The 72,089-nt window shown below is 36.2% G+C and overlaps 1 protein-coding gene across 1 annotated transcript; it reads right to left on the bottom strand.

Annotated features, from left to right (window-relative positions):
- Window positions 1-27,294: 27,294 nt before the first annotated feature.
- LOC103786868 (ubiquitin-conjugating enzyme E2 variant 1) lies at window positions 27,295-46,752 on the bottom strand. Its single transcript, XM_008976748.1, has 3 exons — window positions 46,675-46,752; window positions 27,851-27,983; window positions 27,295-27,461 (listed from the first exon to the last, which is right to left on the bottom strand). Exons 1-3 carry the CDS (start codon window positions 46,750-46,752, stop codon window positions 27,295-27,297), a joined length of 378 nt encoding a protein of 125 aa, XP_008974996.1.
- Window positions 46,753-72,089: the final 25,337 nt, after the last annotated feature.

The following is a 72,089-nucleotide window of genomic DNA, read 5'->3' on the forward strand; positions in this document are numbered from 1 at the left end:
AAGCATATACAATTTTTATTGGCCAATTTTAAAAATTAACTATATTTTAAAAGTGCAGATGTAAATTAGCAGACATTCCAGGAATAAGTGTGAGTCACTCAATCAGAAGAAGCAGGACAAAAAAGAGAAATCTGAGGAGTAGAATCCAGAGAACTAGAAGGAAAACCAAAAGAGCATGGTGTCATGGAGACCGAATGAATACTGAATTTAAAGAATAATATAGTGATCAACAATTTATTGGATGCTGCTTAGAGATTTAGAAGTTGAGAACAGAGAGGTATCCATTTGATTTAATAAAATGGAGGTCATTGTTAACATTTGCAAGAATAGATTAAGTAGAGTGGTGATAAGAAAACTCAATTGAAGTGGGATGATGAGACTGGGAGGTAAGGCATATTATTTGCTATTTTAAGAAAGTACTGAATGTTATCCAGATTTTGAGAAAATTTTCTAAGCAGGGAAATGAGTAAGTATTTTGTGGAGAAAATATAGTCAAGGGGGGAATCACACAATACTAGAACTTGATGGACCCAACTGGAAAAACTGAGGTCCAGACAGAGAAAGTAACTAGTTCAATATTGAGTGGTGGCAGTTAATTTTATTCTTTTTAATTTTTTTCCTACTTATGTCTTAAAAAATATTTCAAAAGGTAATGATATGGTTTGGCTGTGTCCCCACCTAAATGTCATCTTGAATTGTAGCTCCCATAATTCCCACATGTTGTGGGAGGGACCTGGTGGGAGATAATTGAATCATGGGGGTGGTTTCCCCCATACTGTTCTCGTGGTAGTGAATAAGTTTCATGAGATCTGATTGTGTTTTAAGGAGAAACCTCTTTCACTTGGTTCTCATTCTCTCTTGTCTGCTGCCATGTAAGTCGTGCCTTTCACCTTCTGCCATGATTGTGAGGCCTCCCCAGCTATGTTGTGAGTTCATTAAACATCTTTTTCTTTATAAATTACCCAGTTTTGGGTATGTCTTTATCAGCAGCATGAAAACAGACTAATAGAGGTAATATATTTACTTGTTTATTTTTATGCACATTTAAATAAACAAACTTAGAATGTTTACTCCACAGATAGTAGCACTACTATGGACCTGTTTCAAGCACACACTATTAGAGTACGGTTTACAATTCAATGTATATTTACCAACCACCAGCTATAGAAAAGGCACTGTTGGAAATAAAAAGTATAATACTCATCTTCTGTCCTCAAAGTGTATAGACTCTAGTATGATATACCAGATGAATAAGATATACATAAATACCTTTACTAAAAAAGGTAAGTTAATCCAATGTCATGTTCCGTACTCTCTTTTATGACATTTCCTTCATATGTGTGTGCTTACTGCCATAGTGAGTTGACTGTCTGTCTCTTTTAACAAACTGTAAGTTCCTGGAGGGCAAGAACTGTCTTGCTATCTCTGTGCCTTTCCTTTCACTCACCCTCAGTACTCAGGACACGTCTGTACATAATGATAACATATTCTTATTTATTGAGTTTAATTGTTGAATTAAAATTATAATGAACAATGAAAGTGTGCTGATGGTCAGGATATTATAGTGTTCTTCCAGAAACACTTTTCTGGATGAAAATAAAATTTACAGTTAAATACTTTCTTAGAATACTAACAAGTAATACATTTTATTCTAGTAAGTAGCAGATCTGTAACTACAATTTAACACTTTTGACTTCAGTATGAATGAGATGTAAAGTACAGTTTGAGAATTTCCATCATTTATACATCTACCAGTTACAATTAGTAGACATGTTTAAAAGTCTTTGCACTGATTTACATACCCACTCCATCCTTGTGATGTAGGTGGACAATGTGTTTGCAGTTCCCCTCATTCACTATAAGTTTCTCCAATTAAAAATCATGGACATAGGAATGGGCAAAAATTTAATGACAAAGACACTAAAAGCAATTGCAAAAAATCAAAAACTGATGAGTGGGGTCTAATTAAACTTAAGAGCTTCTGCACAGCAAAAAGAAACTATCAACAGAGTAATCAGGCAACCTAAAGAATAGGAGAAAATATCTCAAACTATGCAACTGATGAAGGTCTAATATCCAGCATCTATAAGGAACTTAAACAAATTTACAAGGAAAAAAACAAACAACCACATTAAAAAGTGGGCAAAGGACATGAACAGACACTTCTCAAAAGAAGACATACATGTGGCCAACAAACATATTAAAAAAAAAGATCAATATCACTGATCATTACAGAAATGCTAATCAAAACCATAATGAAATACCATCTTACACCAGTTAGAATGGTTATTATGAAAAGGTAAAAAAAAACAGACACTGGCAAGGTTGCAGAGGAAAGGAAACACATATACACTGTGGGTGGGAGTGTAAATAAGTTCAATCCTTGTAGAAAGCAGTGTGGTGATTCCTTAAAGAGCTAAAAGAACAACTAGCATTTGACCCAGCACTCCCATTACTGGGTATATACCCAGAGAAACAGAAATGATTATACCATAAAGACACATGCATGTGAATATTCATCGCAGGACTATTCATGATGGCAAATACATGGAATCAACCTAAATGTCCATCAATGACAGATTGAATAAAGAAAATGTGCTTCACATACTCCGTGAAATACTATGCAACCATAAAAAACGATCACATCTTTTGCGTGAACATGGATGGAGCTGGAGGCTATTATCCTTAGCAAACTAACACAGTAACAGAAAACCAAATACTGCATGTTCTCACTTATAAGTGAGAGCTAAATTATAAGAATGTATGAACACAAAGAAGGAAACCACAGACACTGGGGCCTACTTGAGAGGGGAGGGTGGGAGGAGGGAGAGGAGCAGAAAAGGTAACTATTGGGTACTGGGCTTAATACCTGGGTGATGAAATAATCTGTACAACAAACCCCCATGACACATGTTTACCTATGTAACAAACCTTCACAGGTACCTCCAAACCTAAGATAAAGTTTTAAAATGAATCTCTGTTACTAAACAGACAGGTTTGAAAGTAGGTATTTCTGTTGCTTTTCTTAAACAATTTATTGAAAAATTTCACTTGCTTCCAATTAGTAACCTCACTCTTCTCACATATCTGTTTCCTAAAATACAAGTAGATAATTGTCACTTATATTTTCTATTAAGTTGACTAGTTGACATTGTATATACAAAACAATCAGTGAAGGTACTAATTTTTCCCCTATTTCTTGCCAGTTGAAGTGGTATCACATGAAAATAGCCCACAATTGATCTCTTAATTTAGTGAAAGTCCTTGGTTCAGGAAGAGGTTGGAAATTTATGATCAGGCTCTGTCTTAATCTACGAGACAGAATTTAATCAATTTCCTATATTCTGAGCTAGATATTAAGGAAGTTATGAGTATAGAAACAGTTAAAATCAATAATATCAATAAAATAAATACAATTTAACCATTGTTGAAATAAATTAGTAAAAGGGCAGAAAGAGTGAAGTTATTTGAAAATTTGAGGAAAGTCTTCTCTGTGACTTTTAACTGCTCTAAGACAAAATATAATTTTCTAATCCTCTTACACAAGTTTATCTGCAAAACAGCATGCTTACTCATGGTGCTCTCAGATAAGTGAAATTAAAGACATATGTTAGGAAGTGGGCAGGGAAATGGATTTGGAATCATAACAATTCTGTTTCAAGATGGAATCTGATGAAGAGCTATTTACATAAGTGCTTCCTGGTGCTTATAAGAGTTGTTAGTTGAGGAGGAGTGGGAAAGTAAGGACAAACTCCTAGGGCTTCTTAGCTAGAAAATTGCCTGGAGGAGGCCCACTAAGGGACTGGGACTGGAGGCAAAGGTAGTTTCTAGATGAGATCACGCAGTGTGAATAGGCCTGCTGCTTGTATCAAGCAAAACCAGGATACAAATTCTGCATGGCTTTATGAGGAATTAGCAAATAGAGATGACTAGGAAGAGTCTAGATTTCTTTTTATTTATTTTCTGTGGATACATAATATGTGTATATATTTATGTGTTACATAAAATATTTTGATACTGACATGCAATACATAATACTCAGGTCAGAGTAAATTGGGTATCCATCACCTCAAGCATTTATCCTTTGTGTTTCAAACAATCAAATTATATTCTTATAATTATTTAAATATGTACAATTAAATTATTTTTGACTATAGTCACCCTGTTGTGCTAGCAAATATGAAGTCTTATTCATTCTTTCTATTTTTTGGTACTGATTAACAATCTCAACTTCCTTCCTCCACTCCCACATTACCCTTCCCAGTGTCTGGTAACCATCTTTCTTTTCTTTATCTCCATGAATTCAATTATTATAACTTTTAGCTTCCACAAATAAATGAGAGTATGCAAAGTCTGTCTTTCGGTGCCTGGATTATTTCACTTAACGTAATAACCCCCAGTTTCATTCATGTTGTTGCAAATGACAGAATCTCATTCTCTTTAATGACTGAATAGTGCTCCATTTTGTATAAATGCCAATTTCCTTTATCCATTCATCTGTTGATGGATACTTGAGTCGCTTCCAAATCTTGGCTGTTGTGAACAGTGCTGCAATAAACATGGGAGTGCAGAAAACTTTTCGATATATAGATTCCCTTTCTTTTGGGTACATACCTAGGAGTGGGATTGCTCAATAGTATGGTAGCTCTATTTTTTTTTAAAGAACATGCAAACGGTTCTCCATAGTGGTTGTACTGATTTACATTCCCACTAACAGTGTAAGAACAATTCATTTTCTCCACTTCCTAGCCAGTATTTGTTATTGCCTGATAAAATGGGTTTTGAATAAAAGCCATTTTAACTGGAGTGAGAAGATATCTTATTGTCATTTCTATTTGCATTTCTATGATGATTAATGGTGTTGATCATCTTTTCATTTAGCTGTTTGCCATATGTAGGTCTTCTTTTGAGAAATATCTACTCAGGTCTTTTGCCCATGTTTAACTGAATTAATAGATTTTTTCCTATTTAGTTGTTTGAGCTCCTTTTATATATATTCTGGTAATTTATCCCTTGTCATATGGGTAATTTGCAATTTTTTCCCCATTCTGTGGACTTTCTGCATAGTTTCCATTGCTGTGCAGAAGTTTGTTAATTTGATGTGATCCCATTTGTCAATTTTTGCTTTCATTGCCTGTGCTTGTGGGGCACTATTCAATAAATCTTTGCCCAGTCCAATATCCTGGAGAGTTTCCCCAAAGTTTTCTTTTAGTAGTTTCATAGTTTGAGGTTTTAGATTTAAGTTTTGAATCCATTTTGATTTGATTTAGTTTTTCTATCTGGTAAGTGATAGGATTCTAGTTTGGTTCTTCTGCATATGAATATCCGGTTTTTCCAAATATAAGAGCATATTTACTAACAAGGATAATTTGACTTCTTCCTTTCCAGTTTATACACCCTTAATTTCTTTCTCTTGTATGCTTGCTCTAGCTAGGACTTCTAGTACTATGTTGAATAACAGTGGTAAACGTGGGCATCCTTGTCCTGTTCCTGATCTTAGGGGAACAGCTTTCAGTATTTTCCCATTCAGTATTATACTAGCTATTGGGTCTGTTGCATATGGCTTTCATTATGTTGAAGTATGTTCCTTCTTTACCGAATTTTTTGAGGATTTTTATCCCAAAGGAATGTTTAAATTGATCAAATGCTTTTTCAGCATCAATTAAAATGGTCATATGGTTCTTGTCCTTCACTCTGTGGATATGATGTATCACATTAATTTTTTTGTGTATGTTGAACCATCCTTGCATCCCTGCGATAAATTTCACTTGGTCAAAATAAATAACCTTTTCAATGTGTTGTTAAATTCAGTTTGCAAGTATTTTGTTGAGGTTTTTTGCATCAATATTCATCAGTGATATTTGCCTATAGCTTTCTATTTTCGATATATCTTTGCCTGGTTTTGGTAGCAGGCAAAAGAATATTGTCCTCATAGAAAGAGTTTGGAAGTATTCCCTCCTTCTCTATTTTTTGGAATATTTTCAGTAGGATAGGCATTAGTGCTTCTTTAAACGTTTAGTAAATTTCAACAGTGAAGTCATTGGTTCCCGGGCCTTTCTTTGCTGGAAGAATTTTTCTTAGGGCTTCAATTTCATTACATGTTACTGGTCTGTTCAAGTTTTGGATTTCTTCATGATTTAAACTTGGTAGGTTTCATGTGTCTAGGAATTAATCCACTTCTTCTAGTTTTCCAATTTATTGGCACATAGTGGCCACCAATTATGCTATGAATTTTGCAGTGGCGGTCGTAATGTCTGCTTTTAAATCTCTGATTTTATTTATTTAGGCTTTCACTCTTTTTTTCTTAGTGTAGCTAAAGGTTTGTCAATATAGTTTATCTTTTAAAAAGCCAACTTTGGGTTGATCTTTTGTATTGTTTTGTTCATTTTGAATTCATTTATTTGTGCTCTGCATGCAGGACACAAAAAGTGTCTAGATTAGAATGATGGTAGAGTTTATGAACTGAGAGACATGATGACATCACTATAAACTATAGGAGATCAGGGCTTTTGCATCTTGTTCACTACAAAAAACATAGCAAATAATCTATGCAAAAATGATCTTGGGAACTAACTAGATTTGAGACTGGACAAATGAAGAGGTGAAGAAGAGAGTATCAAAGCGAAATTCCAACGTTCTGAGTTAGGATAACTTTTATTCAGTTGGCAGGTCTCATTTATGAGGATACCTCTACTGGAAAGTATAGAACAATATGACTGTGGCCCTCAGTTGAGAGAGACACCCACACCTCACTCCCATGAAAAAAATTAGATGGATTGGTTGAGCTGTCATTTGCAGAACCTGACATTCTCTGTTCACTATTCATAAATTTCTCATCTGGTGACATAATGCATTTTAGTTTCTGTGAATTCAATATAAGATAATAAAGCAGTTTAGAATTGTGTCTCTATGATAAAATTTACAGAACCCCAAAATATCTAGTCATTTTAGTAAATTGCATATATAACTCAATAATGCTGAATATATGAAATGGTACACAAAAAACATTAAAGCAAATAACAAAAATTTACTTAAAAATTAACTCATATTTCAGCACCAAACATGATGCAGATTATCTCCATTTGGAATTACAAATATAAATAAAAGTCTTGGAAAGTTTAGCGTCTTTACATGCTGTAATGGAAAAGGAAACAAGGCTCACAAACTCAAATAGAAATTTATCATTTTGCAAGCAATGTGGAAAGGACTCTCTTTTCAATAAATGGTGCTGGGATAACTGGCTAGGCATATGCAGGACCACTTCTTTACATCGTATACAAAAATCAATGCAAGATCGATTAATGATTTAAATGTAAAACTTAAAACTGTAAAAAAAACCCTGAAAGGTAACCTAGGAAATAGATTATCTGGACATAGGACCTGGCAAAGATTTCATGATAAAGATGCCAAAAGCAATTGCAACAAAAACAAATTTGACAAATAGGACTTAATTAAACTAAAGAGTTTCTGTACAACAAAAGAAACTGTCAACAGAGTAAACAGACAACCTACAGAACGGGAGAAAATATTTGTATCTATGCATCCAACAAAGGTGAAATAACAAGTCTATAAGAAACTTAAATTTATAAGCTAAAAAACAAACAACGCTATTAAAAAGTAGGCCAAGGCCATGAACAGACACTTTTCAAAGAAGACATACATGTAGCCTACAAACATGAAAAAATGCTCAACATCACTAATCATTAGAGAAATGCAAATCAAAACCGCATGCGATACCATCTCATACCAGTCAGAATGGCTATTATGTAAAAGTTAAAAAAAATAACAGATGCTGGCGAGGTTGTGGAGAGAAAAGAAAGCTTATACACTACCAGTGGGAATGTAAATTAGTTCACCTATTGTGAAAAGCAATGTGAAGATTCCTCAAAGAACTTAACACAGAATTACGGCCAGGAATGGTAGCTCACACCTGTAATCCCAACACTTTGGGAGGCTGAGACAGGTGGATTGCTTAGGTCCAGGAGTTCTATACCAGCCTGGGCAACATGGTGAAACCCTGACTCCACAAAAAATACAAAAATTAGCCTGGTGTGGTGGTGCATGCCTGTAGTCCCAGCTCCTTTGGAGGTTAAGGTTGGAGGATTGCTTGAGCCTGGGAGGCAGAGGTTGTAGTGAGCCAAGATCACACCAGTGCACTCCAGCCTGGGTGACAGAGTGAGACCCTGTCAATAAAACAAACAAACAAACAAACCAAAATTACCATTCAACCCAGCAATGCCCTTATTGTGTATATACCCAAAGGAATATAAATTTTGTGTAATTAAATATTCTACCACAAAGACATATGCACAAGTATGCTTATTGCAGCAGTATTCACAATAGGAAATACATGGAATCAACCTAAATGTTCATTAATCGTAGACTAGATAAAGCAAATGTGGTACATATACACCATGGAATATGACACAGCCATAAAAAATAGTGAGATTATGTCCTTTGAAGCAACATGGATGGAGCTGGAGATCATTATCCTAATGCATAATGCAGAAACAGAAAACCAAATACCACGTGTTCTCACTTATAAGTGGGAGCTAAACCATGAGAACACATGAACACAAAGAGCAGAACAGCAGACACTGGGGCCTACTTGAGGGTGGAGGGTGGGAGAAGATCAGAAAACTATCAGCTGGTATGTTTACTACCTGGGTGACAAAATAATCTATACACCAAATCCATCACACGGTTTACCCATATAAAAACCTCCACATATACTTTTGAAATGAAAGTAAAAGTTAAATAGAAATTTATCATTTTGAGGGAAGAATCTATAATATATTAAGTTTGTTTCTGTAACATTTTTCCTCTTATGCAATTAAATATTTTTATCAGGACATTTGTAGCTGTGATTACAAAAAATAGTATAAATAGGAAAAAATAATAAGGACATTCTAACATCTTACTTAAGAAATATAAAACTAGAAATGTCAAGGGACAGGAGCACCTAAGCCAAAGAAATGTTAGACCTCTTTAAATATCTTAAGAGAAGTGTCCAACTTAATGAATATTATGCTGGTATTCAAAATTGATGAAAGATGAAATGGAATGTTTTATGTGACTTAACCTTACCCATGTCTGTCCATTCCAGTGGACATTTGTTTTGATTGTTCCTTTTGATTGCTGGGTTGAATCAATTTACTGGCAGGGTTGCAATTAGTCTGTATTTTCTTTTTTAGTATAAATAAAATCAGTGTGATGATAAAATGTTTAAAGATGAGTGGTGGATTTTGCATAAGGTAAAGAGCATGGTACCTGTACAAGCAACTAAAAGTAAAAATATAGAAATGGAAGAAAACTGTATCACTGTTTAGTCTTTTATTCTTTCATGTTCTCATGGCCACCAAATCTTTTTATAAATAATTCAGTATTTATCCAGCAGTATTGTAGCCACTCAATACTGACTTTTAATGTTAAACATATGGGCCAGTGAAAGAAGAATGTGAAATTTTCCCTAGACTAGCTCCAGAAAATTAACTCAGCCTCCATTCAGGATGCCCTTACATAGAACAGCAGAAATTGTCATGTATATTTGACCTTTATACATGTCTATAGTCCTCAAAATATCTTTTGCACAGGCCTTCTATGGCATTACTCTTCTCTTTTCCTTTGTCTTAATTTTTTCCATCTAGAGAATTATTTATTCAGGAATCCATTGTATTTTGTTCCCTCAGAAGGTAAGAAAAAATACTTCAAAAATTAGAACAGAAGGAGGAAGTAAAAAATGAATGGAGATTGAAAATATTCAAGCCAGAGGAAATGAAAACATAATCCTAGAGTCATAAAGTAAAAGAACTAGCAGGAATTCTGTAGTTTAATCCAAATATTTTAGTTTAAAGATAAGGTGGGGGAAAGTAGGAAGAGCCATATGACTTGTAAGGCTCACACATCTAATTTGCAAAAGATCTGATACAGGAACTCAGATCTGCTTGACTTTTTAGCATTTGCTTCACTTCCTTCATTGTTTTATCAAGAACTTTCTGAGTAGCGTTTATAGAGGCAGCCTCACTGCAGAAAAGAGCAACAGCTGCAGGAATCTAACACAAAAACGCACTGCAGTAACCGAGCCCAGAAGGATTCCTTTCTCCAGCAAAATTCCTTGGCAGGCTACAGAATTAGCTGGTAGGGATGTGTTATCAATTGACATTAGTGAATAAAGTAATTGCCACCAATAGATTCCTCCCTTTTTTGTTTCTTTTAGCAGATTCACTCATTATCTTTTCGTACCCATAGAGGAGCAGTGACAGTAATATCCGCCTTATTAATGTCTTTTTTGCAACTGAACTGTCAAGATCATCATAAATAGTTTTCTATTAATCCCAGAAAAGATTTAGTAAAAATAGACAGCAAAGATTGCAAGTGAAAGTTTCAATGACATGAAGATTTTATGCTTTCTTTTTATTATTAAACAACATTGTTATGGTTGTTATAGTATAAATGACAATATCCATGTACTTAAAACTGTCAGAAGCAGAAAAAAAATCTTATATATACTTTAAAGCAACGATAATTAAAAAGTCTCAATTTATTTTTTTCTGTAAGATTTGTCATTAATATTTTTTCTTTCTAATTTATTTATTTAGAATTATAAACAAAACCTTACATTATTAACTAGTTTTTAGCTCTAAACTTCAGCTTGATTTTACCCATTGCCTAGTGTCATCTGCCAGGTCAAAGAAGCTGGCCATTTTTTAAATGAGTGTGCATAATCCTTAGGGCTTTAATAACCATTAACATCAGGCCCTTAAGTTTCTATGGAGATGATGCTTATTTGTAGATCTAAGATTTGAAGCATAAATTCTCACATCCAGAACAACCAAAGCTCATATTATGAAGATTGTCTGATAATTACATCTTTTATACCCTTTATCTGGTATCTGAAAATTTCCAAGGTAGTTTTAGTGGGATAGCCAATATTTTAGGAGCTAAGCATTCATTATTAAAGCAAGATTTCTGAGAAGCCATGTTGTTTAGAGAAAAAAAGAAAAAGAATATAGATAAATAAAGGCAAGGCAAGAAAACATTTGATAAACAGCTGAATTCTTTAGATACACATTGTTGGAACTGCTTTTTATTTGAAACGTGTTAGCAATATATATATTTCTTAAGAAATTTACAAAACAGCAGATGCATTAAAAGCTATTATATAAAAAAGTCTATACTTGAAAAACAAGTAATTTCAGGAAAAATAAGTAGGCATAAGACGATGGGTTGAGGCCAGGCACGGTGGCTCATGCCTGTAATCCTAGCACTTTGGGAGGCCGAGGAGGGCGGATCACCCGAGGTCAGGACTTTGAGATCAGCCTGGCCAACATGGCAAAACCCTGTCTCTACCAAAAATACAAAAATTATTTGGGTGTGGTGGCATGTGCCTGTAATTCCAGCTATTAAGGGGGCTGAGGCAGGAGAATTGCTTGAACTTGGGAGGCGGAAGTTGCAGTGAACTGAGATCATGCCACTGCACTCCAGCCCGGGCAACAGAGCAAGATTCCGTCTCAAGAAAAAAAACAATTAAAAAAGACAAAAAGACACTATGAGTTGAAACTTAGTTAACACGTCTCTCAAGAAATGGCACTTGCTGAAAACTCACATTGTCTATTTTCATAATATTCCTAAACTTTGAGATACATGTTATTGGTAAAGACTTCTTCTTTTGGAACCACTGTATATAAAAAGTGAATAAGTAAATCTAGATTGGAAAAACCATTACTCAGACTTAGTATCATAAGCAAGACCTTGATTTTATATATAGTCATTCTCTGCCCTAAAGAATTGGATGGATTCTGCTCTAATTTAAAGTGTAATTCACTATCACTCAAATGCTACTTTACCACAATGTTCATCACAGAAAAATAAGCAAGACAATAAACTCAGCAAAAGGATTGTAAACTTTGCAGAGTGGATTTTGAAACATAAGGAAACTGGTTTTCAGTTGGACGTGGGTTTCTTTATACTGCTTAGTTTGAGCTTGAGGTTAATTGTTAATCCCGTTACTGTTAGCTCTCTTTTATAATGTCTCGGATACTTTGGTTCATTTTGAATGGATCTAAATTATATCCATAGTTGCACTAACTCTTTGTGGTAATTTGTAGATAGAAGCATCTATTTGCAAGGGCCAGGTGGTTGCAGATGGGTCACAAAGAATAACTTTTCGATTCGTAGTGAAAAACATAGAGACACAAATTAAATGATAAGCTCTTGTATAGGAGAAAACATTCACAAACAACAACTAGAAGGATCAGCATTTTTTAATGGGTTCCCTTTCTTTGGCTCTATGGAGAGAGAGTATCTCAGTAAGATATTACCAGCGTTAAAATCATTACCCAGTATATGGGCAGATGGCCGGCTGATAATTGTTTATGGGGACAGATGGCAGTTCCTTGTACCCTCTTTTTAGTTTCTGTGTTTTTAAAGCTCAGCAGTTGCAATGTGAAGCCTTCATAGGACCATAAAATACAAACCACTTTAAATAACTCTGAACCAGGGTTTTGACTGATGTGCTTAAAAGAAACAGTCACAGTTTGAAACTCCATCTGCAAAGAGATACTAGGTGTATGGCCCTGCAGGTTATAATTTATAGAAATAGCAGGCTAATTTGGGCTATGTCTACACATAGACATACAAACTGGCATAAACAAAATAAAGAATTGAATCCAGTCAGGTATTTTACCCTCTACCAGGGAGGCAAATTTTTAGTACTTAATAATCAAACACCAGCACGTGTTGAACATTTGGCTAGGGTTCGTGAGAGGTACAAGAGAAGTTCCATATCTTGTGCTGACTTCAGAAGATAATCTATATGAGGAGTGAAAGGATAAATAGAGAGAGATCATTGCAATACAAGGCAGAAGGTGTTAAATGCCAAGTGACAGAGACAATAGAGCTAGAGAAGATCAAATAGAGAGCGATCACAGTGGATATGAACATTTACTGAATACGGGTAGCCATAGGCTGGGCAACAAAAAGATCAGTGAAAGTTTTGCTGGTGGAGAAAATGTCATAAGCAAAGACACAGAGCAGGAGGTACAGACCAAGCCTGAAAATTATCTTCTTGTTTATTGCACACTATTTTTATTTCTCCTATTTTAGTCTCCTTTTATAACATGGTAAGAGATGGTAAATGATATACCTTTTTAAATTAATGTAAAATAATAATTTAAAAGATTAACAGCTGAGCCAGAATATATGGGAACTTGAATTCTGGATCCCTGATTTCAGACATTGTCCTTAAAATAACTGGGAGGGCTACTAAATGATTTTAAGCAAATATTAAGTTTTAAAATGCTATTTTTGGGAGATATGTCTGGCAGACACGTGGAATAGATTGGGGAGGGAGAGCCTAGATGGAGCTCATTTAGGAAATTGTTGCTATATTTCGGACTAAGTATCTAAAATATGGTAGAACCCATGAGGAAGAAAAGAAAGACAGTAGCCATTGTAAAAGAAGGGTCAATATAATGTGTGACTGTTTGCATGTGAACAGCCGACAATAAAAGCAAGAGTCAGAGCAAATGTTTATGGCTTAAATGATTAGAAAAACGATTTTGCTTTCTGGCAATAGAAGTTAAAAAGACTAGGAAGGAGGAGGGAATCGTACATTTGGATTATTGTTTGTAATGCTATTGAGACATCAAAGTGGAGATGTGTAGAAGTCAGGTGATGATTTGGAGAAAAGACAGATTTTGAGGTAAAGATTATGGAGTCAGTTACTAAGAGTAATAGGTGAAATGATAAAGGTGGATGAGATCTAAGGGAGAAATGAATAAAGGAAATAGCAGTGTAATAAAGACTAAAGCTTGTGAGCAATACCAACTTTTTAAAACTAGCTGTTAGTTTTGTTTTCAGAACTAAATGTAATGCTTTTTTTTCTCTCCTTAAATACATATATGTATGACTGTGTTTATGTACTCATGTATGTTTGTGGTGTCTGAAAGTCAAACATATATTAGTGCGTTCTTAGTGAATGCAGAATATTGATTTCTTTTTTCTAATTTTATTTTCCTTTTGGAAATAATGGCATAAAGTTTGCTGGCAGCACAATCCCTTAGCTGAATATTACATTAAAATGAGGCCACTGAAAATAAATAACAACAGACCACTGCAAATAAAAAACATGGATGCTTGCTTGTATCAGCAGAAAAAAATGTAGTTTTGATTCAACTGAAATTTTTTTCTGCATTTTAAATAACACAAACACATTAGTAGCAATGTTATAATAATAAGTTTATTTTCCACAAGTGGTTCTTATCAGGGACTACAACAATAAATTTTACAGCAATTTTGCTGTTTTTAAAACTTCTTTGCGTTAATCACATGTGGTGATTTTCTTTTGTCTTTTTTTCTTTTCTTTTTTTAATATCTTTAAAAAAAAAAAGAACCAGGACACCTGTGGAGAACATTCAGGTTTGTTACACAGGTATATGTATGCCATGGTGGTTTGCTAAACCTATTGACTCATCCTCTAAGTCCCCTCCCGTCACCCCCCACCACCCAACAGGCCCTGGTGTGTGTTGTTCCACTCTCTGTGTCCATGTGTTCTCATTGTTCAACTCCCACTTTTGAGTGAGAACATGTGGTGTTTGGTTTTTTGTTCCTGAGTTAGTTTGCTGAGAATGATGGCTTCCAGCTTCATCCATGTCTCTGCAAAGGAGATGATCTCATCCTTTTTCATGGCTGCATAGTATTCCATGGTGTATATATACCACATTTTCTTTATCCAGTCTATCATTGATGGGCATTTCGGTTGGTTCCATGTCTTTGCTATTGTAAATAGTGCTGCAATAAATATATGTGTGCATGTGTCCTTATAGTAGAATGATTTATATTCCTTTGGGCATATACCCAGTAATGGGATTGCTGGGTCAAATGGTATTTCTGTTTCTAGATCCTTGAGGAATCGCCACACTGTCTTCCACAATGGGTGGAACTAATTTACATTCCCACCAACAGCATTAAAGTGTTCATATTTCACCACAGTCTTACCAGCATCTATTGTTTCCTGACTTTTTAATAATCGCCATTCTGACTGGCATAAGATGGTATCACATTGTGGTTTTGAATTTATCTGATGATCTGTGATGTTGAGCTTTTTTTCATGTTTGTTGGCCACGTAAATGTCTTCTTTTGAGAAGTGTCTGTTCATATCCTTTGCTCACTTTTTGATGGTGTTGGTGTTTTTTTCTTGTAAATATATTTAAGTTCCTTGTACATTCTGGATATTAGAACTTTGTCAGATGGGTAGATGGCAAAAATTTTCTCCCATTCTGTAGGTTGCCTGTTCACTCTGATGACAGTTTCTTTTGCTGTGCAGAAGCTCTTTAGCTTAATTAGATTCCATTTGTCAATTTTGGCTTTTGTTGCAATTGCTTTTGCTGTTTTTGTTATGAAGTCTTTGCCCATGCCTATGTCCTGAATAGTATTGCCTAGGTTTTCTTCTAGGGTTTTTATTGTTTTGAGTTTTACGTTTAAGTATTTAATCCATCCTGAGTTAATTTTTTTATGAGGTGTAAGGAAGAGGTCCAATTTCAGTTTTCTGTATATGGCTAGCCAGTTTTCCCAACACCATTTATTAAATAGGGAATCTTTTCCCCATTGCTTGTGTGTGTCAGGTTTGTCAAAGATCAGATGGGTGTAGATGTGTGGTGTTATTTCTGAGGCCTCTGTTCTGTTCCATTGGTCTATATATCTGTTTTGGTACCAGTACCATGCTGTTTTGGTTACTGTATCCTTGTAGTATAGTTTGAAGTCAGGTAGTGTGACACCTCCAGCTTGTTCTTTTTGCTTAGAAATGTGGCTATACAGGGTTTTCATTTATTCCATATAAAATTTAAAATAGATTTTTCTAATTTCTCGAGGAACGTCAATGGTAGTTGGAAGGGAATAGCATTGGATCTAGAAATTACTTTGGGCAGTATGGCCATTTTCACAATATTGATTCTTCCTATCCATGAGGATGGGATGTTTTTCCATTTCTTTGGGTCCTCTCTTATTTCCTTGAGCAGTGGTTTGTAGTTCTCCTTGAAAAGGTCCTTCACATCCCTTGTTAGCTGTATTCTTAGGTATTTTATTCTCTTTTTAACAATTTTAAATGGAAGTACATTTATAATTTGGCTCTCTGCTTGCCTATTGTTGGTGTAAAGGAATGCTTGTTATTTTTGCAAATGGATTTTGTATCCTGAGACTTTGCTGAAGTTGCTTATCAGTTTAAGGAGTTTTTGGGCTGAGATGATGGGGTTTTCTAAATATAAAATCATGTCATCTGCAAACAGAGACAACTTGACCCTCTCTCTTCCTATTTGAATAGGTTTATTTCTTTCTCTTGCCTGATTTCCCTGGCCAGAACTCTTAATACTATGTTGAACAGGAGTGGTGAGAGAGGGCATCCTTGTCTTATGCCAATTTCAAAGGAAATGCTTCCAGCTTTTGCCTATTCAATATGATATTGGCTGTGGGTTTGCCATAAATAGCTCTTATTATTTTGAGATATGTTCCATCAGTACCTAGTTTATTGAGAGTTTTTAACATGAAGGGATGTTGAATTTTATCAAAGGCCTTTTCTGTATCTATTGAGATAATCATGTGGTTTTTGTCTTTGGTTCCGTTTATGTAATGTATTATATTTATTGATTTGCATATGTTGAACCAGCCTTGCATCTCAGGGATAAAGCCGACTTGTTCGTTGTGGATGAGTTTTTTGATGTGCTGCTGGATTTGGTTTGCCAGTATTTTATTGAGGATTTTTGCATCGATGTTCTTCAGGGATATTGGCCTGAAATTTTCTTTTTTTTGTTGTGTCTCTTCCCGTTTTTGGTATCAGGATGATGCTGCCTTCATAAAATGAGTTAGGGAGGAGTCCCTCCTTTTCAGTTGTTTGGAATAGTTTCTGAAGGAATGGTACTAGCTCCTCTTTGTATTTCTGGTAGAATTCAACTGTGAATCCATCTGGTCCTGGGCTTTGATTCTTGTTGTTGGTAGGCTATTAATTACTGCCTCAATTTCAGAGCTTGTTATTGGTCTATTCAGGTATTCAACTTCTTCCTGTTATAGTCTTGGTAGGGTGTATGCATCCAGGAATTTATCCATTTCTTCTAGATTTTCTAGTTTATTTGTGTAGAGGTGCTTATAGTATTCTCTGATGGTAGTTTGTATTTCGGTGGGGTCAGTGGTGATATCCCCTTTATCAATTTTTTTTTTTTTTTGAGACAGAGTCTTGCTCTGTCACCCAGGCTGGAGTGCAGTGGCACGATCTCGGCTCACTGACAACCATCTCCCCGGTTCAAGTGATTCTCCTGCCTCAGCCTCCTGAGTAGCTGGGACTACAGGTGCATGCCACCATGCCCGGCTAATTTTTTGTATTTTTAGTAGAGACGGGGTTTCAGTCTGTTAGCCAGGATGGTCTCGATCTCCTGACCTCCTGATCTGCCTGCCGCAGCCTCCCAAAATGCTGGGATTACAGGCATGAGCCACCACACCCGACCCCCTTTATCATTTTTTATTGTGTCTATTTGGTTCTTCTATTTCTTCTTGATTAGTCTAGCTGGCGGTTTATCTATTTTGTTAATTTTTTCAAAAAAAAGACACAGCTCCTGGATTCGCTGAGTTTTTGGAGGGTTTTTCATGTCTCTATCTCCTCTATTTCTTCTCTGATCTTAGTTATTTCTCATCTTCCGTCAGCTTTTGGATTAGTTTGCTCTTGCATCTCTAGCTTTTTTAATTGTGATATTAGAGTGTCGATTTGAGACCTTTCTTGCTTTCTGATGTGGGCATTCAGTATTGTAATTTTCCCTGTTAACAATGCTTTAGCAGTCTCCCAGAGATTCTGGTACATTGTCTCTTTGTTCTCATTAGTTTCAAGGAACTTTTTGATTTCTGCCTTAATTTTATTATTTTCCCAGACATCATTCAGGGGCAGGTTGTTCAATTTCCATGTAGTTGTGTGGTTTTGAGTGAGTTTCTTAATCCTGAGTTCTGATTTGATTTCATTGTGTCTGAGAGACTGTTATGATTTCAGTTCTTTTGCATTTGCTGAGGAGTGTTTTACTTCCATTTATGTTGTTGATTTTAGAATAAGTGTCGTGTGGCACTGAGAAGAATGTATATTCTGTTGATTTGGGGTAGAGAGTTCTGTATATGTCTACCAGGTCCACTTGATCCAGTGCTGAGTTCAAGTCCTGCATATCCTTGTTAATTTTCTGTCTCATTGATAGGTCTAATACCGACAGTGGGGTGTTAAAGTCTCCTACTATTATTGTGTGGGAGTCTAAGTCTTTTTGCAGGTCTCTAAGAACTTGTTTTATGAATCTGAGTGCTCCTGTATTGGGTACACATATATTCAGAATAATTAGCTTTTTTGTTAAATTGTTTCCTTACCATTATGTAATGCCCTTTGTAGTTTTTTTTTTTTTTTTATCTTATTTGGATTAAAGTCTGTTTTGTCAGAGACTAGGATTGCAGTCTCTGAGTTTTTTTTTTTTTTCTTTCCATTTGCTTGGTAAATTTTCCTCCCTTTATTTTGATTCTGTGTGTGTCTTTGCACGTAAGATGGGTTTCCTGAATACAGCACACCACTGGGCCTTGACTCCTTATCCAATTTGCCAGTCTGTGTCTTTTAATTGGGGCATTGAGCCCATTTACATTTAAGGTAAGTATTGTTTTGTGTGAATTTAATCCTGTCATCATGATGCTATCGGGTTATTTTGCACACTAGTTGATGTCGTTTTTTCACAGTGTCATTGGTCCTCATGTTTTTGTGTGTTTTTGCACTGGCTGGTACCAGTTTTTCCTTTCCATGTTTAGTGCTTCTTTCAGGAGTTCTTGCAGGCTAGGCCCGGTGGTAACAAAATCCCTCAGCATTTGCTTGTCTAGAAGGGATTTTATTTCTCCTTCACTTATGAAGCTTAGTTTGGCTGGATATGAAATTCTAGGCTGAAAATGCTTTTCTTTAAGAATATTGAATATTGTTCTTCAATCTCTTCTGGCTTGAAGAGTTTCTTCTGAGAGATCTGCTATTAGTCTAATGGGCTTCCCTTTGTAGGTAACCTGGTCTTTTTCTCTGGCTGCCCTTAACAGTTTTTCCTTCATTTTGACTTTGGAGAATCTGATGATTATGTGTCTTGGGGTTGATATTCTCGTGGAGTATCTAAGTGGTGTTCTCTGTATTTCCTGAATTTGCATGTTGGCCTGTCTTGCTAGGTTGGGGAAGTTTTCCTGGATAACATCCTGAAGTGTGTTTTCTAGCTTGTTTCCATTCTCCCTGTCTCCTCCTGGTACTCTAATAATTGTAGTTTCTGTCCCCTATTTTTTGAAGGCTTTTTCATTCCTTTTCATTCTTTTCTTTTCTATTATTGTCAGCATGTCTTGTTTTAGTAATTTGGTCTTCAAACTCTGATATCTTTTCTTCCACTTGGTCGATTCGGCTTTTGATAATTGTGTATGCTCCACGAAGTTCTTGTGGTGTGTGTTTTCAGCTCCATTAGTCGTTTAGGTTCATCTCTAAACTGGTTATTCTAGTTAGCAGTTCCTCTAACCTTTTATGAAAGTTCTTAGCTTCTTTGCAGTGGATTAGAACATGCTCTTTTAGCTCATTGTAGTTTTTTTATTACCCATCTTGTAAAGCCTACTTCTGTCAATTCATCCATCTGATCCTCTGTCCAGTTCTGCATCCTTGATGGAGACCTGTTGTGATCATTTGGAGGAGAAGAGGTATTCTGGCCTTTTGGGTTTTCATCATTTTTTCATTGATTCTTTCTCATCTTTGTGAGTTTGTCTAGTTTTGGTTTTTGAGGCTGCTGACCCTTGGATGGGGTTTTTATGGGGGCCTTTTGTTGTTGTTTTTGTTGATGTTGTTATTGTTGCTTTTTGCTTGTTTGTTTTTCTTTCAATAGGTCCCTCTTCTGTAGGGCTCCTGCAGTTTTCTGGGGGTTCACTTTAGGCCCTATTCATCTGATTTGCTCCCATGCCTGGAGACGTCACTCAAGGAGGCTGGACAGCAGCAAAGACGAGTCCCTGCTCGTTCTTCTGGGACCTCTGACCTCGAGGGACACCAGCCTGATGCCAGTAGAATCACCCCTGTATATGGTATCTGACAACCCCTGTTGAAGGGTCTCACTCAGTTGGATAGCACAGGGTTCAGGACTCGTTTAATGAAGCACTTTGTCCCTAGGTGGAGAGGGTGTGTTTTGCTGGGGGGAAACCCAGTCGTCTGGGATGCCCGGATTCCTCAGAACTACTAAGAGGAGAGGCTAAGTCTGCTGGTCTTAAGAGACTCTGGCCACCCATCCCCCTAGGTGCTCAGGCCCAGGGAGATCCGAATTCTGCCCCTGAGCCTCTGGCTGGAGTTATTGGAGATCCTGCAGGGAAGCCCTGCCCACTGAGGAAGGATGGGTCAGGGTTAGACCTGAAGAGGCACTCTGGCTGCAGACTGCCACAGCTGGTGTGTTGGGCTGTGGGGACAAGTCTTGGGATCAAGCCTTCCATCCTCCCAGGCTCCAGCAAAGAAAAAGTGCAGTCTGGAGCTATAGAAGTTGATGCTGCCCTTCCCCTGCCCAGGGAGCTTAGCTTGCTAGGCAGTTGCGAATCCCAGGGCTGGCTGCTGCCCCTCCCGCAAAGAACTCAAAGGGCTTAGACAGCAGGCAGCTGCGGTCAGTGCTGGTCGCCCCTCCCATCAGGAGTTCTGTAGGCTTAAGCAGATTCCAGCTGAGACACTGTAAGAATCTATGTTTCGGGGTTGGGATGCTATGCCCCGGTGGCGTGGGTTCACGAGTGGGATCTTCCAATCCATGGACTGCACAGTTACATGGCAAAAGCAGAGTTTCCCGGCTGGGTAGCATGCTCACTCACCACCTCCATTGGCTGGAGGGAGGAGGGTTCCCCTTCCCCATGTGGCTCTCAGGTGGGCGGCTGCACCGCACTGTTCTTCCTTCTCTCTGTGAATCACGTCAGCCTTCTAGTCAATTTTGATGAGAGAACCTGAATACCTTGGTTGCCAGTGAAGGAGTCAAATGCTTATTATGGTTTTTTTCTATGGGAGCCTCCAACCGCCCCTGCTTCCAGTTGGCCATCTTGGCCCTGCCCCACTGTGATTTTTATTTATTTTCAACATAGCTTAATTCTGCTTTAATTCTCCAGAATTCTTGCCAGATATCAAATTCAGGAGGTATAAGTACCACTGTCCCCCTCAACACACAAAGTGGATATACATTTTGCGTTAAAACTGTGCACATTGGAGAAGAAATAGCCTAAAAGCATTGCAGAATTCTTGATATGGGGGTGGATACTGCTGTTTATTCACTTGGTCCTGACCCAAAATGATAGGCAGTGCTTCAATTGGAGGAGACATTTAAGACTTATAATGGGCTCTGTGTTATTTTATTTAAATATTATTATTATATAGAGTTTGAAGGGGCCTAACCGCCACATTGTTTACACTCAAAGCAAGCAGACACAAATCTATGCTTGATTTTACAAAGTGATAGAGAATCACAGCCATACAAGTTAGTTCATTGTATTTTGAGAAAACTGTGCAGGAGAAAGTCCTTAACTATATTAAGCTTAAATCAGTACCTCAACTATGAGAGACAAAAAAGATCAAACTGCTTTTTGACTTTTCAGTTGTATTTTTAATTTGGACTAAGTGTTACTTCTCTGCGCCCTTTTACCAACCTGTGTTTGATGCTATGATAAAGTTTCCCAACAATCAGTTAATATCTGTAGTGAGGAGGTGCATGGATGTAGACTGTGAGCTCTTTGAGTGCAAGGAATATATTTTTCACTGTAACCCCTATAAGTAGCAGTTAGCGCAGTGCCTGTTACACAACAAGTGGTGTGTAAATGTTTGATTAAAGGAGGATGGGAGGAAGGCTTGGGGGGAGGAAAATGGAAGAAATATATAGCAGGATAATAATTTATATTATCTTTGCTGATTTTGATGTTTAATAGGGCAGAGTCTTTGAGTGCAGTGTGTCTTGGTTAGCACATTTTATATATTTATATAAATATGACACATATAAATATGGTATACTTGTTTATATATATTTAGATATATAAATATTTATGTATAATATATGTATATCAATATGAATGCTAAAACTACACATAGTGTCTCTAGTCTAGGCTAATCTTGACATTTTGTACACAAAGATGTATTTTTCTTTGAATGACAGGACTTTATGTTAATGAAACAATAACTTGAGATGCCTAAAACTCACTTTTGGCATTTTGTCACTAAATTTTACTACTGTTATTCCACCTAGATGTATCCAATCCCAAGTGGTATTACTTGAGGGAGAGGTAAGAAACTCTAACAGTTCATCATGGTCCCATGAATCTTGAAGGGCTTAAGAACAAACAAAACAAGCAAAAACATTGAAGCCCTCTGTTACAATGTAGCTACATTATTTAGAAAAAAAAAAAAAAAAACCCATACAGATTAAATAAGTCAGTAATGGCCAAGGTAAAAAGAAAATTTCTATCCTTCTTTTAAGTCGCCTAAAATAATCTGATGTTTCCTTGGGTTGGCAGAACTTTGACATGTTATCTTTGTACTGATGGGGTCGGGGGAAACTAACTTACACATAATTATTATGGATGCCCCAATTTTCATTTGGACTTAGAGTTTCATTGTCATGTATAAATTCCAAGACAGTGGAAATGCTTATTAGATTTCTGTCTGGACCCCATTTGACATCCTGATGAACAGAGAAAGTATCTTCAAGTCTGGTAAATAACTACATTAGCAGGCAGGAAGAGGTATTAAAAGTCTGTATTTTCTATGCATCAGTCCAGCACAGTAGAAAGAGGTCTTCAGGACATTGTGCTAGTGAGAATAATCAACCAGGAAGCCAGCTACTTTCAGAAGTTTTTTAAAATTTAGTACATGGAAAATAGGACAGCCAGTCTCTTTTATGGCAAATGCTTTAGTGTTATACAAAAGGATAAGAATATTAGCATATTGGGAAGGGCATTAGAAAGAGGAGTGGAAGCGGTCAAATAGATGGCATCTGGATGTATAGGAAAAGAGACTGAAAACAATTTTAATGAATCAGGAAAATTAAACAAAACTATTCAATGCAATATTTAATCATTTCCAAGTACAATGTAATGCTGATACCGAGTACACATATATTCCCTCCCATAAATGCATATATGCATTAAGCCCACCCGTGTACACTCAAGCGCATCTATACTCTCATCAATTCAACCATATTGTAAAGTCTGCACAGGTATATGCATATTCAAATGTGTGTGACAAACACTGTCAGAATAAAACCATGAAAAGAGTAGTCTACTTCAGTTTGTAACTGGTGGCATTCTTTTTTTTTTCTGCACAAATAAGTATACTGCTATTGTATTCCAAGAACACTTTCACATATTAACTCGTTTTATCCTCACAACAATCCTATGAAATAGGTACCATTATTATGATTCTCCATTTAAGAGATGAGCAAACATCATCATCATCAACATCCTCATATTTCAGTTACTGTGATATCAGCTCTTGAGATATTTAGGATATAGTTGGGATCTTCCCTGGGAAAGAGGCCTACTCAATAGAGAGAGGATGGATGAACCCAGCCATTAGCTGACCTTGTGTCTTCTTGCCTTTCACAAATACTATTTGATTTTTTTATCAAGTATTCCCAAACCTCAAGCTTCACTTTCTCCTTTAGTAACATAAAACCTGCTTATTTTAGCCTCTCCTTTTACTCCTCTCAGAGTCCAGAGTATGTGGGAAAATGTTCTCTCTTCTATTTTTCTGTTGAGGTTGCTGTAGCATACTTTTTTTTTTTTTTTTTTTTTTTTTTTTTTTTTTTTTTTGCTTATTGAAGCACCTAAATTAAGGAATTTCACAGCAGGTTAACCTATTCTTCCACTGGGCACATCACTGACTGTCACCTTAGCAAGCAGTCCTTGTTAGTAAAGTCTCATAGGTTTTAAGAAGGTAGTGAACCACCTTAACTACAATAACCTTATTAAGATAAACGATGGCCTTTTGGATTTGGGACTGAAATAAGCCATTCATCCTGTGTTTCAGCTGAAATACTGTAGAGAAGGAAAGGTGCCTATAGCAGCCCAAATTTGAAAAAAGGCTGTATCTGATGCCTTTCCCTTGGAATTTCAGAAGTGACAGATCATTGGGAAAAATAAGAAAACCCATCCAAACTTCTGCAACCTGAAAATACTCAGTTTGAAATGTATAATAATGAAATATATATGAATCATAGGGCTCGGTTGAACCAAAGCTTTTCTGGATTGAGAAGGAATTTGGAAATCTTGTAGTCCAATGGCTTCCATCTCCTTACTTGTGTAATAGAAGAAAGAAGTGGACCATATCTAATTTATCTTTGTCACTTTAACAACACCTGACATAATGTCTGGCACAGTTAGGGTTCAATACATGTCTGTGGAATTGTTTTATACTGAGAATTATGAGTGACCTGTTCAAGAGTACACAGCTAGTAATGGAGGAGAAGACTGTATTAGAACCCTCCTCTGATATCTGCTACCTGTGCTTCTTGCAATTTACAACAGGAAGAGCCAATTATTATTATTTTGTTGTTGTTGAGATGGGGTCTTACTATGCTTCCCAGGCTGGTCTTGAACTCCTAAGCTTGAGTAATCCTCCCACCTCAGCCTCCCGAGTAGCTGGGATTACAGGCACATGCCACCATGCCTAGCTAGGACAGGGACTATTTTGAAAGTCACATTTTGAACCCCTGGAACGTTAACCTATACAAAAGCCTCCTCAACTCCAGATGGATGTTAAGGTGAACCTTAGTCATGCCCTTTGAAACCGCATGGTAATAGAATTTGGAGTATTTACTTCTTGGCACTCCTCTTAACCTTTGTTTGTTTTCAAAATGGAAAAGCCACGTGACTCTCCAGTTCATAGCTGTGAAACTCAATTATTTTTTTCAGGGATACACAGTTTAAAAAGTTTTAAATATAAGCAAATTCATCCAGAGAGGACAATGTCCTCGTATTTCCATTTTCTAGGAGTTCAGTCTACAAAGATACAATTCTTCATTTTAGCCATAATTAATTACTTTGAGAGTATGACCTATTTCACCTACGGGACCACAAAGAAAGCACAGAAAGCAGGCCAAGTTATAACAAAGCATCCTTCCCAGCATATTGCAAGCAGCAAGTGACATTTAAGGGAATAGCCACACAGCCTCAGTCAAACAGTGCATTCTCACAGGTTAATATTATTGGAATTATTAACTTCTGAATTGCTTCTAGAAGGATCTACTTTGCACATGACAGGACTCCTGTGGTTAACCGGGAAAAAAAAAACCCCCATAAATTACTGAGCAGCACACATAATTAAGGAGTAGAGCAGGAAAGGAAAAGGGTTGAGGTGTTTTTGAATGTGCGGTCACCACAGAGAAAAATTAAGCAATATAATAAGGTGACCAAAACCCAGGTGTGCCAGTCTTTGTCTGCCCCAATCCCAATCAGCTTCAGTTCTGAGAATTTTCCACCAATAAAAGTATTAGAAGTGCCCAGTCCTTGAGCCAATTCTGACAAAAACAGCCAGAAGGTCATTAATAACAGTGAGAGCCTTAGGTGCTAGGCATTGTTCAATCCTCTTGAACAGATTATTTTAATTTTTAAAATAGCCCTATGAGGTAAGGATTATTAACCATTTTATAGGAGTAAACTGACACACAAAGATGTTAAGTAACTTGCTCACATGTCTCAGTTAAGACAATTCTGCTATATGTCCCCCAAATTTCAGTGGCTTAGCAGAATAGTTATGTCTTGCACACAAAATTTTACACAGTTTGTAAATGGCAAAGTACCTTGCTCGGTGTCCCTTGCTTTATAATTAAAATTGAATTAATTTTCCAAGTCACCACTATTTATTTTTTGCACAATGAATTACTTTTATTTCTGTACTCGTCCATATTTCAGCATTTAGTAGTCCTAAACAGAAAGTGGAGAAATACAACAATTTGCCGGGAAGTCAAGCCCACCAACAATGATCTGCTGGGCACACCAAGTTATTTGTTAAACCCCTGCTGAGGAGCTCGTGAAGCAGCAGCACCAAAACCAAAGTATGCGCCAAATTTAAAGTTCTTTTTGTTCCAGTTGTCAGATTCCAGACTAGGCCACAATGGACTGCAAGGATGACCAAAAGAAAGTCCTGTTTAATACTTATCCAATTTTTAGAAGCAAAAGCAATTACAGAAAAAGAAAATAATTCAGAGGGATCATGTGTGCTTACACATATCTTCATGTGGCCTTTTTCCAAGTTTAACCACCAAGGACTCTGACAGCTGAGAGTTCTGAATAAACTTGGTGGCTGTAATTTTCACCTTATCAAAACCTGAGCTACAAAAACCCATCAGCTGATGATGACAGCAGAGGGTGGTAGAGCTGAGGACTCAATATGCATTTCTTAGGCTGATGGAGAGTGAATATACACAGTTCCAAAACGTAACCAGAGCAGTTAGAGAGTCTTTGCAACCTTACCTGATGGCTTCTGGTCAAAGCAAGGAAGTGTCATGGAAAGCACTGTGTAGTGATGGTACAAAAAGGAACTTGAGGAAGAGGGAGAAAAAAGCAGCACCCCTCCATAAAGGTGGGGAAGAAAAGATATGGGGAAAGCACTAAATTACTCATTGATGGCCAATCTCAGAGGGGATCAGAGGGGTTACAATCTATGCTTTGGCCAAGAGTGGAAGTGAAGGAATGTAGGGACAGGACATACAGCTTGGAGGGGGCATCATTTAAGACTTAAAGGAAGAAAGCAGGGATGCATCTAAAGCACCCCACACACCCACCATTAGTCCCACAGGCTGTGACCCGAAACCTTCACATCTAATCTAATCTAACAAAGCCCCAGGCTAGAGGGCTATTGCAGGGAAGGTGAGAAGCAGGGGTGAGGGCTAGCAAGAAAAGGCAGAGATCTCAGGCCATGTAATTAGCAACAACGTGATTGTGTAATATGTCTTTTCACAGTTGAGTTAGATGTGTCCCGCTAGTTATGATGGGAACAATTTAAATATATTTTATTCATTCCAGAAATTCATCTACGTGGACAGTGGTTACACTTGACCAAGATGATTTGTTATAGAACAACTTATGTATTTGAAATGGACAAAAATTCAGTGTCACTTACAGTATCTTAAGGTAAATTTCCTTTGAATAGGAATTCCCTTTCCAGTACTTTGAGGTCTACAAGACATATCTAGAAAATTTACTACTGTGGAAAATGAAGACTCCTTAATTGAAAGGTGGGGGGAAGGAGGAAGCTCTGTGTTCTTTTATTTTTGATTAATTGCTGTAACACAGACCTTCAGTTGGCTGAGGGAGTTTCATATTTTCTTTAGACATCATTAGGTGCCACAGCTCTTGCAGGAAAACTTTAATACAACATGAATTTTGCCATTTTGATAGCATTGATATGGCTCTTGGGTCCACTACTCCGTTAGAACTATTGATTGTGAGAGAGAGATATATATATATGTATTACTCAATCATGAAAAGAACAAAATAATAGCATTTGCAGTAACCTCGATGGAATTGGAGACCATTATTCTAAGTGAAGTGACTCAGAAATGGAAAATCAAACATTGTATGTTGTCACTCATAAGTGGGAGCCAAGCTATGAGGATCAAAGGCAAAAAAATAATACGATGGACTTTGGGGACTTCGAGGAAAGGGTGGGAGTGAGGTGAGGGATAAAAGATTACATACTGGGTACAGTGTACACTGCTCAGGTGATGGGTGCACTGAAATCTCAGGAATCACCACTAAAGAACTTATTCATGTAACCAAACATCACCTGTTTTGCGAAAACCTATTGAAATAAAAAAAAAAGAACTATTGACTCCATTCATATTAAATTTTGTTACAAATTTTACAAAAGGGAATGATTTAGATCCATATTTTATTTTAACGCTGTATATTTGGTTTTCATAAACATTCTGAGCCCGTGGTGGCTGCCATCTTGCATTGCTGTCCTAACTCACCATTATTATCGCAAAACAGATACAGACATGTGCTGCATAATGAGGCGTCAGTCAATGACAGATGGCATATATCACAGTGATCCCATAGGATTATGATGGGGCTTAAAAATTCTTATTGCCTAGTGATGTCAGTCATAGTTGTCCTAAAGTTGTAGCACAACGCATTACTCACAAGTGGTGATGATGGTGTAAAAAACCTACTCTGCTGCCAGTTGTATAAAAATAGAACACATATTATACAAGTATGTATAGTACATAATATTAATACTTGATAATGATGATAAATAATTATGTTACTGGTTTATGTATTTACTATATTTGGTTTTTTTTGAGACAGTCTTGCTCTGTCGCCCAGGCTAGAGTGCAGTGGTTCAATCTCTGCTCACTGAAAAGTTTGAACCTGTTCACTTCCCAGGTTCAAATGATTCTCCTGTCTCAGCCTCCTGAGTAGCTGGGACTACAGGTATTAGCTACCACGCCCAGCTAATTTTTGCACTTTTAGTAGAGATGGGGTTTTTCCATGTTGCCTAGGCTAGTCTCGAACTCCTGACCTCAAATGATCTGCCTGCCTTGGCCTCCTAAAGTGCTGGGATTACAGGCGTAAGCCACAGTGCCCAGCCTGTATTTACTATAATTTTAAACATTATTTTAGAGTGTACTCCTTCTACTTATTTAAAAAAAAAAGTTAACTGTAAAACAGCCTCAGGCAGGTTCTTCAGGAGTTATTCCAGAAGAAGACATTGCTGTCATAGGAGATGACAGCTCCATGTGTGTGATGGCCCTTGAAGACCTTCCAGTGGGACAAGATGTGGAGGTGGAAGACAATAATGCTGACGATCCTGACTCTGTGTAGGCCTTGGCTAATGTGTGTTTATGTCCTACTTTTTAACAAAACTTTTAGGAAGTTGAAAAAAAAAAACTAAAAATAGAAAAAGCTTATAAAATAAGATTAATGAAAGAATGTATTTTGTACAGGTGTATAATGTGTTTGTATTTTAGTTAATTGTTAATATAAAAGAGTTAAAAAGTTTGTAGGCTGGGCACAGTGGCTCACACCTCTTATCCCAGCACTTTGGGAGGCTGAGGCAGGTGAATGGCTAGAGTTCGGGAGTTCGAGACCAGCCTGGGAAACATAGTGAAACCTTGTCTCTATGAAAAAATTAAAAATTAGCTGGTCATGGTGGTTTGGGACTGTAGTTCCAGCTACTCCTGTGGGTGAGGTGGGAGGATCACTTGACCTGGGAAGTAGAGGCTGCTGTAAGCCACGATCACACTACTGCACTCCAGCCTGAATGACAGAGTAAAACCTTGTCTCAAAAAAAGTTTATAAAGGAAAGAAGTTACAATTAACCTAAGATTGAAGGAAGAAAAACATTCTTTTATAGATTTAGTGTAGCCTAAGTGTACAGTGCAGGCCTTCACAAAGTCACTAACCACTCAACAACTTACCTACAGCAGCTACCAATCTTGCAAGCCCTGTTATACAGTAAGTGCTCTATACAGGTGTACTTTTAAAAATCTTTTATTGCATATTTTTGCTGTACCTTTTCTATGTTTAGATGTTTTTAAATACACGAACACTTACTATTGCGTTATAATTGCCTACCATATTCAGAACAGTAACATGTTGCACTCTTTTTTAGCCTAGGAGCGATTGGCTATATTATATAGCCTAGGTGTAGAGTAGGCTATACCATCTAGGTTGTAAAATATACTCTATGATGTTTGCACAACAACCAAATTGCCTGAGGACAGATATCTCAGAACATATCCCCATCATTAAGTGGTATATGACTGTACTTTAAAAGTACATATTTTGCCCATATTTGGGCAAAAGCTAGTCATGTCCCTAGCTTTTGCCCAAATATGTGCAAAATATGTACTGTTATTTTATATACAGTACATATACAGTATATACATTATGTATTTATATACAGTATATATTTTATAGCTTAATATAAGGATGAATATATTACCTCTATGGTTGTGCTAATTATGAGGTAGCAAATGTGTTTAAATTGGTAATATAACTATATATAGACTTAACTATTAATTTTGGAATAATAAATAAGATGTGCCATAATAATAATAGAATTCTAAACATGCCAGTCATATCAAAGTGCTTTATATATACTCTCACTTAACTCTTACAACTTCCTCCCTTAAGGTAGTACCATTAATATTGCCACTTCAAAAATGTTGTGAATACATTTCTCTCTGTAAATAATTTATTTGTAATATGTTATTGCAAAATGAAATGAATTATGAAAATGCACTGAAGGTATATATAGTATAGTGACTTATTATAAGTCAAACTCCTGTGTACCCAACCCAAGTTAGGAAACAGAATCATACCACCAACCCCATAAATCCTTCCAATTTTGCTGTCCCTTCAAAAACTTCTCCCCTCTCCCTCTAAAATAACACCTATCTTACTTTTATAGTAGCAGCTTCCTTATATTTATTTAGAGTTATCAATTTTTATGAAACATTTTTATAAATTTTATTTAATCAATATGTTTTTCCTCTAAACCTTTGCTTTTATTAAAACGTATTTGGTGGAGGATCCGAAGAATATACTGTATACTCATGATGTAATTAAGCACATTTTTCTGTCTTTAGTCTTTTCTGCAAATTGGAGGCTGGACCTGAAGTCTAGCTCAGGTTAGACTCAGTTTTGATCTTTTTAGTAAAACTGTAGGTGGTGTTGTGTTTTTTAATCATAAAGAACATGACATTTGGTTCTCTATTTGTGATGTTGCAGCTACTAATGCGAACTGTCTAGACTGAGTAATTCATTACGATTGAAAATGGCAAAAGTTCTAATTCTACTATCACTTGTTTACTTATAAACAGATGCATCACTTCATCTCCTAATTCATTATGGAGGGGTAAAATTCATATAGAAGTGGCAGGATAAATGCTTCATCTTTTCCTTTATTTACCTATTTCAACATAAAATAAGGGTGAAGCTCCAAAGTTGAACAAGTCACTTATCTTCGAATATAAATATGTACTCATGGATTTAACGTATTTAATCGTTCTAATTCATTGTAATGTTTGTTTTAAATTTTCAGTTGTGACATCTTAAGTTATGTAATTTTAATCATTTTATGTGTACAATTCAATTCAGTGGTATTAATTATATTCACAATGTTACATAACCGTCATCACTACCCACATCCTAGTTTATGTGTGCTTTTGTCTTGATAGTATATTGGATTGCGTCAAATGCCTTTTGTGCACCAAGGAGAAGATCATGTGTTTTTTTTTTCTTTTATTCTACTAATGTAGTATATTACATTGATTGATTTACTTATGTTGAGCTACCCTGGTATTCCTGGGTTAAATCCCATTTGGTAATGGTGTATAATCCTTTAAATATGCTGTTGGAATCCATTTGTTAGTATTTTCTTGAGAATTTTTGCATTTAACTTCATAAGAAATATTTGTCTGTAAATTAATTTTGTTCTGATATCTTTTTCTGGCTTTGGAATCAAGGCAAGGCTAACCTCATATAATGAGTTAGGAAGTGGTTTCTGCTCTATATTTTACAAGAGTTTGAGAAGAATTTGTGTTATTTGTTTTTTAAATTTTTCATAGGTTTTTAATTACTGATTCAATATATATATTGTTAAAGACCTGTTGAGTTTTTCTGCTTTTTATTGAGTCAGTTTAGGTAAGTTCTTCATTTCTAAGTTTTCTATTTCATCTAGTCTACCTAATTTTTGGGGTACAATTGTTCATATTATTCTCTAATAATTATTTTATTTTGTATAGTTGGTAATATATCTAATTTTAGTTATATATGCTATTGCTGATATATTAAAAATGATTCTAAAGACCCAATAAATGAGGAGATATACTTTTATTCATTAACTCAAAGACTAATTGTGATGAAGATGGAAACTCTCCTCCAAATAAACCTATAGAGTCAAATTAATGGCAATCAAAATCCCTACAGGATCTCTGTTCAAAAATTTAAAAAATACTAACCCTACAATTCATATGAAAAGGCAAATGTACTAGAAATGTTCAAACATTTTGAACAATACATAATTTCAAAACTTTCTCTAAAGCTGAAGTAATCAAAACAGTGTGGCATTGATTAAAAAAAAAAAGATCAAGGGAACAGAACAGAGAGATCAGAATTAGACCCACAGAGATATGACCATTTGATTTCTGACAAAGGTGCAAAGGCAATGGAGAAATAATATTTTAAAGAAAATATGCTGAAACAATTAGACATTTCCATTCAAAAAAGAAAAAAGGAACCTTAACATAAATCTCATGCCTTATACAAAATTAAAATTGGACTATAGCCCTAATAGTAAAATAGAAAACGATAAATCTTATGGAAGAAAACACAGGAACAAATGTATTTGAAGTTTGGGTTTGGCCGCATATTTTTTTTAATAGGGCACCAAAATGATAAGTACGGAAAGGCTGCTGAATAAAATATAGAATACTCCGTTAAATTTGAATTTCAGATAAATTATTTAAAATAGTATAAGTATTCTCGAAAACGTGTGTTTTTCTTTGTTAAATTTGGTAACCCTCAAGATAGAAAACAGACCAGTGATTGCTAGGATCTGAGAGTGGGGGGATGGGGATAGAATACAAATGGGTATGGGGGAATTTAAAGGATAAAATAAAGTTCTATTTCTTGATTGTGGCGGGTATTATATAACTGAAGGTGTTTGACAAAGCTGGCATAACTAAATGCCAAAAAGGATACATTTTACTATATTTAAAGTATACCTTAAGTTTGAAAATTAAAAAAATAATAGTAAAATGGTAATTGTATAATTTAGGCAGATATACAGTTGTGCACTGCAAAATTCTTCAATTTTTTCTGAATACTGGAATTTTTTCATAATACAATAGTGAGGATAAAGTTAAAGAAGGTCATAAAGCAAACAAATAAAACAGAAAATAAAAACAGTTCTACAGGTTAGAGAAGTTATCTACTATTTCAACAAACAGCTATTCTAGGGAGATAGCAAATGATTTGTATTTGTTGTGGCCATATTTGTCCTTAAAGTTCTTGGTGTAGCTGTTTCTAATCAGGTTGTGTGAGGCTAAAAAGGTCCCAGCAACATGTTCTCCAACTTATAAAATACCAAAACTCACATCTTCTTATTATTGGAGTTATTAGTGGTTTTTCCGAGATCAGAATAATTCTTGTGATCCCACACTGTTTTTTCAGGGCAAAGGTTTGAGTAGATGAAAGCTCAAATTTTTTGGTAAGGCCAACTTTACTTATTTCAAAGATAAATTTCTTGTTATTTGTGCCATCTATAAAGCATATTTGCCCAATTTCCACAGCAGATTTGTGCGTACTTCAGTTAATGTGTTCTGTTTTGGGGCAACAACATAGAATGGTCAAGGGTAATGGTTTGAAAATACCTTTTTTTGTTAAAATATGTATCTTCTTATGCCATTATTTTAAGAAAGGAGTAAAAATCAGGTTGGTATATCTGGAAGAGTAACCCAGTTTTATTTGCATGAATATATTAGGATGTTTTATGTATATTTAAATCCAAAATTTTACTAGTTTATGTCTACATACAGGCCTATTTTTCTATTAATTTATCCAGAACAAAAGTTGACATTTTTCTTCCTATTCTTAAGCATTGTTTCCTTAGATCCAGAGAATTTCATTTCTGATATTTAGTTATTCATTTCAAATAGTTTTGTTCCCTCTTTAGGACACCTAAACTTTATAGTTTCAATTTCCATTTTCCATGCTTATTTACTGATTTATACTTTGTTTTGTTTTATACTCATTCTTAATTTTGAAGAATGCAGGGTAAAGACACAATAATAGATTTTCTTCATATCACACATTTATGTCAGTTTTTGTTTTTTTTGGATTTCTGTTCTTTTTAACCACTGGCACATTTGCATCTCCTTGTATTGTTTTTGTTACCTATATCTTTCTGTTTCTCTGTGTTTTTTTAAAATTATACTTAAACATTATTTTAAAGAGACAGGGTCTCAGTATGTCGTCCAGGTTGGAGTGCAGTGGCTATTCACAAGCACAATCATAGGACACTACCGCCTCAAACTCCTGGGCTCAGGTGATCCTTCTGCCTCAATTTCCTAAGTAGCCAGCACTACAGGTACATGCCACCATGCCTGGCTCATTAAATATTTTCTCTGTGATGCCATAAGCTTGAGCCTAAAAGACTGTTTCTTTTTAAAATTGTATTGAAGAATCAAAGCATAGAGAATCTTTAGCACTTTTCCATGGGCTGCTTGTAAATGTTTTCTCTTTTCTCTCCTTGGACCTACTTAGTGGCCACTGGGAGAAGACTGCCAGATAGTCTGAATCATAAATACCAATAAATAAAACTTAAACTCTCTTCTAAAAGAGCAAATACCTGGCTCAGAAGCAGTTATTACAATTGAGAGATAGGTATACCACTTCATACAACCATTTCACAACATTTTCTCATTTTTAAAGTAGTTAAAATAAACAAGCTAATGCACATGAAATAAAAAAACATGGCATCCCTATCCTTGGACTTTAAACTGGGAGAAAGATTTGTGTGGTTGTTTCCTAATTCAACTTCTGAAGTAACAGATACATTTACATTGTGCAGCTCTGCAATTTTCTACCACTTATTTTCTGACACTGGGATAGGAAAAACACAAACATAAAAATGAAAAATTGTATCTACAAGTCTTCACTACTACCTGTGCTCTTCACATTTCTTATTTGATGTACATCATTATAGTTGTGAAAACCATACTGCCAAGGAGAGGTACTAGGTGTGTGGCCTGTGCATCATATTTTGCCTTACTAAAGATTGGTACTTGAGTAGTAGAGGACTAGACATAAATATCCTAACTGACCTTGGATATTTGTTTCGGTGCCTATTGCCTGACTCAAAGCATCTTATCAACTTTAAGCCCGAGTTTGCCGTTTCAAGTAGAAACTCGTGTTTCAGCCACTGGTTAACCTTTGTTCAACTCCTTGGATCTTTTATTTAGTAGACCTTCCTTCCAAATTCTGATATTCATTTTCAGTGTTTTTTCATTATTATGAATTTTTTTTACTTTTTCTATATATTCATAGATAATTTAATAAGAAAGTAGGAAAGAATAGGGTATAAACTTGGTTACATATACATCATTTTAAAGTGCTTTCCTGAATGTTCTCAAATGTGGGCTAGAACTTTCTGACCCTTGGCTTACTTGTCATTTCTATCATACCCTCTTATTTATCTTTTGTTGTCTGTTATCTATTATCTATCTATCTATCTATCTATCTATCTATCTATCTATCTATGTGTCTATTATCTCTCTGTCTATGCATCTATTTATCTTTAAATTTTTATTCTGGTAGAATACATATAACATAAAATCTACCATTTTAACTGTTTTCACGTGTACAATTTGGTGATATTAAGAACATTCACATTGTTGTGCGACTGTCACCACTATCCATCTCCAGAACTGTCATTACCCCAAACTAAAAATCTGTACCCATTAAATAATTCTCTATTCCCCACTACCAACAATTGCTGGTAACCACTATTCTCCTTTGTGTCTCTGTGAATTTAATATTCTAGGAAACTCGTATAAGTGGAATTATACAATATTTGTCTTTTTGTGCCTGCCTAATTTCATTTAACATAATGTGTTGAAGGTTTACCCATATTGTAGTGTATATTATAATTTATTTTTTAGACAAAATATTATATTGTGTGTATATATCACATTTAAAAAATCTATTCATTCATCAATAGACATTCAGGCTGTTTCCAGATTTTGGCTATTGTGAATAATGCTGCTATGAACATTGGTGTATAAATATTTGTTCAAGTTCCTTTTAAATCTTTTGTATATATACCTAAATGTAGAGTCACTGGATCATAAGATAATTCTATGCTTAATTTTTTGAGGAACCCCCATAATGTTTCCCACAGTAGCTGCACAATTGCACATCCCCACCAACAAGAGTTTCAGTTTTTCCACATCCTGTCAATATTTGTCATTTTCTCTTTTGTTTTGGGTAATAACCACTCTAATGGGTGTGAACTTGTATTATATTTTGGTTTTGATTTGCATTTTATTAATAATTAGTGTTCTTGGGCATCTTTTAATGTCCTTATTGGCCAGTCAAATATCTTCTTTGGAGAAATGTCTATTCAAATAATTTGCCCATTTTTAAACAGAGAATTGTTGTTGTTGTTGTTGAGTTGTAGTGTATTCTGCTGAAGGAATCCCTTTAGTATTTCTTTTAGTCTTTCTAGTGGTATGAAGTTACTTCAAGCTTTTAAAATCAGGGAAAGTCTTCATTTCTCTTTTGTTTTTGAAGGATAGTTTTGACAGTTATAGAATTCTTGGTTGACAGTTGTTTTTTGGGGCTTCCACAGTTTTACATGAGAAATATGGTGCTTATCATGTTGGTAATCCCTTGTATGTGATGTTTCACTTCTCTCCTGCTGTATTTACGATTCTCTGTTTATCTTTGTCTTTCACCAGTTTGATTATAATATGGTAATGTGGGTCTCTTTGAGTTCATGCTACTTGAAGTTTATTTACCTTAGCTTTATAGATTCATATCTCTCATGAAATTTGGGAAGTTTTTAGCGGTTATTTATTCATAATATTATTTCTTCCTGTCTTTCTCTCTTCTCCTTCTGGAACTTCTAAACTGTATATGTTGCCCCACTTGATGGTGTTCCACAAGACTCTTTAAGCTTGGTTCACATTACTTTGTTCTTTTATCTTTCTCCTTGGAGTCAATAATTTTAACTGTACTATCTTCAAATTCACTTATTCTTTCTTCTGTCTGCTCTGGTTTGCTGTTGAACCACTCTCATGAATTTTTGATTTTAGTTTTCATAATTTTCAGCTCCAGAATTTGTTTTTTTCATAATTTCTATCTCTTCATTATATTTTCACTTTGTTTTTATACTGTTTCCCCTATTTTCTTTAGTTCTTTGCCTATGTTTCCTTTAGCTCTTTGAATATATTTAAGACAGTTGTTTTAAAGCAATTTTCTAGTAAGTTCAATGTCTAGACTTCCTCAGGTATAGTTTTTTTATTTTATTTCTTTAAATAGGCCATACTTCGCTGTCTGTTTGTATACCTTTGGTTTTTTTGAGGGGGCGGGGGTGGGGGTTAAATGCTGAACATTTGAATACTATAATGTGGTAACTCTGGAAATCAGATTATCCCCCTTCCCCAGGGTTTACTGTTTTGTTTTGTTGTTGTTGTGGAAGGCTAGTAGTCCTTTTGTTTAGTGACTTTCCCAAGCTATTTTGTAAATTCTATATTCATTGCTATGTGTAAATTACTTCCTTATGTATGTGTTTCCTTAATATTTGACAGATAGTTCCTTGAATGCCAAGAGCTGAAAAGATCCAAAGAACAAGAAACAGACTAAAAAGACTCACTTCTATTAGTCTTTGTAGATTTGCTTTGTACAAAAGCACTTCTTCCATATTTAACCATGATTGAACTGACCTTAAGGATCAGTCTTAGTTGACAGCATAGCATCAACTCAGGTCTTTTCTCTGCATGCATGTGGCTTTCTAAATTTCCCTGTATATATGTGTCTTTTATATATATGTTTTTTAATTTTAAATTTTTCTTTATAGATTTAGTGGAGACAAGAGTGGTTTAGTTACATGGATACATTCCCTAATGGTGAAGTCTGGGCTTTTACTATAACCATTATCCAACTAGTGTACATTGTATCCATTAAATAACTTATCAACCTTCATTTTTTTCCTATCCTCCCACTCTTCCAAGTCTCCCATGTCTATTATTCCACTTTCTATACATGTGTATACACATTATTTAGCTCCCACTCATAAATGAGAACATGCAGTATTTGCCTTTCTGTTCCTGAGTTATTTCACGTAAAATAATGACCTTTAGTTCCATCCACGTTGCTGCAAAAGACATATCACTCTTTTTTATGGTTGAGTAGTATTTCATTATATATATATATATATATATCACATTTTCTTTATCCAATCATTAATTAATGATCACTTAGATCGGTTCTATATTTTTACTATCATGAATAGTGCTGCAATAAACATATAACAGTGCATATATTTAATATGTAATGATTCTTTTTCTTTTGAGTAGATATCCAGTAGTGGGATTATTGTTTGGAAGGAGTGCTTCTGTACAAAGCAAATCTACAAAGACGAAGAGAAGTGGGTCTTTTTAGTAGTGAGATCAAATGGTAGTTCAATTTTTAGTTATTTGAGAAATTTCCATACTGTTTTCCATAGAGTTTATACTAATTTACATTCCCAACAATAGAGTATAAAGGTTCCCTTTCCTCTGTATCCTCACCAACATCTGTTATTTTTTGGGTTTTCAATAATAGTCATTCTGAATGGTAGAAGGTGGTATTTCACTGTGGTTTTAATTTACACTTCTCTGATGAATAGTGATGTTGAGCACTATTTCACATGCTTCTTGGCCATTTGTATTTCTTCTTATGAAAAATGTCTGTTCATGTCCTTTGCCCACTTTTTAATGGGGTTCCTTGGATGTTTTTTTTGTTGTTGTTGAGGTATTTTGAGTCCCCTGTAGATTCTGGGTATTAGTGCTTTGATGGGTGCACGGTTTGCAAATATTTTCTCTAATTCTGCAGCTTGTCTGTTCACTCTGTTGATGATTTCCTTTGCTGTGCAGAAGCTTTTTAGTTTAATTAAGTTACATTTGCCTATTTTTGTTTTGTTTCATTTGCTTTTGAGGTCTTAATCATGAATTATTTGCCAAAGTTAATGTCCAGAAGAGTATTACCTAGGTTTTCTTCTAATATTTTTATAGTTCCAGGTATTATATTTAAGTCTTTAATCCACCTTGAGTTCATTTTTGTAGATGGTAAAAGATAGGGGGCCCAGTTTCATTTTTCTGAATGTGTCAATCCAATTTTCCTGGCATCATTTGTTGAATGGGATGTCTTTTCCTCAGTGTATGTTTTTGTAGACTTTGTCAAATATCAGTTAGCTGTAGGTATGTGGCTTTGTTTCTGGGTTGTCTATTCTGTTCCATAGATTTATGTGTCCATTTTTATATCAGTGCCACATCGTTTTGGTTACTATAGCCTTATAGTATAATTTGAAGTCAGGTAATGCGATGCCTTCAGCTTTGTTCTTTGTGCTTAGGATTGTTTTGGCTATTCGAGCTCTTTTTTGATTCCATATAAATTTCAGAATTGTTTTCCTAATTCTTTGAAAAATGTTGTTGTTATTTTGATAGCAATCACATTGAATCTACAGATTTTTGGGGGGCAATATGGTGTTTTTAATGATATCGATTCTTCTGATTACACAGGTCCTTTTAAATGTACTGATTCCCCAAAAGTCTCTCCTCTTTTGGGTGGAATATACTTAGGTGGACTATTGTATGTTTTTTCCATAATATTTTGCTCCAGATTTTTCCTGGATATTCTAGCTTGCAGAATGTTTTTGCAAAGCCTGTCATTTTTTTCAGCCTGACCTCTAAGTTAAGGGAAACAGGTATGATTATCTTGTGTCTATTCCTCAAGTATTCTCCAGGAAGGTTAGAACAGGCATATACAATAACTTGTGAATGAAGTCTGTTCTGCTCCCTTTATATCCTGAAATCAGTCTCACACACTGGGAATGCAGGCTTCCTTCTTCAAGATTATTACCGTAGTAGAGAGAGCATGCCAAGGGCTATTAAAAATGCCCCAAAGTTTTATGTTATGAAATTGCCCTTTTCTTGATTCACTGTTTTCTTAGTTGTTCTAAATCTTTGACTGTTTTCCAGGGTTCTGACAAGGTTAGATCTGATAAATTCTACTTTTTAAATTTTTTAAAAATATTTTTCTGTGGGGGAACGAGAGCTTGGAGCTGCCAATAATGACATTTTGCTGTCATAATGCCCCTACTGTAATCCTTTTTGAGGCTCACTTTCCCATACTTGTTTAATAAATTTGGCTTCAAATTAGTCTGTGAGTTCTTTTAACACGACCCTAATAGTTCTTTGTAGCATACTCACTATTTTATATGATAATATGTGCCTGACCTGGAAACAGCCAATTATTTAAAATGCTTTTCTTTTGATGGAACATGGTGTTTCAAGTCCACAATGTGAATGTTAGAGTGCTTATTGCTTCTTGTTTAATGTTTCTAGTGTTTTCCATGGATAGAGCTGGAGGAGATAGTTAGATATGTAGCTAGACAGAGATAATACCTCATGAGTTCATATGTGTACTTTCAATTCCAATTCAGGGCTACATCATTTTTACTTAACGTCATCTATATTATATCTTTAGTTTCTTCTATTCCCAACCAGTTTCAGCTGCTATTCTCAGTTCAAGTCAGCTGTATTTCTAGTGAACGTTTTTTTTTCCTATGTGTTCTTAGGTTAATCAAATGCCCTGTTGTTTCCTTTTGCTTTATTCTGCACAATTCTTGATATCATGCTGTTCTTACCATGTTGGTATCAATCATGCTCATATGCTTGTATTTTGGGATCGTGGTAATATCTTGTTACCTACTTTGTTGCAAGTGTTACGCATGAGTTTTCAATTTGATATCTAGCTGTTATGTTTATTTCTGAGAATTTAGAGATTCAAAACCTGTGCTGCTATTGTCATCATGTTCCCAAATCCTTTCCCGTAATTATCATTTTGTGTTTAAGAAAATTGACGCACAGAGAGATTAAATGACTTGCTCAGTGTTACAGAGCAATTATCAAGGCCAGGATTCAAGCCCTAACAATTTAACTAGAGATATAAGTTTAACTTCTACTCTGCTGCCTCATCAACAAAGTACATCTTTATAATTACCTAGGAGGAGGACTCTTTTTCATCTTTCTTGTGCCTATGAGTTCATAGAAAGGGGATTTTGTTTCTCTTTGATTGAGGAAGGGAGTTACGGAGAGGAGTCTAGGGGAGAATATTTCCAGTTTCTCTCTCCATTCCTACACTCTCCTTCTCAAGGATTGCGTTTTATCCAAAAAACAAAATAAATGTGTAGAAAAAACAAGGCAAGCTTATTGAAAGCTCTTTGGTCTCTCTCTCTTCTTTTTCCTGTCTTGGACTGTCAGTTCTGGTGGCTTCCTCCTGCAAACCCAGCTACTATTTTGTCATTTTTCTAATTTATTCAACTGAACTACTAAAGTATGTCTACCTTTTACTAGAAGCTAGTTATCTCAAAAATTGCTTTGTAGTGAGGGAGTAGGAGGCCAAATTTTAGCTTTAGAAACAAATCTAGTTTTTAAATCTAGACTTATTACAGATAAAGCTGATTATTTATAACCCCATTTAGCTTGTGCCCTTACTCAGTCCAGCAAAGGGATAAATATTTGTCATGTGAAACATCACCATTACCAAATACAGCATCATAGAATCTTAGTTGTTGAGAGGAAGTTTTATTCTTGCCTTATCTAACCAGTTGTTTGATAATCCATAGCCAGCACACCATATACAGAGGGCTAGGTGTTCAAAATTGCCTCTTTTGAACACTTGTAATTACATGATTCTCTTAAGTAAAAATGGCTGATTTTACCTTTTCAAGTATTTCTTCATTTTCCTATTTTTAATAGGCATAGAAACAGTACAATGTAATGGTTAAGAGCCAGAACATTGTATCAGACACATTTATAGCCTTGGGACCTTGGATGAGCTACCTCTAGATTCTGTTAACCTCATGTCTTTATCATTAAAATGGGGCTAACTGTGGCTTTCTAATAATGTTCTCATGAGATTTAAATTAGATCATATATGGAAATCTCATAGCAGCTCCCAAAGTAAGGGATGAAAAATATTTGTTTCCCTCTATTTTCTTACTAGACACTTTCACTTGGTTGGCTTATTTCATATATAAAACCCCATATGTTAGGCATTAATCTTTCTAAGGACCAGCATCATTACCTAGGAGTGTGTGGCTATGACATGCTGCCTTACTCTTTAAGAAGATACTAATCTTCAATAGAAGAAACTGTATCTGTGGAACAGTAAAAAGGCCAGACACTGTTCAAGATATGTAACACAAAAAGGAAGCTGGTAGGGGAGAAACAAGCTGGAATAAGGCCAAAATTTAGAAGCAAGTTCAGACAAAAGAGTAGTGTAGGCTTCATTGCCAAAAGGAGTGATGGAAGTGCCAAGGACCTAGAGGTAGAATCAGCAACAGCTCCAGGTTCAGGCTAGATCAGAACACAAGTAGAGCAAGAACAGAGAGATATCAAATTACCCAGAGCAACTGGGGGACCTGCTGCATTAAGAGGCACCTGGATATCTCAGCTGCAAATTGAGTACCTCAACTGTAAATCCCTCAGAAGCTCCAGGAAAATGCAGAGGTTGTTTTGTGGTTGTATACTCATTTTCCTTCTCATTGTGGCCATGGGACTTACCATCAAGCATCAAAGCAGAGAAGAGGAAAGACATCTTGTAAAGTAAGAAACAGCAGGACAGAAATGTGGAGGGCCTAGACCTAACAGAATGTTCACTGTTACCCTACTCCTTGGTTCCCAGGTGGAAGAAAAAGAAAGTTTTACAGATGTCTATTTCTCGAAACAAGTAGGGCATCACTAAAATCTTAGAAATCTTTGTTAAATGGAAATTTCCATCACAACCATTCAAGATATGGTTACTGTGACACAAAAGCTAGGCTACACTTTTGGTGAAGGGCAGCAATAACATATGGGGCCTACAGGCTACTTTAATACAATCATAGTAGGCTGTGGTGTTTCAGTCTGTAACTGTAAACGTTTGCACAGGTCAGGCTTTCATATAGTCCAAGTAGGTAGTTCCATACATAGTGAGCTTGGAAGTAACCTGGTACCAACAGATTCCTTTTCCATCTGCTTGCTGAAAACAAAATTATTTAGCTAGTGATTAAGCATCTTGTTCCTTAAGAAGAGAAATGCTATGAAACAAACAACAAATAAGAAAGGGAGAAAAGGAGAATAAGAGAGGATAAATTCAGAAAGCCCAGGGTATGGGTATTAAGTGATGGACAAGAGATTGAGTGTTATAATTCAGTTGAAAGAAGGAGGAGGCCTAACGGGTGTACACACACACACACAGCCTTTATCTTTTGTCCTTGAGTTGAACCTATCTGTTATTTTTCCATTTGTATGGCAAGGCAGAGTCCATTGCCTGTCAATAACCTAGTATTGGGCACCTGCTGAGCCAAGACCTGTAGTACAAATGTTCTCCAACCTTCAAACAGAAGGTATTTACTCTTGAAGACAAACAACCTGGCATACAACTTATGTTTCAACAGTTTAAGTGGTATTTAGCTTTCCAGGCCAGTCTTCCAGAGCCCATTTGTTTGCTAAGCAGTAAAACTAATAGCATAAGCTTGACAGCTGAAATCCAAAGCCAGTGGACAGTTTAGAGAGGAAGAGAGGAAGTCCAGGAAGAAGAAAAAGTAGGCGAAAGAGTACAGATTATAGAGAAGAAAAGATGATTGAAAGGGAAGAGTCAGAAGTCATTGCCAGAGCCCATAAGTCTCCTGCCTATATAAACTCTGGCCTCTCATTCTTTTCAGTCTATTTTCTACCTTCTTTCTGGAGTGATAGAAGAAAGCTATAAATAAAACCATGATGCTCTACTGCTTATAAGTTGTATCATTGGAATAAAAATCTAGAGCTTGCAAAATCCAATGTGATTTGGATTCTACTTACATACTTAATGTAATGATTCTTTCACTCTTCCTAAGAAATCTGGTTTTCTTTCAGATCCTTGAAGATGCCCAATTCCTACCTATAGCAGTCTTATTCTAACCAAGCAAGAATAGGGATTGGAGAAAGTGATATTCGTATAAACTGCTATCTGCCCTTCAGGTCTCAGCTTAAATGTTTTTAATCAATATTGTTTTTATTGATATCCCACCCTAAAGCTCCCAATCTTGATCAGTATTTCTCATTATACACTCTTAGAATATCCTTTATTTTCCTGTGTGGTGCTAATCAGAATTATATAGTTTTGTGACTATTCTTCTATTTCCTGTTTTTCCTACTAATCTGTAGCCAGCATTAAAACAGTAACAGCACTGATTATTCACTGTTGTGTTCTCAGCACCTAACCTAGTGCCTGGCTCAAAACTATATTGAATAAATGAACGCATGCATGAAGAAATACATGGTCCAAATAAGAAGTTTTTTTAACTTCATATATGCTGTGTATGAGTCATGAAGTTTCTAGTAAAACTTTAAAATAGGCACTAGAAGCCTGTCATGCTCCAAATAATCCTCTTTCCCAATATCCTAAGTGCCCTTATGCTACTTGAAACCTCCTAAGTTTTTCCTCCTTTCAATTCAGCCCTACTAAGTGCTTAATATTCTGAAGTTTTTCTAGCATCTCATTCTTTCTTCCACTTATTGAGATCACATGTTCCCTTAAAAACTCCACATTACAATTTTTTTTAAATTATACTTTAAGTTCTGGGGTACATGTGCAGAACGTGCAGGTTTGTTACAGAGGTATACATGTGCCATTGTGGTTTGCTGCACCCATCAACCCGTCACCTACATTAGGTATTTCGCCTAATGCTATCTCTCCCCTAGCCCCCGACTCCCGAACAGGCCCAGGTGTGTGATGTTCCCCTCCCTGTGTCCATGTGCTCTCATTGTTCAGCTCCCACTTATGAGTGAGAACGTGTGGTGATTGGTTTTCTGTTCTTGTATTAGTTTGCTGAGAATGAGGGTTTCCAGCTTCATCCATGTCCCTGCCAAGGACATGAACTCATCCTTTTTTATGGCTGCATAGTATTCCATGGTGTATATGTGCTATATTTTCTTTATCCAGTCTATCATTCATGGGCATTTGGTTTGGTTCCAAGTCTTTGCTATTGTGAATAGTGCCACAATAAACATACATGTGCATGTATCTTTATAGTAGAATGATTTATAATCCTTTGGGTATATACCCAGTAATGGGATGGATGGGTCAAATGGTAGTTCTGGTTCTAGATCCTTGAGGAATCGCCACACTGTCTTCCACAATGGTTGAACTAATTTACACTCCCACAAACAGTATAAAAGTGTTTCTATTTCTCCGTATCCTCTCCAGCATCTGTTTTTCCTGACTTTTTAATGATCACCATTCTAACTGGCATGAGATGGTATCTCATTGTGGTTTTGATTTGCATTTCTTTAATGACCAGTGATGATGAGCTTTTTTTCATACGTTTGTTGGCAGCATAAATGTCTTCTTTTGAGAAGTGTCTCTTTATATCCTTCACCTACTTTTTGATGGGATTTTTTTTTCTTGTAAATTTGTTTAGGTTCTTTGTAGATTCTGGATATTAGCCCTTTGTCAGGTGGATAGATTGCAAAAATTTTCTCCCATTCTGTAGGTTGCATGTTCACTCTGATGATAGTTTCTTTTGCTGTGCAGAAGCTCTTTAGTTTAATTAGATCCCATTTGTCAATTTTGGCTTTTGTTGCCATTACTTTTGGTGTTTTTGTCATGAAGTCTTTGCCCATGCCTATGTCCTGAATGGTATTGCCTAGGTTTTCTTCTAGGGTTTTTATGGTTTTAGGTCTTATGTTTAAGTCTTTAATTCATCTTGAGTTAATTTTTGTATAAGGTGCAAGGGAGGGGTCTAGTTTCAGTTTTCTGCATATATCTAGCCAGTTTTCCCAACACCCTTTATTAAATAGAGAATCCTTTCCCCATTGCTTGTTTTTGTCAGGTTTGTCAAAAATCAGATGGCTGTCGATAAAAACTCCACATTACATTTTATGGGGCATCTTCTTTTTGGGTGCTTCAGTGAAGATGGAGAGAGAGCAACAGGAGGGTGGAGGGGAACAGAAGGCACCTGATGAACATTTGTTTATATTGGTTAATGTGTGTTCATTTGTAGACTCCAAGACAGTTATTGCTGTAGACCAGGAATTGACATTTTTTTTGTAAATAGCCAGACAGTAAACATGTTCAATTTTTCAGGATATGCATTCTTAGTTAAGCTACTAAATTCTGCTGTTGCAATGGAAAAGCAGCTACAGTTAATATATAAAGTGATAGGTGTGGCTGTGTTGCAATAAAATGTTATTTACAAAAACAAACAGCAGGCTGGTTTTGTCCCAAAAGCCATAGTTTATCCACTCCTGCATGTAGAGAGCTATTGACCAGAGCAGGGGCTTTGCCTCATCACCTCGTGCCTGATTTAGACATGCCTCAGATGCGGGGGTATCCCCTGAGGAATAATTCCTTAGTGGCAAGGTCAGATGGAATGTAGGACACTGAGAACACAGATATCAGGCCCTTTTTTTTCCTCTCTGACACAAACCTTATAAATGAGTAGTGTATGAGTGGAGGAGTGGTCAATCTATTGTACCATTTCAAACCCTGACCTTTCTACAGCAAGCGTAATTACAGGTAAAACCACTACTTGATTAATATATCAAGGGATCTGATCTTTTGTATCTTATTTTTATGTATGTGAATTGGATTTCTAGACAACTGAACAGTACTTGAAATCCTTCAGGCATATCACAAGCTTGGGAACACATATATGCAACTTACTGCTGTGGGTTTTTTCCCTTGAAGAATCAAAGAGAGGAAAGAATATGGAGTTGGTTAGTTATGTAGGAGCTCTGTGAGACAACAAAGGCCATGCTAGGGAATAATACATAAAATGAACCAGTTCAGATGATGTTGGTGATTTAATCTAGGGCCGTGTGGCATAAATTTACATAATTGAGTCCAGAATATTACCTTGGGCTCTAAGCCAGATGTTGCCCCTTCAAAACAGGCACTGGATGCTGCAGGAGATATCCCTTTGCCAAATGGCATTATCCATGAACAAAACCCTCTCTATTCCCCTTTGCTGGGTATTGGAGTATCTTCTCATGGAGTGTTAGGAGCAAAGCCAATACAATAAATTTAAAGTATGAACACAACTTCCTAATTGGGCATTTACATCCTAGTTGAATGAAGGTCTAGGGGCATCCTGACTTTGAATACCAAAATCGAGCTAACATATTTATGATACTCTTCTGTTTGAATATGTCATAAAGCTTTAAAAAGTAGACTCTGGAATCACAGAGCCTAAGTTCAAATCCTGGTTGCTCACTTACTATGAGACCTTGAACATATTACTTAAGCCGTCTGTTTCTTGGTTTCTAAAACTTTAAAATTAGTTAAGTTGAAATAATACATGGGAAGTGCTTAGTTCACTACCTGGCACACAGCTTTCAAGATGTTAGCTATTCATATTATTGTTTTACTTTTTACCTTCCTGAGCTATTGCCAATGTTAAGGTGAGAGTGTATGGAATAGTATGAAGAAAGTGGTTTTGAAATCAGACAAATCTAAGTTTAAATACTGTTTCAAATATTCATTAGCTGTGTGACTATGGGCAGGTTATATACATTAGCTTATTTATCAATACATCATTCTGTTTTCTCTTTTATAAAACAGGAATAATGTTATGAATATATTGTGAATAGAAATAATAATAAATAGGAGGATCCAATCTAACTAAATGTTAATTCTTGCCTTAAATCTGGCTGGACCTTGAAATAACTTATCTTTTAAATTTGAAAATATTTGTATTTTAATAGCTTTTGGGGTACAAGTGTTTTTTTGTTGTTGTGTGAATGAATTATGGAGCGGTGAATTCTGAGATTTTAGTGCACCCATCACCGAGAAGTCTACATTGTACCTAACAGGTAGTTTTTTTCCATAGTCCCACTCCTACCCTCCTCCTTCTGGGTCTCTAAAGTCCATTATATCATTCTTACGCCTTTGTGTTCTGATAGCTTAGCTCCAATTTAAAAGTGAGAACATATGGCTTTAGATTTTCACTCCTGTTACTTCATCTAGAATAACAGCTTTCAACTCCATCCAAGTTGCTGCAAGATACATGATTTTGTTCCTTTTTATGGCTGAGTAGTATTCCATGGTGTGTATATATACCACATTTTCTTTATCTACCTATTAGTTTATGGGCATTTAGTTTGGTTCCACATTGTTACAATGATGAACTGTGCTGCTATAGACATACATGTACAAATGTCTTCTTCGTATAATGAGTTCTTTTCCTTTGGGTAGATACCCAGTAGTGGGATTTCTAGATTGAATAGTAGAACTACTTTTACCTGTTTAAGAAATATCCATACTGTTTTTCATAGAAGTTGTACTAATTTACGTTCTATCCAGCAGCGTAAAACATTCCCTTTCCACCACATTCCCAACAACATCTATTATTTTTCTATTTTTCGATTATGGGCATTCTTGCAGGAGTAATGTGGTATCCCATTGTGGTTTTGATTTGCATTTCCCTGATCATTACCAATGACGAGCATTTTTTCTTATGTTTTTTGGCCATTTGCATATCTTCTTTTGAGAATTGTCTATTCATGGCTTTTGTCCACTTTTTTCTTAATTGCTTTTTAAAATTTTTCTTTTTTATTTCAATAGGTTTTTGTGGGACAGGTGGTGTTTGGTTACATGGATAAATTCTTTAGTGGTGATTTCTGAGATTTTGATGCATCCATCAACTGAGCAGAGTGCACTGTACCCAATATGTAGTCTTTTATCCTTCAGTCCCCTCCCACCCTTCCCCCGAATCCCCAAAGTTCATTGTAACATTCTTAGGCTTTTGCATCCTCATAGCTTAGCTCCCACTTATGAGTGAGAACATACAGTGTTTGGTTTTCCATTCCTGTGTTACTTCACTCAGAATAATGGTCTCCAATTCCATCCAGGTTGCTGCTACTGCCATTATTTCATTCCATTTTATGGCTGAATTGTATTTCATGGTATATATATACACATATATATATACACACACACACACATATATACATATATATATCACATATTTATCCACTTGTTGATTGATTGGCATTTGGACTGGTTTCATATTGTTGTAATTGTGAATTGTGCTGCCACAAACATGTGTGTGCAAGTGTCTTTTTCATATAAAGATTTATTTTCCTCTGGGTAGATACCCAGTAGTGGAATTGCTGAATCAAATGATAGATCTACTTTTAGTTCTTTAAGGAATTTCCACACTATTTTCCATTGTGGGTGTACTAGTTTACATTTCCACTAACAGTGTAAAAGTGTTTCTTTTTCACCATATCCATGCCAACATTATTATTTTTTGATTTTTTTTATGATGGCCATTCTTGCAGGAGTAAGGTGGTATCTCATTGAGGTTTTGATTTGTATTTCAGTGATCATTAGTGATGTTGAGCATTGTTTTAATATGTTTGTTGGCCATTTGTGTATCTTCTTTTGAGAATTGTCTGTTCATGTCCTTAGCCCACTTTTTGATGGGATTGTTTATTTTTTTCTTGCTGATTTGTTTGAGTTCCTTGAAGATCCTGGATATTAGTTATTTGTTGGTTGCAGAGTTTGCAAAGATTTTCTCCTACTCTGTGGGTTGTCTGTTAACTCTGCTGATTATTTCTTTTGCTGTGCAGAAGCTTTTGAGTTTAATTAAATTCTATCTATTTATCTTTGTTTTTGTTGTAATTGCTTTTGGGTTCTTGGTCATGAAGTATTTGCCTAAGACAGTGTCTACAAGGGTTTTTCTGATGTTATCTTCTAGAATTTTGATGATTTCAGATCTTGGATTTAAGTCTTTGACCCATCTTGAGTTGATTTTTGTGTAAGGTGAGAGATAAGGATCCAGTTTCATTCTTGTATATGTGGTTTGCCAATTAGCCCAGTGCCATTTGTTGAGTAGAGTGTCCTTTCCACAGTTCATGTTTTTGTTTGCTTTGTCGAAGATCACTTGACTGTAAGTATTTGGCTTTATTTCTGTATCCGGTATTCTGTTCCATTGGTCTGTGTGCCTATTTTTATACCAGTACCATGCTTTGCCCATGTTTTGATGGGATTATTACTGTTATTATTATTATTTGCTAATAAGTTTGAGCTCTTTGTGGATTCTAGATACTAGCCTTTTGGTAGATGAGTAGTTTGCAAATCTTTCCTTCCACATTGTAGGTTGCCTGTTTACTGATTATTATTGCTATTATTTTTGCTGTGAAGAAGCTTTTTAGTTTAATTAGGTCCCATTTATTTATTTTTGTTCTTGTTGCATTTGCTTTTGGGGTTTTAGTCATGAATTCTTTGCCTAGGCCAATGTCTAGAAGAGTTTTTCCAATGTTGTCTTCTAAAACTTTTATAGTTTCAGGTTCTATATATAAGTCTTAATCCATCTTAAGTTGATTTTTGTTTAAAGTTGGAGATAGGGATCCAGTTTCATTGTTCTACAAGTGGTTTGCCAGTTTTCCCAGCATAATTTATTAAATAAGGTAATATTTTTGTATGCTTTGTTGAAAATCATTTGGGTGTATGCACCTGGCTTTATTTCTGGGTTCTTTATTCTGTTCCGTTGGTCTATGTGCCTGCTTTTATACTACTACCATGCTGTTTTGATAACTGTAGCCTTGTAATGGAGTTTGAAGTTGGATAATATGATGTCTCTTGATTTGTTACTTTGCTGAGGATTGCTTTGGCTATTCAGGCTCTTTTTTTATTCCATATGAATTTAAAGATTTTTTTCTAATTCTGTGAAAAATGATGTTGATATTTTGATGGGAATTGCATTAAATATGTAGATTGGTTTGGGCAGTATGGTCATTTTCGCATATTGATTCTTTCAATCCTTAAGCATGGAATGTGTTTCCATTTGTTTGTGTCATGTATGATTTCTTTCTGCAGTTTATGGGAGTTTTCCTTGTAGAGATCTTTCACCTCCTTGGTGAAATTCCTAGGTATATTCCTAGATATTTTCCCTTTTTTGCATCTGTTGTAAAAGGAAATGAGTTCTTGATTTGATTCTCAGTTTAGTTGTTGTTGGTGTATACCAGTGCTGCTGATTTGCGTACATTGATTTTGTAACCTGAGACTTTACTGAATTTGTTTATAAAGTTCAGGAGTCTTTCGGAGGAGTCTTTAGGATTTTCAAGGAATATAATCATAGCATCTGCAAACAGCAATAATTTGACTTTCTCTTTTCAATTTGGATGCCCTTTATTTCTTTCTCTTGCTTAATTTCTCTGGCCAGGACGTCCAGAACTAAGTTGAATAGGAGTGGTGAAAGTGGGCACCCTTGTCTTTTTTCTGTTCTCAGGGGAAATGCTTTCAACTTTTCCCCATTCAGTATGATATTGGCTATGGGTTTGTCATATACGGTTTTTATTAATTTGAGGTAAGTATCTTTTTTGCTTAGTTTGAGAGTTTTTATCATAAAGGAATTCCAGATTTTGTTGAATGCTTTTTCTGCATCTACTGAGATAATAATTTTTTTTTGTTTTTAATTCTGCTTATGTGGTACATCACATGGATTGAATTATGTATGTTAAACTATCTCTGCATCCCTTGGATGAAACCGAATGGATCACGATGTATTATCTTTTTGATGTGCTGTTGGATTCAGTTAGCTAGTATTTTGTTGAGGATTTTTGCATCTATGTTCATCAGGGAAACTGGTCTGTAGTTTTCTGTTTTTGTTGTGCCCTTTCCTGGTTTTAGTGTCAGGGTGATACTAGCTTCATATAACGAAGTAGGGAGGATTCCCTCTTTCTCAATCTTTGAATAGTTTCAGTAGGATTAGTACCAATCCTTCTTTGAATGTCTAATAGAATTCATCTGTGAATCCATCTGGTCCTGGGTTTTTTATTTGTTTGCAATTTTTAAATTACTGATTCAATCTCACTGCTTGTTATTGGTCTGTTCAGGGTTTCTATTTCTTCCTGATTTAATCTAGGAAGGTTATATGTTACAAGGAATATATCCATTTCCTCTAGTGTATCTAGTTTGTACACATAAAGGTGTTCATAGTAGTCTTGAATGATGTTTTGTATTTCTGTGGTCAGTTGTAATGTCTCCGGTTTCATTTCAAATTGAGGCTATTTGAATCTTCTTTGTTCTTTTTTTTTTTTTCTTTGAGATGGTTCTTGCTTGGTCACCCAGGCTGGAGTGCGGGGCCCAATCTATGCTCACTGCAGCCTCGACTTCCCAGGCTCAAGCAATCCTTCCACCTTAGCCTCCCATGTAGCTGGGGCTGCTGGCACACACCTACCACACCTGGTTAATTTTTTCATTTTTTTGTAGAGATGAGGTTTTGCCATGTTGCCCGTGCTGGTCTGAAACTCCTGAGTTCAAGTGATCTGCCAGCCTTGGCCTCCCAAAGTGCTGGGATTACAGGTGTGAGACACTGCACTGGGCCTTCTCCACTTTATTTGGTTAATATAGCTAATGGTCTATCTATTTTATTTAGTTTTTTTTTTAACCAGCTTTTTATTTCATTGATCTCATGTAATTTTTTTCTTTAAATTTCCTTTAGTTCTGCTCTGACCCGTTATTTCTTTTCTTCTGTTAGTTGTACATTTGTTTTGTTTTTATTTCTCTAGTTCCTTGAGGTATGACATTAGGTTTTCAATTTGTGCTCTTTCAGACTTTTTGATGTAGGCTTTTTGTACTATAAACTTTCCTTTTAGCAGTGCTTTTGCTGTATCCCAGAGGTTTTGATAACTTGTGTCATTATAATTGAATTTGAAGAACTTTTAAATTTCCATCTGGATTTCATTGTTAAGCTAGATGTCATTCAGGAACCAATTATTTGATTTCCATATATTTGCACAGCTTTGAATGTTCCTTTTAGAGTTGATTTCTAATATTATTCTGCTGTGGTCTGACAAGATATTGATATAATTTTAATTTTTTAAAATTTATTGAGACTTGTTTTGTTGCCTATAGTATGGTCTATCTTGGAGAATGTTCCATGTGCTGATGAGAAAAATGTATATTCTGAAGTTCTTGGGTAAAATGTTCTATAAATATCTGTTAAGTCCATTTGTTCTAGCATGTCATTTAAATCCATTGTTTCTTTGTTGACTATCTGTCTTGAAGATCTGTCAGTAGTATATTGATCTGTCTAGTGCTGTCAATAGTGTATTGAAGATTCCCACTATTATTGTGTTGCTTTCTATCTCACTTCTTAGGTCTAGTACTAATTGTTTTATGAATCTGTGTGTGAGCTCAACTATTAGGTGCACATAAATTTAGGATTGTAATGCCTTCTTATTGGATTGATTCTTTTTTTTCTATTTTTTATTTTACTTTAAGTTCCAGGATACATGCACAGAATGTGCAGGTTTTTACATAGGTATACATGTTTCATGGTGGTTTGCTGCATCTATCAGCCCGTCATCTAGGTTATAAGCCTCACATGCATTTGCTATTTGTCCTGATACTCTCCCTCCCCTAGCTCCTCAAAACTTGACAGGCCCTAGTGTGTGTTGCTCCCCTACCTGTGTCCATACGTTCTCATTGTTCAGCTCCTACTTATGAGAGAGAATATGCAGTATTTAGTTTTCTGTTCCTGTGTTAGTTTGCTGAAGATGATGGCTTCCATCTTCATCCATGTCTCTGCAAAGGATATTATCTCATTCTTTTTTATGGCTGCATAGCATTCCATGGTGTATATGTACCACATTTTCTTTATCCAGTCTAACACTGGTGGGCATTTGGGTTGCTTCCATGTCTTTGCTATTGTAAATAGTGCTGCAGTAAACATACATGTGCATGTGTCTTTATAGTAGAATAATTTATACTAATTTTGGTATATAACAGTAATGGGATTGCTGGGTCAAATGGTATTTCTGGTTCTAGATCCTACAAGAATCGTCTTCCACAATGTTTGAACTAATTTACATTCCCATCAACAGTATAAAAGCATTCCTATTTCTCCACAGCCTTGCCAGCATCTATTGTTTCTTGACTTTTTAAGAATCACCATTCTGACTGGCATGAGATTGTATCTCATTGTGGTTTTCATTTGTAATTTTCTAATGATCAGTGATGTTGAGCTTTTTTCCAAAAGTCTGTTGGCTGCATAAATGTCTTCTTTTGAGAAGTGTCTGTTCATATCCTTTGCCCACTTTTTGATGGGGTCTTTTTTTTTCTTGTAAATTTGTTTAAGTTTCTTGCAAATTCTGGATATTAGACCTTTGTCAGATAAATAGATTGCAAAAATTTTCTCCCATTCTATAGGTTGTCTTTCACTCTGATGATAGTTTCTTTTGCTGTGCAGAAGCTCTTTAGCATAATTAGATCCCATTTGTCAATTTTAGCTTTTGTTGCAATTGCTTTTGGCATGTTCATCATGAAATCTTTGCCCAGGCCTATGTCCTCAATGGCATTGCCTAAGTTTTATTCTAGGGTTTTTATGGTTTTGAGTTTTACATTTAAGTCTTTAATCCATCTTGAATTAATTTTTGTTTAAGGTGTAAGGAAGGGGTCCAGGTTCAGTTTTCTGCATATGGCTAGCCAGTTTTTCCAGCACCATTTATTAAATAGGGACTCCTTTCCCCATTGCTTGTTTTTGTCAGGTTTGTCGAAGATCAGATGATTGTAGATGTGCGGTGTTATTTCCAACATCTCTGTTCTGTTCTGTTGGTCTGTATGTCTGTTTTGGTACCAGTACCATGCTGTTTTGGTTACTGCAGACTTGTAGTATAGTTTGAAGTCAGGTAGCATAATGCCCCCAGCTTTTTGTTTTGTTTTGTTTTGCTTAGGATTGTCTTGGCTATACGTGCTCTTTTTTTCATTCCATATGAAATTTAAAGTAGTTTTTTTTTCTAATTCCGTGAAGAATGTCAATGGTAGTTTGATGGGAAAAGCATTGAATCTACAAATTACTTTGGGCAATATGGCCATTTTCACAATATTGATTCTTCCTTTCCATGAGGATGGGATTTTTTTTTCATTTGTTTGTGTCCTCTTTTATTTTCTTGAGCAGTGGATTGTAGTTCTCTTTGAAGAGGTTCTTCACATCCTTTGTTAGCTGTGTTTCTAGGTATTGTATTCTTTTTGTAGCAATTGTGAATTAAAAAGTTCATTTATGATTTTGCTTTCTGCTTGGCTATTGTTGGTGTGTAAGAATGCTTGTGATTTTTGTACAGTGGTTTCATATCCTGAGACTTTGCTGAAGTTGCTTATCAGCTTAAGGAGTTTAAGGCTGAGATGACGGGGTTTTCTAAATATAGAATCATGTCATCTGCAAACAGAGACAATTTGACTTTCTCTCTTAGTATTCGAGTACCCTTTATTTTTTTGTCTTGCCTTGTTGCCCTAGCCAGAACTTCCCTTACTATGTTTAATAGGAGTTGTGAGAGAGGGCTTCCTTGTCCTGTGCTGGTTTTCAAAGGGAATGCTTCCAGCTTTTGTCCATTCAGTATGACATTCACTGTAAGTTAGTCATACATAGCTCTGATTATTTTGAGATATGTTTCATCAACATCTAGTATATTGAGAGATTTTAACATGAAGGGATGTTGAATTTTATCAAAGCCTTTTCTGCATCTATTGAGATTATCATGTGGTTTTTGTCATTTGTTCTGTTTATGTAATGTATTACATTTACTGATTTGCGTATGTTGAACCAGCCTTGAATCCCAAAGAAGAAGCTGACTTGATTGTGGTGGATAAGCTTTTTGATGTGCTGCTGGATTGAGTTTACTGGTATTTTATTGAGGATTTTCCCATTAATGTTCATCAGGGATATTGGTGTGAAGTTTTCTTTCTTTGTTGTCTCTGCAGGATTTGATATAAAGATGATACTGGCCTCATAAAATGAGTTAGGGAGGAGTCCCTCCTTTTTAATTGTTTGGAATAGCTTTAGAAGGAATGGTACCAGCTCCTTTTTGTACCTCTGGTAGAATTCAGCTGTAAATCCATCTGGTACTGGGCTTTTTTGGTTGTTAGGCTATTAATTACTGCCTCAATTTCAGAAATTGATATTAATCTATTCAGGGATTTGACTTCTTCCTGGTTTAGTCTTAGAAGAGTGTATGTGTCCAGGAATTTATCCATTTCTTCTAGATTTTCTAGTTTATTTGTTTAGAGGTGTTTATAGTATTCTCTGATGGTAGTTTGCATTTCTGTGGGGTCAGTGGTGATGTCCCTTTTATCATTTTTTATTTTGTCTATTTGATTTTGTTCTCTTTTATTATTTAGTAGTCCAGCTAGCAGTCTATCTATTTTGTTATTTTTTTCTCAAAAAAAAAAAAAAACAAAAAACCCAGCTCATGTATTCATTGATTTTTGAAGTGTTTTTCATGTCTCTATCTCCTTTAGTTCTGCTCTGGTCTTAGTTACGTCTTGTCTTTTGCTAGCTTTTGGATTTGTTTGCTCTTGCTTCTCTAATTCTTTTAATTGTGATGTTAGGGTGTTGATTTGAGATCTTTCTAGCTTTCTGATGTAAGCATTTAGTGCTATAAATTTCCCTCTTAATCCTGCTTAATTGTGTCCTAGAGATTTTGGTACATTGTCTCTTTGTTCTTGTTGGTTTCAAATAACTTCTTGATTTCTTCCATAATTTCATTATTTACCCAGACATCATTCAGGAGCAGGTTGTTCAATTTCCATGTAGTTGTGTTGCTTTGAGTGGGTTTCTTAATCCTGAGTTCTAATGTGACTGCACTGTGGTCTCAGAGACTGTTTGTTATGATTTCAGTTCTTCTGTATTTGCTGAGCAGTTTTTTACTTCCAATTATGTGGTCAATTTTAGAATAAGTGCCATGTGGTGCTGAGAAGAATGTATATTCTGTTGATTTGGGGTGGAGAGTTCTGTAGATGTTTATTATGTCTACTTGATCCAGAATTCAGTTCAAGTCCTGAATATCCTTCTTAATTTTCTGTATTGTTAATCTGTTTAATATTGACAGTAGGGTGTTAAAGTCTCCCACTATTATTGTGTGGGAGTCTAAGTCTCTTTGTAGGTCTCTGAGAACTTGTATTATGAATATGGGTGCTCCTTTATTGGGTGCATATGTATTTAGGATAGCTAGCTCTTCTTGTTGAATTGATCTCTTTACCGTATGTAGTACCTTTCTTTGTCTTTTTTGATCTTTGTTGGTTTAAAGTTTGTTTTGTCAGAGATTAGGATTGCAACCCCTGTTTTTTTTTTTCTGCTTTCCAATTGCTTGGTAAATTTGCTCCATCCCTTTATTTTGAGCCTATGTGTGTGCTTGCATATGAGATGGGTCTCCTGAGTACAGCACAACACTGGGTCTTGAATCTTTATCCAATTTGTCACTCTGTGTCTTTTAATTGGGGCATTTAGTGCATTTACATTTAAGGTTAATATTGTTATGTGTGAATTTGATCCTGTCATCATGATGTTATCTGGTTATTTTGCCCACTAGTTGATGCAGTTTCTTCATAGTGTCTTTGGTCTTTATATTTTAGTGTATTTTTACAGTGGCTGGTACCAGTTTTTCCTTTCCATATTTAGTGCTTACTTCAGGAACTCTTGCAAGGCAGGCCTAGCAGTGATGAAATCCCTTGACATTTGCTTGTCTGCAAAGGATTTTATTTCTCCTTCTCTTATGAAGCTTAGTTTGGCTGGATATGAAATTTTGGGTTGAAAATTCTTTTCTTAAGAATGTCAAATATTGGCCCCCACTCTCTTCTGGCTTGTATTGTTTCTGCTGAGCGATCCGTGTTTAGTCTGATGGGCTTTCCTTTGTAGGTGAACTGGACTTTCTCTCTGACTTACCTTAGTATTTTTTCCTCCATTTCAACCTTGGAGAATCTGGTGATTATATGTCTTGGGGTTGATCTTCTCATGGGGTATCTTACTGGTATTCTCTTTATTTCCTGAATTTGAATGTTGGCCTGTCTTTCTAGGTTGGGGAAGTTCTCCTGGATATTATCCCGAAGTGTGTTTTCCAACTTGGTTCCATTCTCCCTGTCTCTTTCAGATACTGCAATCAATTGTAGGTTCAGTCTTTCTATGTAGTCCCATATTTCTCTTAGGCTTTGTTTGTTACTTTTAATTCATTTTTCTCTAATCTTGTCTGCCTGCCTTATTTCAGCAAGATGGTCTTCAAACTGATATTCTTTCTTCTCCTTGATCGATTCAGCTGCTGATACTTGTATGTGCTTCAAGATGTTCTAGTGCTGTTTTTCAGCTCCATCAAGTCAATTATGTTCCTCTCTACATTGGTTATTCTAGTTAGCAGCTCCTGTAACCTTTTATCAAGGTTCTTAGCTTCTTTGCATTGGGTTAGAACATCTTTTTTTGGCTCAGCAGAGTTTGTTATTACCCACCTTCTGAAGCCTACTTCTATCAATTTGTCCATCTCATCCTCCTTCCAGTTTTTGCTGGAGAGGTGTTGTGATCATTTGGATGAGAAGAGGCACTCTGGCCTTTTGGGTTTTCAGTGTTTTTTGTTGTTGTTGTTGATGATTCTTTCTCACCTTCATGAGTTTGTCCATTTTTGATCTTTGAGGTGCTGACCCTTGGATGAGGTTTTTATGGGGACTTTTTTAGTTGATGCTGTTGTTGTTGCTTTCTGTTTTTTTGTTTTTTCTTTTAATGGTAAGGTCCCTCTTCTGTAGGGCTGCTGTGGTTTGCTGGGGGTTCCCTTCAGGCCCTATTCATCTGGTTCACTCCTGTGCCTGGAGCTGTCACTTGAGGAGGTTGGAGAACAGCAAAGATGGGTGTCTGTTCCTTCTGCTGGGATTTCTGACCTCTAAGGGAACCAACCTGATGCCAGTAGGAATGCTCCTTTATAGGATGTCTGACAACCCCTGTTGGAGAGTCTCACCCATTTGGGTAGCACAGGGAACAGGACCCATTTAATGAAGCACTTTGGCTCTCCCTTGGTGGAGGGGAGGTGCTGCTCAAATTTCTCAGAACTAGAGGGAGAAATGACTAAGTCTGCTGGTCTGTGGAGACTATGGCCACCCTTCCCCCCAGGGGCTCAGGCCCAGGGAGATCAGAGTTCTGTCCCTGAGCCCCTGTCTGGAGTTGGAATTCCTGCAGGGAAGCACTCCCCAGTGAGGAGGGATGGGTCAGGGTCAGGCCCAAAGAGGCACTGTGGTCACAGCTGCCATAGCTGATGTGTTGGGCTATGGGGAATACCCCTTGGGACCAAGCCATCCAGCCTCCTTGGCTCTAGCAGGGGTAAAGCATGGCCTGGAGCTATGGAGATGGTTGCCACCCTTCTCCCACCCCAGGAGCTTAATGGGTTACACAGCTAGCAGTCCCAGTGTTGGCTGCTGTCCCTCTCCCAAGGAGCTCAGGTGGCTTAGACAGCAGGCAATTGCCCCTTTTCTGGGGAACTCAGCAGGCTTAAGCAGATTCTAGGTGAGTGGCTATTGAGTGTCTGCACAGCTCTGTGGTTGGAACCCTAGGCCCCCATGGCGCGGGCTCATGAGTGGGATCTTCTGATCCATGGGTTTCACAGTTCTGAGGAAAAAGCATGGCTTCCCAGGCTGGGTAGCATGCTTACTCACTGCCTCCCTTGGCTGGGGGTTGGGGGCTCCCCTGCCCTGTATGGCTCTCAGGTGGGCTGCTTCACCACACTGCTCTTCCTTCCTCTCTGTGGATCACGTCAGCTGCCTAGTCAGTCCTGATGACAGAACCTGGATACCTAGGATGCCTGTGCTGGATTTGCACACTCTTTTTGTTCTTTTTGATGGGAGCCTCTGATCACTGTTGCTTCTAGTTGGCCATCTTGGTTCCACCCCTTAACATTGATTCTTTTATTGTTGTGTAGTGACCATCATTGTCTTTTTTTACTGTTGCTGCTTTGAGGTCTGCTTTTGTCTGATTTAAGAAAAGTTACTACTGTTCAATTTTGGTTTCCGTTTGTGTGGAATATCTCCCCCCGCCCAACTTTTAGCTTGCGTTTATAGGAATCTTTCCAATTTGGAGAGTCTCTTGAAGACATCAGACATTTGGCTGGTAGTTTTTTATCTATTCTGTTATTCTATATCTCTAAAGTGAAGCATTTTGGCCATTTAGGTTCAATGTAAATATTGAGATGTGAAGTACTGTTCTCTTTATCATGTTAATTGTTACTTAGATGTTTTTTAAATTGTATTTTTGTTTTATATGCCCTGTGAGTTTTAAGCTTTCAAGAGGTTCTATTTTGGTGCAGATCAGGCTTTTGTTTCAAGATCTAGAACTCTTCTTACCATATCTTGTAGTGCTGGTTTGGTAGTGACAAATTCCCTCAGCATTTGTCTGAAAATAAATTTATTTCTCTTTCATTTATGAAACTTATTTTTTGGTGGATACAAAATTCTTGGCTGACAGTTGTTCAGTTTAAAAAGGTTGAAAATAGAACCCCAATCCCTTCTGGCTTGTAAAGTTTCTGCTGAGAAGTCTTTTGTTATTCTCATAGGTTTTCCTTTGTAGGTTACCTGATGCTTTTGCCTTACTTCTCTTAGAATTATTTTCTTCATGTTGACTTTAGATAGCCTGATGAATATATGCCTTGGTTAAAATCTTTTTGCAATAAATTTCTCAGGAGTTATTTGAGCTTCTTAAATTTGGATATCTAGGTCTCTATCCAGACCAGGAAAGCTTTCCTCATTTATTTCCTCAAATAAGTTTTTCAGATTTTGTTTCCCTTCTCCTTCAGGAACACCAATTATTTTTAGATTTGGCTGTTTTACATAATTCCATGTTTATTGGAGATTTTGCTCACTGATTTTGATTTTAAAAATTTTTGTCAGATTGGGTTAATTCAATAGCCTTGTCTTTGAGCTCTGAAATTATTTTTTCTACTTGTTCTAGTTTATTGTTAAAACTTTCCACTGCATTTTGTAATTCCCTAAGTGTGTGCTTTATTTCCAGAAATTCTGACTGTTTTTTCTTTATTATATCTATCAGTCTGGAAAGATTTGATTCATATCCTGAACTGCTTTTTAAATTTTCTTATGATGATTTTCACCTTTCTCTGATATCTCATTGAGTAGCTTAATAATCAACCTTCTGAATTCCTAATCTGGTATTTCAAATATTTCATCTTGTTTTGAATTCATTGCTGGATAGCTAGTGTGATCTTTTGGGGGCGTTATAGAATCCTGTTTTGTCCTATTACCAGAGTTATTTTTCTGGTTCCTTCTTAGTTGGGTAAGCTATTTCTTCTAAATATTCTGGAATTTATGTTTGATTTGACTGTTTCTTTTTTGTTTATTTTTTAATTTATTTTTTCCCCTTAAGAATGCGGCTTTAATGCTTATAGTTAATAATAGCTTAATTCAGTTCTTGGTGCTTTCAAGGGTGAAGACTCTGTAAGAGTTCCTTGGTTATAGAGAGTCTTTGTTTGGTGGTGATATACTTTGAATCTGTGTTCCTACCCAAATCTCATGTTCAATTGTAATCCTCAAGGTTGGAGATGGAGCCTGGTGGGAAGTGATTGGATCATGGGGTCAGTTTCTCATGATTTAATACCATCTTCCTTTGTGCTGCCGTTGTGACAGTGAGTTCTCATGAGATCTGGTCATTTAAAAGTGTGTGGCATCTCCCCCCTCTCTCTACCTCCTTCTCCAGCCATGTGAAACATCATGCTCCTTATTTGCCTTCTGCCATGATTGGAGGCTTCCTGAGGCCTCCCCAGAAGTAGAAGCCACTATGTGTTCTGTACAGCCGGCAGCACTGTGAGCCAATTAAACCGTTTTTCTTTATAAATTACCCAGTCTCAGGTATTTATAGCAGTGCAAGAATAGACTAATGCAGGTGGTTTTCTCATATGCTGGTTGTCGTAGCAATGTGCTCATTGTGTGAACAAGTTTACTGCTTCATATGGGGTGGGGATGGTAAAGGGCTCTTGAAGCCTGTCTCATTCCCCTGTGGCATGCTTTATTTATTTATTTACTTATTTATTTATGTATTATTTATTTATATTTCCCCAGTATTTCATTTAATGATTTGATGGTTCAGGCTTCAGGCCAGTATGGTAGGTGTCCCTGGGTAGAAAGTGGCTGTGGCTAAAGCCGGTGGGTAAGTGCAATACCCCATGGTGGGCAGAGGTTCTAGCCTTGACAGAAGTGGCTGGAAAAACTCTCAGTGAGTCACAGTGAGGTCTTATTAGGGGCAAAGGTTGGAGTCAACTCAGTTTCCCTGCCAAGTAAAGAGGAAAGTTACCCACTGGTCAGATACACTCCTGTCCTAGTGCTCCAGCTATTCAGATCAGACAGTTACCTCTTTTCATCTACATGAATGTTGATGTTTCAAGTAGAGAGGAATTGTGACTCTGTCTCTCATTCAAGCCTGAACTTGGAGGATGTTCCTCCTGAAGGGATGTCGTCACCCTGATGTGTTCCAGAAAAGCTGTCTATAGTTGCACCCATGCCAGGCTTTCATGGGAGAAGCCCCAAATGTGCTTGCAGTGTTGGACAAGGTGGGAAGGATGTCTCCTTCTCCAAGACTCTTCATGCGCACCAGAGTTGTCTGACTATTGGGTTAGACCTGAAATCTTTCCTTGCTGAGCCCAGCACTGCAATTATGACTCTATGGAAAGATACTTCCCACCAGTGGAAAGATCTAGTGCTCAAGGCCTGCCGTTCAGATTTTTTTGTCTCACGGGGTGTTCTTTTGATGTGGTGCACTCCCACTTTTCCTAGGAGTGGGAGTCCCTGGGAGCCAGACTATTGTGAATGTTGTCGCTCCTTTGGGTCTAGCTGCCCAGTGAAGTTTCCATACTTCAGGGTGGTGCTGGGAAATGTCTGCAGTGGATCTGGTGATGTGATCTGTCCTCACGTCTTCCAGTAATGGGTAGCAGCACCAGCTCTAATGAGAACGGCAGGGGAGTAATGTAGACTCTGAGATTACTTGGCTGTTGAGACCCTTAGTATGTTGGCTTTCATGATGGCCAGTTACAATAGTAATAAACTGGTCATGTGGACAGACTCAGGAGCTCCTGGTTAGCCAGAGTGATGCAGGAAGTGGTGATAGCTGAGATTGTGCAGCCATTTTCTCCTTCCTGGGAGCAGTATTATTCTACCAAGAGATGTTGTAATGACCTGTGTTGGTTGGCCTCCAGCCAGGAGGTGGTACTTGCAAAACAGCACTAGCTGCAGTAGTAGTAGCGGGAGTTTTGCTTGCCTTATGTTGCCCAGGGTGGATACTCTGGTTTCTCAGGCAGTGAGCAGGGCCTTATATAGTTCTTTCATATAGCTCTTAAGAGTTTCTGTCCTTTGTGTTAAGCTACCAGGGCAGATGGCAGGGCAAAATTAGGTGGGGGCTTGGTCAGGTAAGTTTGTGCTCTGAGTCTCCATGTGCAGGGCAAGCAGTAGCCCTTGTGGATGTCAGGTGATGGAAGCAGTTCTCAGGCCACTCAGTTGATGTTCCAGAGGGGAGTGTTGCTGCCTCTGCTGTGCAGAACAGTTCACACAGGGAATAGGGAGTAGCAGGCGGTGGTAAGCTGCACACAAATTCCACACACTTGGAAAATTATATCCACTCCTGCAGTGTTCCACTGGTAGCAGTGGGCTAAGTTCTGGACATCTTGCACTCAGAACTCACAACTGCTCTGAGTCATAAGCTTCTCCACGGAGATAGCAACCACAGCTTTCAGGCCATGCCTTTCCCTGTTCACTACAAAGCCAGGTGCCTGACTTCTGCACTTGTGGCTCCTTTACTCACAGATGCAGCCTGCTTTTCACTCTCTCTCACCCCGGCCCTGGCCGAAGGAGTTCATCATCCCCACCCAAGGTTATATCATAAAACCTACTTGGGAGCTTCTTTCAACCCGTGACCACTGCCTAAACTATTTGGCTGTCCTCCACAGGGTTCCCTGTGAGAAACAGTAAGGAATGGTTTCCCTCAGTCCACGCTGGAAACTGGGAGTGCATGCAAGGGTCTTCCTGCCACTGTTTCTACTTTTATATTCCAAGATAGTCCATAAGTCTATTACTGTGCTGGATAGGGTTAGGGCCTTTCCTGTGGCTTGGACTTTTAAGATCCTCGGTGGGGGGAGGGGGGCGGGGGAGTGGGGGTGTCCCAGAGGCTGTGCCTCCCCCTCACACTCTGGGGACTCACAGCCTTTTGCCTGACTCACTGTGTAGGTTGCAGCCTCCTACTTCCTTCAAAGGATCTGTAGATTCCTTTGGTTTTCCTGTTCAGTTCCTGCATCACTTTTTGAAAAAAGTTCACAGTGTGAATCTCTAGACACTGTTTTGTCCTTCTAAGTGGGAGAGGTATGTTAGCAATGCCTGTAATCTACCATCTTGGAAACAAAAAACAAATGATATAGTTTTAAAAGTAGAATATATTTTGTCCCTGTTTTCTGAGTTTTTCATAACACCCTGCATATATTGCAATTTATCCCTTTCCCTTTGAATTCCTACTAATGGTTTCCTAACTTAATTTCTCCATTCACAAAATTCTGGGTTTCATAACTCTTGAGACTGGGACCCTAAGGAGACAGAATCCAAGGAAGATGAAGTACTCTCACCTTGGATTGAGCAGCTAGGCTAAGGAAGCTGAAGGAAGTCAAGGTAATAAATAGAGCTAGAAAATGTATCCACTCTGACTTAGGGCTGAACAACTATCTTCTTTGGGGATTCTAAGGAGAACACACAGTTCTGCATCCCTCATTTCCAACACAGGAAACACTCTCCTTTTCCAAAGCTGTACACCTGTTGGCAGGTGCTTCTCCAAGTTTTTCCAATACCCTATCACCGTTTTCCCCATACTGTTCTAGAGTATCACCTTATAAGAAATTATATTATTTAGCCACCTCGGATTCAAGGCTTCTAGTATCACTATGTGTGAACACACAATCTGGTAAGGATTAGTGTTTCTATAAATGACCTGAGACTACCTGTAAGACCTAAAAACCCTTCTGAACCACCAAAGGAAGATATACTGAAATTAACTGAAAGAGAATTTAAGTACATGATTGTTGAGTCTTAAACTGTATTAAGTGACTTGAATTGTGCTCAAATTTTTTTAATGCTGCTAAACCCTCTGTGTTTCCATGGTAAATGTATAGAATACTCAGCCAAAACATTCATTCTGGTGCCCGCTGAAAGACCAAGGATGGGCTGTATTAGATTTGTCTACTGTAACAATCTGTCACTAAATAATATTGGGCTTGATAGCAACTTGCTGTTACAGTATATACTAAACAGAGGAATGCCTTCCTTGGAACAGAAGGTGGGATATTATTACATGTGCTATTACAAAGGTATGTTTACTCAGTGGCTTTTAATATCTCTGTGGGTAAACTTAGGTTTTCAAATAATGTTCTACTGAAGCCTCCCTTAGAAAAGAAGTCTGCTACATAAGTATATGCACAGGCATCTCTTGAGGATTGGGCCATAGCTAATCTTTGCCCTCCACACAATTATCTTATCCCATCCTGATTATCCAGCTTAATTTCCCACAGCTACCCAACAAAAGGTCTTGATTTCATTCAGGTTTACTATTGCCAATATTTTTGTGTCCATTCCTGTTTTCACTCATATTGTTCTTTCTGCCTGTGATGCCCTTGCTTTTTCTTCTCTCTATCCAGCCAAATCATAGTAATTTTTCACAGCCCTTTCAAGATGTCTCTTACAAGAAGTCCTCCCTGACTTCTATTGCCTTCACATATACTATTCCCTCTCAATGAAACATACTTTTTTTTTTTTTTAAATCCTTATTCTCTGATTTTCTTGTGTTGGCATACATTTTTCACCTCAGGGAGACCCTCTCTGCCATATTAGAAATCAGCTTTTCTTAAAAGTGGAGCAGTGGGTTATTTTGGAGTAAAGTATTTAATATACAGACATGTGTGGACTCCTACAGCTATTTTTTAAATTAAATTATAGTTTAATGTCACTGTCAGTGAACATATTCAATAGGATTTGAATCATTTAAAATTTGTTGAGACTTGCTTTATGGCCTATCATGTAGTCTACTTGGGAGGTGTTCCATGTGCACTTGGAAATAATGTGTATGCTATAGTTTTTCAATTTGGTGTTCTAGAAATGTCAATTAGGTCATTTTTGTTAATTGTCACAGCAGATGCTGCTAGTACCTCATCCATATTCTTGACACTATCACATGCTCTGCTTTATTGGTAATTTGAAGTAACTCTGTGCCTGAGGGCTTTTTATAGAAAGATAGAAGTTTATGCTATCCGTGTTCACATGGCAGACCAGAAGTGCTGGAGAATGTATACCTTTAGGGAACAGCCCTTAACTGATTTATACACCTCTTGGAAGCAGGTGTATAAATATTCTATGTCTATTAGCTTTTGTCCCTCCCTTGGTTGGTGTAATACTGAGAAAGCTGTATTGTTTGTTTGTTTGTTTGTTTGTTTTTTACCATTTTCTCAGAGGTTATTCACAAAATAAGCTCTTTTGCCCATAGGAGCACACAGCAGTAACTGACTCCTCTTTTCTTTAAAAATTCCTCAGTCACCTACTGATATTCCCTGGATCTCCCAAATCAATTACTGCTATTTAAATTCTTGCCTCCAGATCTGCTTCTGAAAAAGCAGGAAAGCCCAAACGAAAAACAATTTGTTTATAACTTTTGCATTCTCATGAGTCTTTCTGTCTGCTTGTTTTGTCACTTAGTGAGAGAGGTGTGTTAAAATGTCTCCCAATCTGATTATGAGTTTGTATATTTCTCCTTTCCTGCTAATGTGTGCTTTATATATTTTTAAACTATATTATTAAGTGCATGCAGATTTAGAATTATTTCTTCCTATTGAGTTGTCTTTTTATCATTATTAAATTTGCCTCTTTGTCTCCTTCCAGCTCTATTTTCTTACCTTAAATTCTCCGATATTTAGTATGGTTAGATTAGCTTCCTTTGGGTTAGTCGTATGCATGATGTATTTTGTCCACCCTGTTAATGTCAAGTTTTATATTTTCCTATATTTAAGTATGTCACTGGTACACAGCATATATTTGGCTTTTATTTTCATATTTAGCTGACAATATTTGTCTTTTATTTGGAGTCTTTAGTCATTTTTATTTAATGTAATTACTGATATTTGTGGGTTTATATCTACTTTCTTTTGGACTAGGTTGTTTATATTTGTCTCTTTTTCTTTGCATTCTTTTGGATTAATCAAGTGTTTTTAATTCTATTATTTATTTTGTTGCCTCGCTGGTAATAAACTGTTTTCACGTTGTTTCATGATTACCCTGAAGATTACAACATGCATTTTTTCTCATTAAAATGTATTAGACATTAGTGTCTTTACTACACTCCAAATAATGCACGAATCTTCTAATACTTTACTTCACCTTCTTCTTATGTTTTGTGCTATTGTTGCCAAGAATTTTGATTCTACACATTTATAAAGTCATGCAATTCAACAATATTATTGCTTTAAATGGTTACTATCCATTTAAATTTACCCTTTCAGGAGTTATTCATTATTTTTTCATTACTGTAGTTCTACTTTAAATTATTTCACTCTCATAAATATTTATTTTTAGTATGCCTTTTATTGTAGATTAGATAGTAATTAAATATTTCAGCTTTTATTTATCTAAAGATGTTTTATTTTGTTTGCATGTAGGAAGGATATTTTCACTGTAAATTGAATGATGAGTTTACATTAATTTGCTTTCAGTCCTTTAAATAAGTCACATTTTATTCTTTCTTCAGTCCTTCCTGTGGAAAAAATCAGCTGTTAGCCTTATCAGTGTTCTTTTAAAGTATATGGGTCGTTTATTATTCATTCGACTGATTTTAATGTTTTCTTTGGTTTTCAGAAGATTTACCATGATGTGCTTTGTGTGTGTGCACATACATGTATGCGTGCGTGTGTGTGCTCACACACATAGATGGTCTCTTATCTATGGTCGATGGAATTAATCAATTTTGGAAAATTATTGGCCGATATTATTCCAAATAATCTTCTGATATATTCCCTTATCTTTTTCATGGACTCTAGTTATACATATAATGTGCTGTTTATATTTTTCATCCTATTTTTCTCTAAGCTTAATTCTCTACATTTTCTACTGAATTACCCTCCAGTTGACTATTGATCTATTCTACACTGTCTGCTCTGTTGTTAAACCAATCAAATTCTTAATTTGAGTTGTTTTATTTTTTAATTTTAGGATTTTCATTTAATTATTTCGGTCATGTATTAAATTGTCCATCTTTTTGTCTATATTCTTGAAGATATTCCATATAGTTATTTATATGTCTGTGTCTGATAACTTCAATATCTGAACCACCAATAGGTCTGTTTCTATTGGCTGACCTTTGTGTTAGGTTTCAGTCAATTTGTCTCATTTCATACCATTCCTGTCAGTTATTTATTATTTATTGATATGGACATCATGCACAAACAATTGTAAAGTCTCTGGATCCTACTATTTTTACTTGGAGAGGAGTTACTTTTCTTCTTGCAGGAGGACAGAATATGGTCAAATCACTTGGATCCTATTGAAGTTGGTCTGTTTACATTTTGTCCTTTCTCTTAGATGTATCTCTTTCAGGGTCTTACCAGCGGGCTTTTGTCATTTACCAGGGTGTTTCTTCCTTTGTAGGTTCTGAAATCTAATTTTTTTCTTCTCTGCACCATGGCACTGATGAAGTCTTTGCTTAGCCTTTTATCTATTACAGGTACATTTAGTTTGGGTTCCCAAAATAATCCTCCATACCAGTGCAGCTTGGAACTAATAAAAATGCTTCAGCAGAAAATTGTGTGCAGAATGTTGGCCTTGCTTCTCTTTGGTTTCCTTTTCTCTGGAGTTTTGGCCCTTAAATAATAGCATTTTTGGTAGACCTGAACTCTAATATTTGTATTTTAAGCCCAGTGAGACTACTGTAAGCTCAAGAAATCTGCAATCTGTTAGTTTTCATGTTCCTTGCCAGAATTGACAAATGTTTCAAGAGGGAAAATATCCACGATTTAAGGGTTACTCCAATGTGTCATTATGTCTTTGAGAATAATGTTTGAGGTATTAGATGACTTGAGTACTCTCTGATACCTTTAGCCAGGTCTCTTTGTGTTTTATACACTCCAAAATTCCTCCATGTTCTCTTTGAACTTGACCCCTGAAGTCTTGGCTCCCTTAGGGGTTTTCTTACTTTATATCATTACAATTGTTTTGGTAGAAAGTGTTGTCTAATACCTGCTACTTAACCTAAATGAGAAATAGACTTTTGATGCTTTTATTATTAAGACTCTTCTTATTGCTTGTAGAAGTATAGGTTAACAACTATTTTTTAGAACTTCGAAAATGTCATTACATTTTTCTATTGTTATTAATAGTCATATTGTTGCTTCTTTGATGCTAATGTTTTTTCTCTGCTGGATTTAATATTTTCCTGTTTTTCAATAGTTCCCTTATGATGTGCCTTGATATTGTTTTATTTGTATTCATATTCTTGGGGTTTATAGTTCTTGAATCTGTGGTTCAATGTCTTTTATCAGTTTTGGAACATTTCAGCAACTATATCTTTAATACTATTTCTGCCCAATTTTCTTTCACTTCTCCAAGCAAATTTAATATTTGGTTATGTTATATTTTGTATTTACATTTCTAATACCACAATTGTGGATACAAGCGCAAAGGCAAGAAATTCAGCAGATATGGCACATTCATCCTATCAGGAGGCCCAACAAATACCCAAGAATATACAGATTGTGTGGGTCTTTCATTCATATAGAGCACGTACAGCTGCCAGATGAGAGTCAAGATGTGTGCGGATCACTTTGAAACAAAGATATCTTAGCTTTAGTTTTTCATAATTGAATATTATTCTGTTCATATAGGCCCAAGCCCTAGTTGCCAACTCATAGCTTCTCCAACCTAAGTGCAGTCTCACAAAGCAAACAAGGCAGATACAGACACATTTACATTTACACAAATCTGTAATTTCCAAGGCTCAGGCCCAACGTTAAGCCTTTATTCACATTAATCTATTTTTGTTTCTCTATGCTTCAAGATGAATATTATTTTCTGATTAATCTCCAATTAATTCTTTTTTTCATTTGCATCCACTTTGCTGTTTAACCTATTTTTTTATTTACTTTTAATTAGCTTATTTCCAAATTCTGGAATTTAACATATGATTCTTAATTTTTAGTGTCTAGTCCTCTACCAATGTTTTTCTTTAATTTTTTTACTGTAATAGTTACAGCTATTCTATAGTACTTGTCTGATAACTCCATATATGAATCTGTTTTTAGCGTATTTTTTCTTTATTTTGTTAACTCTTTTTTTGTATATAGTTGGTTATATTTTGTTAAAAGCTAAAGAGTTACATATAAAATGTAGATAAGTTTGAGGTTCTAGATGATGTTATCTTTCTTTAGAGTTGATTTAATTCTGAATCCAGTAAACAGCTAGATGAGGGCACTCACAATTCCAGATTTCCTTAACTGAGTGAGGGTTTGAGTGTCCTTACAAGCGTTCGTCTACTGAAGTTTATTGTTAATCTGGAGTGTAGCCCTTTAGCCTCTCAAATGAAAATCTGAGGTGTTTAAGAAGAACCTTCCTTTTTTATGAACTCTGAACTCTAATTTGTAGTTTTTCAGTGTGCATTTATGTGTGTGTGTGTGTGTGTGTGTGCGTGTAGAGAGACATATATGTGTGTAGTGTATATTACATTGCATTTGTAATGTTACAATGTTAATTTTTATATTTTATCTATATATTCTAGGTGTCCTCAATAGACGGATTGTTCTGAAAGTAACTAGTCATTTCTACCAAAGACCAATAAAGTGAAACTACACAGAAGTTGCAGACAAATCTGGACTGCAAATAGAATTCAGGATGAATAAAAAATATATTTCACAAAACCTACTTATATCATGGAGTTATCATAGTCAAATATTTATAAATATTTTATTATATGAAGGTGTTTATATTTTGAAAATATTGGTTGATGAATGGTGTGTCCTACTTTAAACACTATTTTTAATGTTTCCATTTGACTATTTTCACATAATTACCCTTTTTTTTAGTGCATGTGTGAGTGAGAAAATATGCTTATCCATTAGTCAATGATGGGGCAACTTTTATATGCAAAACGCATTGCTAGATATGCCTCTAAATTTACTATTCCTATAGGACATCCAGCCATTTGGAGCATGATCCCAAAGGACAGGAACAATTAAAATAAGTGGCTAAGTATCTAGGAGAGAATAAACAGATTTACAAGTACTAATTTTATAAAATTCAATTCAAAAAGTAGTAGCAAGTGACATAGCTGATCAAAGATTAGGGTATCATTTTATTTTCATGTAGTAGTTCAAAGCTGGCCCACCTGAGGATTTTCCTCCTTACTACAGCCTTATTAGACCAGTGCTATGCCAGCTAGCACATTCAAATATGCTACTTGTAGCTCCATTATGAGAATCGGAAGCAGAAAATTTAATGGAGAGGAGACAGTCACCCTGACGTCATTACTTTATTTATTCAACATATGTGTATTGAGTGCCTATTATGACCCAGGATTTCTTTGATGTGCTATGGGTAGAAACACATGACCCTGCTTCCATGTTACCAAAATATAACAAAATAATAAAAAATATAAGAATAGACAAGATTTTCATAGAGTACAGGCTGGGTAAAAAAGAAAGTGAGGCTAAGAGTAGTTTGATTATCTGGCAGAAAACATGGGGGTCAACAAACAAAGCAATTATGAGACTAAATAAAGTTGGTTAGATTGAAATGATGGTACAAAAGCTGGAACAAAAGGCATTTTTGGTGTATGAGTGATACTAGAGTTTTTGTTTTGAAGAAGTAGAATAGTTTCTGATAATCATTTGGTATCCAAGAAATAGCCATGGGAATGAATGTCTTAATGTATTGATTGTGATTTTATGGAGTCAAGAAAGTTTCAGGCCAGAGTGTTGAATGCTTCAACAAATGCAAATATCGGGGTTCTATGGTCTTCAGTTGAAACATGTGGTAGTGACTGCGATACTGCTATAAGAGGACAGATGAAGATTACAGAGCAGATAGCATGAGTCACAAAGGGACAAGAGTGCTAACACAAAGATGAATAAGTAATTATCTGGAAATGGCAATACTAACAATGGACTTTCAGAAGATAGCAGCTGATTTCTGTCATATTTCCACTATATAATATCCACTTTAATATCATGTTTCATAGAGGAGAAGAAATCAGAAGACCATAATTTTAATCTCATGTCTGCCATCTATTACTGTTACAATTGGAGTGACCATAAAATTTGTAATCAAAACTGGGTAACGTTGGAGAATGAAGCAGGATGCTGTTGAAAATTATACTAAGAAAGCAGATGTAACTTGGAACTGGCCAGGGCAAAAAAGAAAACATATGGTCACCATATGGGCAATTCATATTTTTTCATCTGTAAAGTGTGGAGAATATTTAAGACAACTATGTGAAAGTACCTAAGCCATTA

Source organism: Pan paniscus, chromosome X, assembly GCF_029289425.2.
Source record: "Pan paniscus chromosome X, NHGRI_mPanPan1-v2.0_pri, whole genome shotgun sequence".
In the NCBI taxonomy this organism is placed as follows: Eukaryota; Metazoa; Chordata; class Mammalia; order Primates; family Hominidae; genus Pan; species Pan paniscus.

Coding starts and splice junctions, on each gene's coding strand:
- LOC103786868 (XM_008976748.1), bottom strand. CDS start 46,752: ATGCCATTTGGCAAAGGGATATCTCCTGCAGCATCCAGTGCCTGTTTT. Junction 27,984..46,674: donor CATCTGGCTTAGAGCCCAAG/GTAATATTCTGG, acceptor ATGGTGAGTTAG/GACAGCAATGCAAGATGGCA. Junction 27,462..27,850: donor AAAATTTAATATGAATGGAG/TCAATAGTTCTT, acceptor TCTCTCTCACAA/TCAATAGTTCTAACGGAGTA.